Source organism: Apium graveolens, chromosome 5, assembly GCF_009905375.1.
Source record: "Apium graveolens cultivar Ventura chromosome 5, ASM990537v1, whole genome shotgun sequence".
Lineage (NCBI taxonomy): Eukaryota > Viridiplantae > Streptophyta > Magnoliopsida > Apiales > Apiaceae > Apium > Apium graveolens.
The window spans coordinates 2,559,113-2,631,201 of NC_133651.1; the positions used below are offsets into that span (position 1 = coordinate 2,559,113).

Genomic DNA, 72,089 nt, shown 5'->3' on the forward strand with positions numbered 1-72,089 from the left:
GAGAGTACATGGTACTGGACAGACCCACAATGAGATTCTTCATATTTAATAAAGTCATAAGAAAAACTCACAGTGATAATGGTGTAACGATCCTTTGACTTGAAATCATTATATTTCTATACGAGGATTAATATACTTTAACTACATTAAAAGTTACTTTTGATCGGGTGATGATAAAAATGGACATCGGGTATATCATGAGTCGTATGAGAAATATGAATGATAGATAAAGGATTTAACCCTCCTATAATTAGGAGAGATATTATTGGCCTCTTGATTGAGTGAGAATATAAAAGCATGGTCATGCTCAAATAATGATTTGTCTTGATAATCTACTCATGGATCAAGTAAACCCGGATTAAATATTGAAGAAGATGACTAAATACATGCCTCGAGTTTAATCTATAATATGTATGGTTAAAGGGATTATATTACACGAAAAATATTAATCACAAAAGGTTTTATCTAATCACGATTTAATTATTGCTTAATTGGGTAACAATGATGTATTACTAGATACCGCTCATTGTTTATAATTTTATTAGAGAATAAAATTATTGCCAATTAAATAATAGCCTACAGGGTCGCACAAATAGAGCACTTAATGGAATAGTTAATTTAAATTATGGATTTAAATTTATTGATGATTATTCGAATTTTATTTTAATTAAGTAAGACTTAATTGAGATAATATAAATTCGAATTAAAAGGAATGTTTTTCGCCCATAATAATTAAGTATGACTTAGTTATTAATTAAATAATAGAAATTCATTTTTATTATTTAATCCAATACCTATTAGGGTTGAGCTTTGCTGTTATGAGCCTTTTTAATCAGCCATTATAAATACATAATGATAGGTTAAAGAGACTTGGACGTTTTTGGAGAAAATCCTAGCAGCAAAGAGAGGCAGAGGCAATTCGGATCGTCAAGAAGGAGGCTAGTACATCCATTCCATAGTCAAGTTCGTGAGACGTTCTTGGAGGTGCTCGTGTGGATAACATAGAGGTGTTTCTCCGAGAGGTAGACACAAAGCGTGATAGCTAGGATCTCCGTTGAGTTCGTGAAAGTTAAGCTCTTGAAAGGTATGATTCGTTATCTCCATAATCTGCCCACAATTATACATGGATCCTGTTTTTGGGTTTCGAATTTTTTTTTGTTTTATTTACGTTTATCCGCTACGTTTTATACCTCGAAACCCAACATATTGTCTGGTTTGATAGTAAAACATTTGTCACTCGTACTCGTAGTCGAGTCAATATTGAAGCTAAATAGAGAGATGTGTGCTCTATAAACTCAAGGGTAAATCCAACTTAATACAAATAATTAAGATGGTAGTGAATAAATTTGATGATGAATAATCACCGGGCAAATTATGTTTACAACGTGAATATTCATGAGGTCGGTGCACCTTACTCGTATTAAATAAATGGAGTAGATGCAGACTTGAGTTGCGCTCTGAGAGAGACGCAAAACGATTGTGATCAACTCAGAATATCACTGAATTTGAGGATATTAGTTACGAAGGGCTAATCGTTCCTTAAACATGATACCACAGAAGGAAATAATTAAATTTCCTATTAGTTTTGTAATGTTTTCTGACATTCTGTAAAATATTAAAATTGTGGGGGTATCTAAAATAGAAAATTATTGATATATCTATGAATAGTGGAATGTAATGAAACATTCTTGAAAATAATTGAAATGTGGGGGTATCTCGAAACTTGATACCAATACCTCTGTTGGTAGCATGAGATCCAAAATCAATTGAGATATTTTGGATGGATACATAGACAATGGTTGAGTCTAATAATATCCGATATATGAATCTAATTTTTGAGATTCGTAAGAATACTATTACAGAGTTTAGGAATGCTTATGCGATAAGCTAGTAGATCCTAGTAGATCTGTAATTAAAAGTCATCTAAATGAACTTACGAGTTATTGGATGAATGTGAGGATGAACCTGCAGAGAGCAAAAGACTTGGATAATTGCTAGTCCCGAATGTCTTGATAATTTGCTTGAAGGTGAACTCGTAAATTTAATAGAAGCAATGCGCTTCTCGTATAATTCCTTGATAAGTGAATATATCAAGAGAAAATTTGACTATTACTGAGAGTCAATAAATCAAGATTTTCTAGCACGTGTACTAGAAAATGGATTGTGCATGTTCTCTCTATGTCCTTTGTGGGGGAAAGGATGTTAAGAAATAGAGAGAGTAGTTCTGTTTGACAGAATCTTGTTTAAAAAATATATAGATCTTCTTACGAGACAGAAGCATTAGGACCCAAATGAATTTTCAAATTGGAAAAATATATGTGGGTCTGAAGGAAGTATAAGGTCAGACTGATAATAAAATATTACAGTCAAAAGTGATGACCTTATATAATTTATGAAATATTCTCGAGTTTTGAGAATAAGGTTCATTAAGATGATACTAAAATTATCGTATTGTGAAATTTAAAAGTGCATCAATGAGCATTGAGACGGTCTTTCTGAATAGATATTTAGAAAAATGTCTATTTACGTGAACCTGAGGGTTGCTCTAGATAAAGCAAGAGTAGAAAATCTGTATTTTCGGTGATCATGTTGAGTGAAACTACATTGACACGAAATAATGGCATATTAAATTTGATATTGCTATGATAAGCAATGGCTTCAAATAAATGACATGGTTGCCATTTTGAGGACGCTCAAAATTGGTTGCTATGTGAATAAAGATTGCCAGTTTAAGGACGCTTAAACTCGGTAATGATGCAAACTGAAATTGCTGGTTTTTGGGACGCTAGAAGCTGATAATATCAATAACAAGTGAAGTCTTAAGTAATAACTAGTAAAGTTATTTCATAAATGTGAAATATGTCAATATGAGATGTCAAACTGATTCAAAATCAGAGAATTAACAAGTGTGCATGTGTTATTTACACATGATATGCAAGTCATAATTGATTGCATGTGAGTAATCTGATCATTCGAGAAGTAATGACTAGAGGATCATCTCTGAAAATCTTGATGAGATTGAAAAGTTTTGATTTGAAGATTACAATCTTCGTGACTTTAAAATTTTTAGATGATACATGTCACATGTTGGTGATGTGAATTTTGAAGAGATCAACGAAGCTAAAGTTGTCATAGCTAGAATGGATTTATATTTATCCAAGCGTAGATGAACAAGGATCTCTCAAGAAGGATTGCAAGTATGTTGTACTTTTTAAAATTGTACAAAATTAGACATAGGCTACACAGTTGGTAAACAGTGTAGATGCACGAGTACAATGGAAATTGGTCACTTGGAAGTGATTGCAATGAGATTTAAGGTGTATGATATGTGCTCGTGAGCTTGGACTGCAATACGAAAGATATATAATTGTACTATGTGAATATAGTATGTAAATTAGATATTTGACTTTAAGACCTTAAAAGTCATTCGAGAATACATTTCACACTTAGCAGCCGTGTCAAGAAAATCCTAAACTTAGCTCGATTCATGATGGAATACGAGTCTGGTGCATAAAATAAATGCAGTTAAAAGGATGAATAGCCACTTTGTAAGGATATTCCTGAATGACAAGGAAAATGTGTCTTCAATATGCATGTATCGTGTAATCAATATGCAAATTGGGAGATCACATTATTGTGTATGAAATGGTATATCTCGCATCTATGATGAGGACATAATACCATTAAACAACTATTCTCAACAAGAATTATCATGATTGACTATGTAAAGTCAAATGATAATGTTTGGATCCACTAACCAGATGGTTAAACTGAGCGAATCTGTTTAAGCCAAGGGAATCTAGTTAGACCAAGAGATAGTTGTCAAATCATCGAGATGAATGAGCCTTGCCTATTGCTTAACGGCGTCATTGTGGACACCCAACCTTGCTGACTGGGGATCCCAAGAACTTGGTTCAATGGGAAAACTAAATCATGATGACCAAATCACTGTGGGGGTAACACCTGGCCTATTTCTATAATGATGAAACAGTGAGACCCGTAAGGTACGAGGTTAAGCTTTATGCTTTTAATGATCTTTGACGAATACAAAGATTTCAAGTTTGCATACATAATATTCGATCGAGTAAACGCGGGTTACTCTATAAGATAAAGATCACCTATGTAAGAGAGAAGTATGGCCGCTTCAAAGGAGAATTGCGAGGCACAATTCTTTAGAAACTCTTGCAGAACCAGAACGATGTTCCAGGGCCAAAATGGACATAATCATGAGAATTGAATGAGTCAGGAAATATATAGTGATGAGTATGCCATCGTTTACACAAACGGTCGAACAGTTCAAGGACATCGCGTCATACTGTCTACCAGTACAGTCGATATACTTATTCGAGCGAAGGTTCAAGTAGCATTCTCTACCTATCGTATGCTATATCTGACCGCCGGAACTATCACCAAGTCAAGCTCCGTATCTGTCTGTCTATGTGGTGCGTGCTACTGGACCATCAATCTCATTTGTGGGGGATTGCTGGACAAACTTAGTATTTTAGACTAAGTTGTGAATCATTTTGAGACTCTATACGAGTGAGACACATTATGTGTTAGTGGTGTGTATTTATTGGAACGTATTCTCCTCTTCGAGGGGATTCCAACGCATATTTACACGCTCAAAATGAGTAAAAGATGAATGAGAACTGATGTTCCAAAGTTTTATCTTTTAATATGAAAAGTGGTTTTGTACCACATCGAGAGTAGCACAAACCTATTCCTTAGTTTTTCTTATAAATACCATGTACCACATCGAAAAAAAATAAGTCCTTCAAGTCTCTCTTTATAAATAGAGTCTTAGGGTACCAGTTTTATCAAGTCGAGGAAATAAAAGTCATCTCTTTCATTCTCGGTCTCTTTAGTCTTAAATTTTTCCAATATTATGGTGATAGTTCTCGGGCTCAGTTCAAGTTCGCTGAAAATATATTCGATCTATCGATTATACTAGTATCTCGTTTTATCCTGGGAAGCAGGTCGCTAAACACGGATGGTGCGGGGCGAAACTGCTTTAAGGAGACAGTTTTCTGGATCGAGATTAAATCTAATCTCTGTTTGTTTCTCAAACCCTTCTCCTAATTTAATTGTTAATTCTAATATTCTTATTTGATTTAAGAATTAGCAATGTTCTTGTGAAGTAGTTATATATTCAATATATATATATATATAATAATAATAATGTCTTTATCGTACAAGATTGATAACAAGTTATTATTTATAATTTCACAGTTTTCCATATGTTTTCTCTACTTGACTCTTTAATCCGGTTATTAAAGTTGTACATTTAAAATTCCGAAAAGTTGGCTAATATTTTTTGACGAAAAAAGTTGGCTAATATTAATTACAGAGAAGTTTGTAAAATCAAATTACTAATGTTAGCTAACTAGGAATGCTTTGGACTATCTAACTAGTAATTTGTATTGTGTGAAATAATTATATGTTGGATCATACTTGATCAGTTTCACTATGCATTCATTATATTTCTAAACAAATATTTTAGAATTTTAAACTAATCTTTTTTTAATTTTAAAAAATATATAATATTTTATCTATTAGTAAATAAATCTAACCAAATATAATTATCCTGAAACACTTTGAGAGTATCAAGCCAACTCCTACGAATGTCTGGCCATTATATTAAGCCCCCTGCAAATTGCAATTGATTTGTCAATTCAAACTCTAAAATTATGTCCTTTATTCAAATGAAAAATCATAAATTTAAATGGTCCAACCAAAGTTAATGAAAAAAGGTTATACACTTCTTTACAATTTTGTTGATTAGGAAATACAAATTACCAACTCAAAAATCAAATATATTCTATGTACATGTTTGTGGCATTAAAATGGATCTAGTTGGCATATGGCTTATGGAGCATATCTATTATTTTAAATATTTAATTTTATATTAGTACTCGCCTTGTTTTAATTTATTTATTTTTATCGTTTAAAGAGGTATTTTGGTGAATTAAAATTATCATATTTAAATATATTTATTATTTTTTATCTAGTACAATAATAATTATTTTTTAAAAATGTGCTGGGATTCTTTGAAGCCTCCCATGTGTTGCCATTAACTTCTGCTTAATATATTCAAACACCAGCATGCTGCCGAGTTATAATCAAAAGAGAGGGAAGAAATTGAAGATTAAAATAAATAATGAAATTCACATTTTTTTTGTATTTCTAATTAGCTTTGACTTTGGAGTAAGTCCAAGTTAATTAAATTTTTGATACATATTTTTAAAATTTTTATTTTAAAAATGGGATAAAGTGGAAAATAACATGATTTTTACAAATACTAGCTCATAGAGTTGTACTCCCTCGGTCCCAACGGGATTTATATGTGCAGTATTTGCACGATTTCTAAACTTCTATAAAATATAGTTTCATAAAAAAATTTTGAATAAAAATTTAAACGTAAAATTTTTATTCAAAAAAAAATTTAAAAAATATTATAAAAATATAATTTAAACGAGTATTGAAAAACGTGACAAAACAAAAAGTGATTTATAGAATTCAATGATACAGAAAAGTAACTTGTAAGGCGGGGGCATTGGGAACTGGTCTAAACCATATCCAATGGGTCGTCCCGTTTAAATGGGGAATAAGATAGCGATGGGATCAAAATGTTACCCTTTTTTAATACGAGACATATATGGTACTTATATGATCTCCGTTAAAAAATATAACTATATTTATTTATTTCAGTTATATATATAAAGTAATAAAAATACTGCAGGTTGTGTTTTAAATTATCTGTACATTTATTTTAATGTTATGTAATATATTGTAAAAATTGTATTTTTTAATCAATTTTTAAGATAAGTTAATTATTAAACACAACAAAGTGGGACTAATTTTTGCGCCGTAGGACGGGGTAGGGATAAATTATAAACTTACATGAAAAATTAGGTGAGTATTAAACTTTTTTTTTACGGACCGAATATGAAAATGACGGTCCACGCCCCAAACCCACTCTCTTGGGAACGAAATGATTGCAAATATGAACGGTACATCTATGGTGGAAGGGAAAGAGCACACAGTTTTAGATTCCTAACAGAGTTTTACAATTGACATATTTGTTGAGTAGTAGCTTGTTTCTTATGTTAGTATTACGGACTCAAGAAATATCATTAAAGATTACATAAAATTACAAGTCAACTAAATCCTAGTTTGTCACTTTGAGTTAGTATGTCATGTTAACGCATATCATATACAACACGAGATTCCCTTCCTGATAAAAGAAATCTTACAAAATATACTATACAGTTTTTTACGTAAAGATGAATTTGAATAAAATTGGAATATATGATTAAAAAGTTTGAGCTTCAAATTAATAAATGATAAAGTGGATTATATAGAATGTGAAGAGTCTTTGGATGCCCATTTTCGTAAAGAATGCTCATTAGGGGAAGCGCTTGCAAACCCCTAATATTTAACCTTCTGGTTTACTTTCTATATACCTTCTTTTTTGTTTATTAGTTTTAGCTTTTACCTTATTTATTGTTTTTTCTACTTGACTGTTGTTGAATCAAGTTATAAAAGTTGGACATTTACAATTGCGAAAAGTTGGCTAATATTACACACAAGTTTCTAAAATAAAATTACTAATGCTAGATTGCCAGCTAACTATGAATGCCTTGGACTATCTAACTAGTAATTTGCATTGTGTGAAGTAATTATATGTCTGATGATTATGTTTGATCAGTTTTATTATGTATTTATTATATTTCTAAATAAATATTTTAGAACTTTGAACTAATTTCTTTTTCTTTTTTAAAATCATATAATATTCTATTTATTAGTAAATAAATCTAACCAAGTATAACCATTCTGAAACACTTTTAGAGTATCAAGCCAATGTATATCAGATCCATTATGTTAGAGCTATCTTACCAAGCTATCTTACCAAGCCCCCTGCCATTGATTTTTGAATTCAAACTCTAAAATTATGTCTTTTATTCAAATGAAATGTTTCACACAATCAACACACACTATATAAATCTACATATAAGCTCACACAAAATAATCACAAAACCCAAAAATATGGGTGGTTATTTTTTATTTGAATTTATGGGTGTGTAAATTGAATAAAATTTAAGTTAGATTCTGAATGGCAAACATAATCATAAATTTCGATGATCCAACCAAAGTTAATGAAAAAAGTTATTCACTTCTTTACAATTTTGTTGATCGGGAAATACAAATTACCCACTCTAAAATCAAATATATATTCTATATACATGTTTGTGGTATTAAAATGGATCTAGTTGGCATATGGCTTATGGTATGCTCCTAGTTGTAATAAAAAGGGAGGGGAAGTTGAAGATGAAAATAAATAATAAAATTCACATTTTTATTTATGTTCTTAATTAGTTATGATTTTTAAACAAGTCCAAGTTAGTGAAATTTTTAATATATATTTTTAAATTTTTATTTCATAAATGGGATAAAGAGGAAAATAACATGATTATTATAAATACTTGTTCATAGAGTCATAACTCGTAAGGCTAACTGTTGGACAAACTTTGTATTTTAGACTAAGTTGTGAATCATTTTGAGACTCTATATGAGTGAGTCACATTATGTGTTAGTGATGTGTATTTATTGGAACGTATTCTTCTCTTCGAGGGGATTCCAACGCATATTAACACGCTCAAAATGAGTAAAAGGTGAATGAGAACTGATGTTCCAAAGTTTTACCTTTTAATATGAAAAGTGGTTTTGTACCACATCGAGAGTAGCACAAACCTATTCCTTAGTTTTTCTTATAAATACCATGTACCACATCGAAAAGAAAAACAAGTCCTTTCAAGCCTCTCTTAATAAATAGAGTCTTAGGGCACCAGTTTTATTAAGTCAAGAAAATAAGAGTCATCTCTTTCATTCTTGGTCTCTTTAGTCTTAAATTTTTTCAATATTCCGGTGATAGTTCTCGGGCTCAGTTCAAGTTCGCTGAGAGTATATTCGATCTATCGATTATACTAGTATCTCGTTTTATCCTGGGAAGCAGGTCGCTAAACACGGATGGTGCGGGGCGAAACTGCTTTAAGGAGACAGTTTTCTGGACTCGAGATTAAATCCAATCTCTGTTTGTTTTCTCAAACCCTTCTCCTAATTTAATTGTTAATTCTTATATGCTTATGTGATTTAAGAATTAGCAATGTTCTTATGAATTAGTTATATATTCAATATATATATAATAATGTCTTTATCGTACAAGATTGATAACAATCTTAAAGCAGTTTACTTCAATTTTCATACTTTCTTGTGAGTAGACGCAAAAGTCAATTTGATTGTTTAAATTGGATTTATTTATGGGTATATGATTGGCCATTATTTTCCTCATTAATTAAATTAAATTTAGTGCGTTAATTTCTTTGATCACTTGTTGCCATGTGCTTGAAATTAATATAAATTTGATTTTAAGTGGTGCTTTGTTTAAGCATAACAGGTAGAGGCAAAAGTAAGCACAAAGTTGTTGGATAATTGGTTTCTTATAAGGCTATTGATGCTTTAATGGTTATTGATTTATGATCAACTTATATTCAAGTGGACATATTTGGTGACATCTCTCTCGGGTTGATCATTATAAATTGGTAGATTAAACCCAAATTTATAATTCGTCCATGTTTTCGCTATTAATGGATAGCTTATTATGTTTTGTTAACATGGTGATTGATTTTTTAATTCTGAATTGATTTTGGAATTATTAGTACACTGATACAAGAATCGTATATGCTATAGTTTACATGCGTGTTTGCAAGTTCATAACATGATATTGCTATGCAATTAAATGATATGGCTACATAAATGTGACCCTTCATGATGGAACTTGATTATTTGGTGATTAATTTTTAAATCATTGTTGAGTGATGATAAGGCATCAATTATTATTGTTTAATCTTTAATAATGGAGTTATATCACAAACTTGTAATACTGGATAGAATGCAGTAACATGTTTGTTGTTAAATAATGTGACGAGGTGGGCAGCTGAAGTGAACCAGATTTACAATTGCTCAGGATTCTCCACATTAAAAAAATCTAATGGGCCTGGAGTACAGGTTATGGGTCGGCACATAAATTATATTTTTCTGGTTGGATTTTTCCTCCAGTTAAATAGTAATTTCACGTGTTGGTGTCGGTCTGCTGCGGCAGTGACACACGAGCCTATTATAGTGATCCATATGATACTTAATACGGCGAATATTGATCTCAGTAGTTATGCTGAACTTCGGAGAGAATCCGAAAAGTTGTTAACCCTAACGCATCAGTTGATCAAGGATCACTGAATGTGGGGTTATTGAAGATTTATGTTCTTCCTTGGGCCATTTATGGTTGTACCAGTAGGTGAGCCAGAAAAGTAGGTTCGTGTGAACCATGTAAATATTTTAGAGAAATTCGGTAATTGAATTTTTAATGATAAGAACCACGGGAAGTTCTTTAAACATGATATTAAAATCTTATAGGTTTTAATGAATGACGTAAAACCTGCTCAGATGAGAGGTAGTGACACGAAACGTGTTTACTGTCTGGTTTGATAGTAAAATATTTACCACTCGTACTCGTAGTCGAGTCAATATTGAAGCTAAATAGAGAGATGTGTGCTCTATAAACTCAAGGGTAAATCCAACTTAATATAGATAATTAAGATGGTAGTGAATAAATTTGATGATGAATAATCACCGGGCAAATTCTGTTTGCAACGTGAATATTCATGATGTCGTTGCACCTTACTCGCATTAAATAAATGGAGTAGATGCAGGCTTGAGTTGCGCTCTGAGAGAGATGCAAAACGATTGTGATCAGCTCAGACTATCACTGAATTTGAGGATATTAGTTACGAAGGGCTAATCGTTCCTTAAACATGATACCACAGAAGGAAATAATTAAATTTCCTATTAGTTTTGGAATATTTTCTGACATTCTGTAAAATATTAAAATTGTGGGGGTATCTAAAATAGAAAATTATTGAATTTTCTATGAATAGTGGAATGTAATGAAACATTCTTGAAAATAATTGAAATGTGGGGGTATCTCGAAACTTGATACCAATACCTCTGTTGGTAGCATGAGATCCAAAATCAATTGAGATATTTTGGATGGATACATAGACAATGGTTGAGTCTAATAATATCCGATATATGAATCTAATTTTTGAGATTCGTAAGAATACTATTACAGAGTTTAGGAATGCTTATGCGATAACTAGTAGATCCTAGTAGATCTGTAATTAAAAGTCATCTAAATGAACTTACGAGTTATTGGATGAATGTGAGGATGAACCTGCAGAGAGCAAAAGACTTGGATAATTGCTAGTCCCGAATGTCTTGATAATTTGCTTGAAGGTGAACTCGTAAATTTAATAGAAGCAATGCGCTTCTCGTATAATTTCTTGATAAGTGAATATATCAAGAGAAAATTTGACTATTACTGAGAGTCAATAAATCAAGATTTTCTAGCACGTGTACTAGAAAATGGATTGTGCATGTTCTCTCTATGTCCTTTGTGGGGGAAAGGATGTTAAGAAATAGAGAGAGTGGTTCTGTTTGACAGAATCTTGTTTTAAAAATATATAGATCTTCTTACGAGATAAAAGCATTAGGACCCAAATGAATTTTTAAATTGGGAAAATATATCTGGGTCTGAAGGAAGTATAAGGTCAGACTGATACAAAAAATATTACAGTCGAAAGTGATGACCTTATATAATTTATGAAATATTCTCGAGTTTTGAGAATAAGGTTCATTAAGATGATACTAAAATTATCGTATTGTGAAATTTAAAAGTGCATCAATGAACATTGAGATGGTCTTTCTAAATAGATATTTGGAGAAATATCTATTTACGTGAACCCGAGGGTTGCTCTAGATAAATCAAGAGTAGAAAATCTGTATTTTCGGTGATCATGTTGAGTGAAACAACATTGACACGAAATAATGGCATATTAAATTTGATATTGCTATGATAAGCAATGGCTTCAAATAAATGACATGGTTGCCATTTTGAGGACGCTCAAAATTGGTTGCTATGTGAATAAGGATTGCCAGTTTAAGGACGATTAAACTCGGTAATGATGCAAACTGAAATTGCTGGTTTTTGGGACGCTAAAAGCTGGTAATATCAATAACAAGTGAAGCCTTAAGTAATAACTAGTAAAGTTATTTCATAAATGTGAAATATGTCAATATGAGATGTCAAACTGATTCAAAATCAGAGAATTGACAAGTGTGCATGTGTTATTTACACATGATATGCAAGTCATAATTGATTGCATGTGAGTGATCTGATCATTACGAGAAGTAATGACAAGAGGATCATCTCTGAAAATCTTGATGAGATTGAAAAGTTTTAATTTGAAGATTACAATCTTCGTGACTTTAAAAGTTTTAGATGATACATGTCACATGTTGGTGATGTGAATTTTGAAGAGATCAACGAAGCTAAAGTTGTCATAACTGGAATGGATTTATATTTATCCAAGCGTAGATGAACAAGGATCTCTTAAGAAGGATTACAAGTCTGTTGTACTTTTTAAAATTGTACAAAATTAGACATAGGCTACACAGTTGGTAAACTGGGTAGATACACGAGTACAATGGAAATTGGTCACTTGGAAGTGATTGCAATGAGATTTAAGGTGTATGATATGTGCTCGTGAGCTTGGACTGCAATACGAAAGATATCTAATTGTACTATGTGAATATAGTATGTAAATTAGATATTTGACTTTAAGAACTTAAAAGTCATTCGAGAATACATTTCACACTTAGCAGTCGTGTCATGGAAATCCTAAACTTAGCTCGATTCATGATGGAATACGAGTCTGGTGCATAAAATAAATGCAGTTAAAAGGCTGAGTAGCCACTTTGTAAGGATATTCCTAAATGACAAGGAAAACGTGTCTTCAATATGCATATATCGTGTAATCAATATGCAAATTGGGAGATCACATTATTGTGTATGAAATGGTATGTCTCACATCTATGATGAGGACATAATACCATTAAACAACTATTCTCAACGAGAATTATCATGATTGACTATGTAAAGTCAAATGATAATGTTTGGATCCACTAACCAGATGGTTAAACTGAGCGAATCTGTTTAAGACAAGAGAATCTAGTTAGACCGAGAGATAGTTGTCAAATCATCGAGAGGAATGAGCCTTGCCTATTGCTTAACGGCGTCATGGTGGACACCCAACCTTGCTGACTGGAGATCCCAAGAACTTGGTTCAATGGGACAACTAAATCATGATGACCAAATCACTGTGGGGGTAACCCCTGGCCTATTTCTATGATGATGAAACAGTGAGACCCGTAGGGTACGAGGTTAAGCTTTATGCTTTTAATGATCTTTGACGAATACAAGGATTTCAAGTTTGAATACATAATATTCGGTTGGGTAAACGCGGGTTACTCTATAAGATAAAGATCACCTATGTAAGATAGAAGTATGGCCGCTTCAAAGGAGAATTGCGAGGCACAATTCTTTAGAAACTCTTGCAGAACCAGGACGATGTTCCAGGGCCAAAATGGATATAATCATGAGAACTGAATGAGTCAGGAAAGATATAGTGATGAGTATGTCATCGTTTACACAAACGGTCGAACAGTTCAAGGACATCGCGTCATACTGTCTACCAGTAAAGTCGATATACTTATTCGAGCGAAGGTTCAAGGAGCATTCTCTACCTATCGTATGCTATATCTGACCGCCGGAACTATCACCAAGTCAAGCTCCGCGTCTGTCTGTCTATGTGGTGTCTATGTGGTGCGTGCTACTGGACCATCAATCTCATTTGTGGGGGATTGTTGGACAAACTTTGTATTTTAGACTAAGTTGTGAATCATTTTGAGACTCTATATGAGTGAGACACATTATGTGTTAGTGGTGTGTATTTATTGGAACGTATTCTTCTCTTCGAGGGGATTCCAACGCATATTAACACGCTCAAAATGAGTAAAAGGTGAATGAGAACTGATGTTCCAAAGTTTTACCTTTTAATATGAAAAGTGGTTTTGTACCACATCGAGAGTAGCACAAACCTATTCCTTAGTTTTTCTTATAAATACCATGTACCACATCGAAAAGAAAAACAAGTCCTTTCAAGCCTCTCTTAATAAATAGAGTCTTAGGGCACCAGTTTTATTAAGTCAAGAAAATAAGAGTCATCTCTTTCATTCTTGGTCTCTTTAGTCTTAAATTTTTTCAATATTCCGGTGATAGTTCTCGGGCTCAGTTCAAGTTCGCTGAGAGTATATTCGATCTATCGATTATACTAGTATCTCGTTTTATCCTGGGAAGCAGGTCGCTAAACACGGATGGTGCGGGGCGAAACTGCTTTAAGGAGACAGTTTTCTGGACTCGAGATTAAATCCAATCTCTGTTTGTTTTCTCAAACCCTTCTCCTAATTTAATTGTTAATTCTTATATGCTTATGTGATTTAAGAATTAGCAATGTTCTTATGAATTAGTTATATATTCAATATATATATAATAATGTCTTTATCGTACAAGATTGATAACACTAACGGCGCTGGAAGCAATCGGTATACTTCTAAATCCGACCCGAATAAAGCCGTCCCGTTTAAATGGGAAATAAGACAATGATGAGATCAAAATTTTACACCTTTTAAATATGAGGCATGTATAATATTTATATGATATTAGTTGAAAAATACCAGCTATATTTATTTATTTTAGTTATATACATAATGTAATAAAAATACTGCAGGTTGTGTTTTAAGTTATTTGTACATTAATTTTAACGTTATGTAATATATTGTAAAAATTGTATTTTTTTAATCAATTTTTAAGATAAGTTAATTATTAAACTGCACAAAGAGGGACTCATTTTTGCCCAGTAGGGCGGGGATGGGGATAAATTATAAACTTAGCATGAAAAATTAGGCGAGTATTAAGCTTTTTTTTACAGACCGGATATGAAAATGACTGTGACTTAAAAAAAAATAAAACTAAAGGAGCTAATTTGAAAAGAATATATCTATCTGGATTTGCTTCCATAGCAGCAGTAGCTTGTTTCTTATACTCCTGCATAACAAAATGGATCATGTGTTTCCCTCTCACATCATCCAGAAAGGCTTCCTTATGTATTTCAAGAACCACAATACACCGAAAAATATGACAACACCTGTAATGGCAGTACTTATCATGATCCACTTGAATTTTGAAAACTGGAACATATATGTTTCAAAATCCGACACCACACCAAAGAGAGCAACAACAAATGATGCAGTAGCCAGTAAAACCGTGAACTGTATAAGCAGATTCCGTTCGTTATCCTGTAAACCAAAAACAATATCCAAGTCGTCATATGATACTAATTACAATTTGTGCATTGTTTCGTTCAGAGAATTCCTCAAGTTCTGCAGGCTTCAATAGTCAGTATCATTTCATTTGCGAGAGAACTTGGTTTTTATTACACAGGCAAAACACGTACCAGCTGAAAATTAAGCAAGTCTTCTGTGTCATCAATGTACTCCCTTAGCTGAGATGAGGATAACAAAAAATTAGTAAGACGTTAATGAAGACACACGAGGAGTAACGTTTTTGTAGATGCAGTATATACCGATGCCAGCTTGTTAAGAGTGTTATCAATTACAGCAAAATAAGACTCCAACAGCATCTCTAGAGCTACTACATTTTCAGTAGCACTCTCTGAACTCATGCTCTCATGCCTGCTCCTAGCTAAGCTTTGAGATTTCTCGAGCCCATGCCTATAAGGCGGTGAGGATACAGGAGTAACAGGAGCAGAAACGGATAGTGTGACATCATTAAGTCTATATTGTGACATAGATGGATCAACATAGAATGATGTTGTCGACTGCATTCTGATTTTCTTTTTTGTGAGATACATTTTAGACATATAATCATCGTCGTCCATCACCTCCTCTATCTCCTCTCTTACCTATATAGTTAGAGCTTAGAATAGAATTGAAGTATATTTAGCAGTGGCATAAAATTGAAAGAATTAACAAGTGGAAAATATGTGACCTTCTGAACTCTCTTATTCAATGCATCAAGTCCTCTTTTGATCTGACGAAGTCGCTCCAAGTTTAAGGTACTGATCATTGAAGTCAGCTTATCTAGCAGCGGATAAACTGCAATCTCCAGTTCTGCTGCCTGAAAGATATCGAGTAATTACCATGTTTTGACATCAGAAAAAGATTACGTCAGGCTCCCAGAGTGCCAGAAAACAAGCAGTTTAACGCTAAATATACACATACTTGACACATTACACGAACAAATTGGCTGACGAGTTAGTTTCACGCACCTAGGTGTGTAAACGAGTCAAACTGTTCGTGAGCTACTCGAGCTCGGCTCATAAAATATTCGAATTCGGCTCGAAAATAATCGAGCCGAGCTCGAGCTTTTCGAATTTCTAACCGAGCCGAGCGCCGAGCTCGAGCTTCAAATTATTCGGCTCGTAAGGTTCACGAGCCTTATCGAGCCTCTATTATTTTTATTTTTTTTATAATGAATATATTTGTACATAAATATTTAATATTTATATATATTATTTATTTATTATCGAGTCGAACTCGAGCCGAACTCGAATCGAACCGATCATATTTCAAACTTTGTTATTATTTAGTGAATTATTCGAGCTTTCGAGCCGAACTCGAGCTTACCGAATCTTTTACGAGCCGAGTTTCGAACTTGAAATTAAAGTTCGGTCGAGCTCGAACTCGGCTCGAACTATTTTAATCGAGCTCGAGCCGAGCCTGACAGTATTCGGCTCGGCTCGGCTTGGCTCGGCTCGATTACACCCCTACACGCACCTTACTATCCAAAAATGTGCAAGCAGCTTCTAGGGCTACTTCAAGCGCCATAAATTCAAATGGAAAATAATGAGGCGAGTTGTTGTCATATGCATTCTCAATTGTTTGGCTTTCCATCCTTTTCTCTAGCTCAGCTCCTCCGGGCTGCAAGATTTCGCGTACTCCAGCAGTTGTCAACCGTCTCTTTAGCTCCGCCACATACTCCTTTACATGGCTATCTAATGAGTTGAAAAGAAAAACCTCGTCAGCTGTAATAATACATCGAATCTGCTCCAAGTTCACTACTATCGCTTTCTCTCTGCCAAGAATAGTCGAAGGATGAACAAATGATGGATCAAGCAAGCGTAGATCACGTGCAGGGAGATCACATCGACGCATCATGTATAGTTTATCAACCTCAATCTCTTGGGAGTCCCCTGATGCATCAACACGGATCCATGAGCGAAGCCCATGGTCCCGTGCAGAAGGCCGATATGCTGCATCTCTGAAGTTTTTTGACGTAGGTCTGGTAGGGGGCATAAGCTCCTTCAAGTCAGCCATTACAGAGAACGCTAAAGAAATAAAGAAAAACATAAGACTTAATAACCTTTCGGCTCCTAAAGTATGGGCTCTTGCCTGTTATACCTATCAGCCTCAAAAATATGAAGTCATATCTTTTGACCTCTGTTGTATTATGTATCGTTCATTTAAGCCCTTTTCGGCAATAAAACGACATATCACCCAATACTGAGGGTAAAAACGTATGGCCGATATTGATCGATTTGTCGTTTTATTGTTGAAAATGGCTAAAATAAACGATACCTAATACTACATGGATTAAAAGGTATGATTTCATATATTTGGAGCTTATAGGTATAATGACCCATACTTTAGGTTTAGGGGCCAAAAGGTCGTCAAGCCAAAACATAATGCACAAATTGTCTGATAAAAGGAATATATCAGCTAGCTTCCCCAGTTGGGGCACCATTTCAAGTTTCCAATCGACGTAGTTGACAATTGACAGATAATTTTTTATTAAATGTCACTGGAGTTTATAATGTTTATTGATGTTCTATGGAATATAATACAAATCTCACCTTCTGCATTCTAGAGAAATGGAATAATCGAGTTAAAAATACCAGCATTACATCGTACATGTGAAAAACCAATATTCAATTTCAACTAGTTAGTAGTTTGGGGTCAGACAAGGAAACTGTCCTCTATGTTCACAACTTCTTGAAATTTATCCGAGATAACCACATATTTTGTTTGTGATCTTCACGTAGGTGAACACATTAGTCATATGCTTAGCAGAATAGATGATGAGATATTCATAGACGAGCAATCCAACATATTCAAAATATTTCACAAAAATGTTCTCCAAATGATACGTGTAGTACGCTTGAATCTATTTCACTAACGAGCAAACATCCGATAACACAATCACAATCCTTTAAGAACATTTTCGGGAGCTGTTTTTTTAACAAACATGACTTAAAATCTTACAAATGAGTATCTGTTCTCATAAATTTTCAGGTGAGTGAGGATCAAACCTAATTTTTTTTTTGACAAATATGGCTTATAACCTTACAAATGACTAAATATTTCATAAATTTTCGAGATGAACGAGGATCGAACCCCAAAACCTGGGACGACAGAGAATAAACTCTTAATCAATCGAGATATCTACCGTGCTTCGGAAGCTTTTTTTGGTACTCTAACATTTCACTTTATAGATTACCAAATGTATCATATTTTAAAAATAATTTCACACTCTATACGGGATAATTCAGACTGATGCAAGATTTAGAATTATTTTTTTTTTGACAAGATAGAGTTAGTGTTTATTTTTATGTAAATTGTAATATGTATATGTATTATTTTTTCCATTAAAGTATATGTTAATCCAGTGAGTTTATAATATAATTTTAATTTACTTTCTAGTTTTATGCACTACAATTTAATTTATCATTATTAAAAGACAATACGTCAATTTAGCAAAAAAAAAAAAAAAGACAATACGTCAAAAATGACATAAGAAATATCCCCGTAAGTTGAAAAAACGAGGGTCGATTGCGACTAATATCAGATTAGCAGTACAATGATAATGCAATTTGTAAAATTTGATTACATGCAAGGCTTTTATGTATTTACTGTACATGTCTGTTACATATTTTTTGTGATCAAAAAATGAGAAACAGTGCCGAGATTCACGATCAAACATTTAATTAGATATCAACCAAGTAGAGTAGTTCCTCGTACATGGTTTCTTCCCCTAGTATCATCTACAATGGCATTAGTCTTCTACGCTTAAAAAACCATAGGAAACTATAAAATACGATGAACCCTGTAACTCCGGTAATTATTAGGACCCACTTGAATGCCTTTGGATACTTGAACATCTGTATTTCAAAATTCATGCCAAATATCCCTGCTACCACACCAAAGATGGCAACAACAAATGTCGCCGTAGTGAGTAGCAACTCAAACTGTATGAGCTGGTTTCGTACATTATCCTATCAACCAAAAAAAGGCACATTAAGTGATTCAATGATACTAAAATAGGACACAGGCATTACTTCTTTTGGTTGGCATATTCATGTTCATAGTTCTCTTCCTACATACGCATGTCTAGAGCTACCACAAGCCAGCTTATAGAATTGCTTGTTTCCTATAATGAAGTACACTACCTAAATAACAGACATAAGAGCAATCACACAGCTTCCCTACATGAGTTTCCAAAATTAGAATTTCGGATATTTAGCACAAAACAAAGCTCCAACAATGTTTTAGTCATTCTATAAGACACTAAAAATCTCTAGCCATCGCCTATTTTTAAGGAACCCTCAGCCATCCCTTATTTCATATATATTAAATATGATAATCATTTCCCTCCTTTTCTACACTTGATTTCTCTCTCCAAAACATAGTTAAAGTTCAAAGATTATCATCATAATTATAAGGATTATTGCCGGAATTGATATACAAAATGTTGTTCTAAATCACTAGGATTTCTTTGTATATAATATTTTTAAGGAATGTACCACGACTCTGTTGGGACTTGCTCGAAGAGCTACAGTGTTTGGGACCAAATGCTAGCCTACCAAATCCTTCTAGACTCGGTCAATATGAAACAAACTGGGTGGTGTGCCCACAACACAATATACATAGATATCACATAAATATACACTCTCGTATACATAGATATCACATAAATATACAATATGCATGAGTGGATCTGTATGTGAACTCAAACTAGTTTTGAAGACAATACACAGGACAGAATGATAGGACACATACCAGCTGGATGTTAATAAAGTCTTCCGTGTCATCAATATACTCCTTTAGCTGAGATTGAAAAAAAGGAAAACTGGTTAACCAGCGACTTCCATTTACACTTTAAAATTGTAATAGGACGGGAGAATAAGAAAAAACAAATTGTAACTATGTATGACTGCAGTAAATACCGATGTCAGCTTGTTAAGGGTGCTATCAATGACAACAAAATAAGCCTCCAACAACATCTCTAGCTCTTCTATACTCTCTTTCGCAGTCTCTGAACTTTTCATGCTCTCATGCCTACTCCTAGCTAAGCTGAAAGATTTCTCAAGCCGTCGCCCATCAGGGGGTGAAGAAACAGGAGTGACAGGAGCAGAAACAGATAGCGCAACATCATTGGATCTGTATCCTGACATAGATTGATCACCATAGAATGATGCAGACTCCATTCTACATTTCTTTTCAGTGAGATACATCTCAGCCATATCTCCATCATCGTCCATTAGCTGCTCTATCTCATCCCTAACCTATACAAATAAAAGTCAAAATGCAATTTTATATACATTATCTGCATAAATTTAAAATAATTAACAAGGGGCAGGAAAACACGTGACCTTCTGAACTCTCCGTGTCAATGCAACAAGCCTGCTTTTCAACCTACGAACTCGCTCCAAGTTTATGGTACTGATCTTTGCCGTTAGTTCATCTAGAAGTGGATAAGCTTCAATCTCCAATTCTGCTGCCTGACAGATTTTGAAGTTTTGTTATATACTGGTATACGAAAAGATGCAGCCAGGCTGCCAGCAAAAACACACACCATTCTCTTTTTTTTGCTAAACAACACATACCATTTTTATTTCTAGAATAACAATACTTGTCATGACTCATGTACAATGACACAGCTTCATGTATATATGCAGAAAAACAAAGAGTATTAAGTCGGGCATGACATGATTGATGCGATTAGGTCATCGAAATGACAACACGGTGATGTCATTGGCACTTTAGCAAGAATAACCAACAACTTATTACTGTTACAAAGTCAAGGAGAACGTCTTGTAGCTCAATATTAGAGGCGCCATAAGCATCGGTCAATTACTCTCGGTTCTTCTAAGGAATTCAACTTTGATAGTGCTGACGGAGGACATTCTGATAAGCCTACTTCTATTGGCTCTGACTGGTGGGCCAATGAAAAAGTTATCGGGAAGGAGGTTGTTCCACTTCCGAGTAAGAACTGGTCTTTCTTCCCAGTCATGCAGCCAGGTGTCAGTTAACTGGTCTATGCGATACTGGATATCAGTGCAGTTTGTGCTAATATTGCGGCTGAACATGTACAATCCGAAGGAACTATCAATGACTGACAGAAATTGTAATATAGTAGTAGTGCATTCTGCAGCTCTTGGAGGGACGACTGCAGGACTGAGCAATGCAAATAGGTTGCTATTCTCGGGAAGTTGCAGATCGTATAACAATAGCATTAGGTGGAAATTGTAATCTTCGTAAATTATATCAATATAATTGGCGTTGAGGTAATCATTATAACTGGACTTGGGCCAGAAACTGACCATAATTTAAAGTGTCTGTTGGATAGCTCTCCTTAACCAAATCGCTGTCACATTACACATCTATAACAATAAACTGCAGTAATACTGTTCCAAATTGCACTCATATAAAGTGTATTAAATGCTGTCCATGTAACAAGGAGCTCAGTCATTTTAATTATTCAATTGTAAATGAGGAATTATAAAATGAGTTGTTTTACGCACCTGAGTATCCAAAAATGTACAAGCAGCCTCCAGAGCCACTTCAAGTGCCTTAAACTCAAAGGGCAAATAATCAGGCGAGCTGTTATCTTGCATATTCTCAATAAACCGATTGCCTCCTCTTCTTTGGCTCAACTCAGCACCTTCAGGCTGCCAGGCTTCCCCTGCCCCAGGACTTGTCAACCGTCTTTGTAGCTCCACCACGTACTGCAGGACATAGCTGTCTAAAGAATTTAAAAGCAAAACCTCATCAGCTGTAATTATACATCGAATCTGCTCCAAATTCACTACTATTGCCTTCTCTCTCCCAAGAATCGTTGAGGGATAAACAAATAATGGATCAAGCAAGCGTAGATCACGAGCAGGTAGATCACATCGACGCATCATGGTGAACTTATCAACCTCAATCACCTGGGAATCCCCTGATGTATCAACACGGATCCACGAGCGAAGACCCTGGCCCCGCTTCTTCAAACCCAAAACATCAACTGGTTGATAAGGTTGACGGTCTGTCACAGAAGGCCTATATGCGGCATCTCTGAGATTTACAGCAGAAGCAGGTCTAGGGGGCAGAAGCCGCTCCTTGAGGTCAGGCATTATAGATCTCTGAAAAATAAATAAACAGCAATTAGCAAAAACTTAGATAGAATGAAAAACACAAGCTACCTTCTCGTAGTTGTAGTGGAACCTTCCCCACGCTTATATTATCCAAAAACGTCACATTAGTTTGTACTGACTACTACTGGAATTTTATGACAGAGAGAACAGATGGTACCATTACCACTCCAGGAGTATAATCGAGTGAGAATACCAACATCAACATTACATACATATGAAAAAACATAAGAGTATCCACTATCTAAAAGGCCACTAAATTTTTTGCTATATATCTACTGACATATGAGAACCGTGAGACAAGGAGAGTGTCCACTATCTATGCAACAATCAAAAAACAACAAAATATTAGAGCATACATATATATTAGCAACGCTGACATAACAACTGTATAATATAAAATATCAATTCCAATGCTACATAGAAAATATAATTAATATTTCGAGTTTCGAACTAGATATCCCCAAACAGAAATTAACACCTCCATGCTATACAGAATTAAGTGTCTAGAGTCTGAGAGAGAGAGAGGGAGAGAGGGGGAGAGAGAGAGAGGAGAGAGGGAGAGAGAGAGAGAGGGAGAGAGAGAGAGAGGGAGAGAGAGAGAGGGAGAGAGAGAGAGAAAGAGAGAGAGGGAGAGGGAGAGAGGGAGAGAGAGGGAGGGAGTGAGAGAGAGAGAGAGAGACTATCACACAAACACACTATTGATGATTATAGCTGGGAACTAAAACTGAGAAACAGGAATCAAAATCAAAATGAAGTTAATTCAGGAATGATGCATAATTTACAAATAAATAATAGTGAAATATAGCAATTAAAATGAAAGAAGATAGAGATTACCGATGAAATTTAGGGATTTGCAGCACGGCGGTTGAGAAATTCAGATAGGTAGCCTTTCAGCTTGAGGAAACTACAAAAAGTAATCTGAAATGTATAATTTTATTTTCGGTGGTATCTGAAACTCAAAGTATATCAACTCTAATGGGAGTGGGACATACGAGTTACGTGTGCAATCTTACATATACATACTACCATGGGTTGATTTTATAAAGTCTAGTTTTATATACATTTATCATTTACGTGTATTTCGAGATTTATATAAAGTCTAGTTTTATAATATATTTTTATTTTTTTATGAAATTTAAATATAAAAATTTTATTCAGAAAAAATAAATTTTAAAAAATATTGTGGAACTATGTTTTAAATAAACATTAAAAAGCGTGTCAAAAAATGTATAAAATTCAATAGGACAGAGAGAGTATTATTTTCAATTTAATTGTATATTATTACAAAAATAGCAATTAATTATCGGAGAGCAATGAATAATGATAGATTAACAAATTTTAGATGATACTCCCTCCCTCCGTCCTACGGAGGGGATCAGGGCTCGACACTATTTTAAGGCTCATATAAAATATAGTTGCTTATTTTTTCAATTTTTTTTGTTATAAATAAAGATATAAAATTTAAGTTTATTTAAGTTTTTTTAAAAAAATTAAAAATAAATTATGAAAATATACTTTATAAAAGGAAAAAACTGTTAAGAAATAAGTGGGACGGAGGAAGTATATATTTATAAATGTTATGAATTTTAGTTATATATTTTATCAATGATTCTATTGTCAAAGTTAGCATTGAAACAAACTTGTTAGAAGTCGGTACTGCTTATAAATAATTAAATAATATAAATAATGTTTTCATTAAATTTAATGAGCCAATAGGTGCATATCCTTCGTATAGGTGTATAATTTTTGTTGATATTAAAATTAAAATATTCTCAAATTCGTTTTTACATTTAACTTATATTAGTGTTCAATGAAAATAATTGAGTTCTAATCTCAACAAATGGGATGTATCACGCATCGAGGGTGATGTGTACGTATTATCTCCTTAAATTTATTTAAATCAAGTGAACTAAGAGCATCTCTCCGAGACTCGTTAAATGATGCTTTGAATTTAAAATATAAGAAATTTGTTATAAAATATCACTCCAACACTCATAATTACCCCTTGAAAATTTGACATGTTACTCGTGTTCATGAGTTTTAAAGAATCTTATCTCATTATTTATTTTATTTATATTAATTTTGCCCGTAAGGGTTGACTCAGCTGGTTAAAGAGAGGATAACTATCATGTTGATCACAGATTCGAATTCCACATGATGAGAATTTATGATTATGACTCATGAGCTCCCGTAAATGCGGTTTAGCTTGTTTCACGTGATTTGCAGGCTATTGCGTAAGATCGTGGAGTTTACATAATATGCAACCGAAGGGTAACAGCTGCGGGTTATCTACGATTAAAAAAAACAAAAAAATTACAGCTTGTACAATACACGCTCTTTTAGTAATAATTCATTTTTATATTATTGTTATATATAATTTTGATGTATAAGTAATTAAATTTTAAAAATATAATTAATATATAACTATAATTTTATTTTAATTCTTCTGTGTGTATAATTTCTGGTGAAAATTAAATAATATAAATTAACGTGATTGATGAGATTTGAATTGTGTACCTTTGTTTATAATTTCAAAAATAATAATGTTAATTAATAATTTAATTCGTCGTTGTTGGGATTTGAACCTTCTAATTTAAGAAATAATCATGTAAATGTATGATTTAATATGTTGTTGTTGGTATTCGAACCTAAAATATTTAATTTTTATGTTTTTAATATCTACATCTAATGGTTGTGACCACTTCATGAGTCATATTTAATGGCTGTGACGATTTAATGGTTCTGACAAAAGATAATCAAAATGAGGGGATTAAGCAAAATACAAATTATATTTCATTTTGGTTATTATAGTATAGATAGATAGATAAATAAAATATTCATTTTCCTCCGTTTCTCATCTTCTTTTTTTTTGTCTTTGTCTCTCTCTCTCTCCTATGTTTAATATTATACTAACAATAAGGAGTTTATATAATTAGGAGTTTATATAAATAGTGTTGTTGGAGTTAACTTCCTTGTAATATCTTAAATCACTAGTATAATGCTCTAAGTTCAAAACGTCAATTTTTAGTTATTGGCAGTATAACAAAATATTTCTAATTACATATAATACAATTAATATTTTGAAAAGTTACAAATAATTCTACTTTTTCTACATTTGTTTACAATCTTTTAAAATAAAAATACAAAAATACGGTTTGCAAACAAAATCAATCACATCAACATTTGTTTTTGGTTGCAATTGAGTTTGCAAAGACCCTGCAGCCTGCTAACATATTAAAGCCAATATCAGCCCATTTAAAAACACAAACATCAGCCCACCAGGCCTCCCAGTGTTTTGCTTGTTCAACATGTTTTTACACTTTACAGGAGCAAGTATAAGAGTTAAATTTGCAAAACCGCATTCATCTCAGCTAATAATCTTGATGACATGCCTTACAATTTTATACAAAGAATTTTAATCAAGTGTTTTGGAAGATAAATACTAAGGGAAAAAATCAAACTGATCGTTATTTCATCCAAATATATTAAATAGGACATTACTATCCGATTTAACTCAATTTGATTACTAAGTTGAAAATTTGTATCAAGTTAGTTATTAAAAAGTTAAAATTTTGTATCGATTTAGTCATCAATTGATGATTTATTTGATACAAAATTTCAAATTAGTGATCAAATTGAGTCAAACTGGAAATTAATGACATACTTGATATATTTGAATGAATCGAGTGATCAACTTATATTTTTTCCTAAATACCAATACACAGTTTTCATATACTCCCTCCGTCCTTTCAATTGTTTACATTTTTTAGAGAGTGTCCGACACAGATTTTAAGGTGCATATAAAGTATAATTCTATAATTTTTTTTACAATTTTGCTTTTCTGAATAAAAATTAAAATATTCAACTTTTACTTAGAAAAAAAAAATTGTAAAAATAAGTTATATAACTATACTTTTTATGCACCTTAAAATGCATGCCGGACACTTTCTCAAAAATGTAAACAATTAGAAGGGACCGAGAGAGTATAAACATTGGTACCAAATAAAACAAGCAAATAAATAAAATGCAAATCCACAATCTAAACAAAGTACTCTTTCTATTACCATTTACAGTTTACAAAGATGATGATAATAGTAGCCCCTGCCTTGTTGATTTGGCCGGCCATAACTTGCAATAACAAATTTACATGGAACATGACTTTTTATATACAACATTTACCATCAATTAATTTAATTTATCAAATGTAAGGATTAATGTGAGAAGAGTAGTCTCTAATACCAGCACCTTCCCATCCCATCCATTCTTCCCACATATCATAATCTGGATCAAACATCCCTCTCATGGCTTCATCTGCAGATGGAACATTCTCCCAGCTCCGGATCACTTCCTCCTCCTCCTCTCTCAAACTCGCCATCACGGCATCGTAGGCTTCGTTTATCTGATGAAATTGTACTCCGCAGTTGCTTCCTTTGCACACGTCTGGATGATACTGCACCGCCAGTTCATTTTTGAATAATTAGTCTCATTACTTAAATATATTCATGCATATTATATCGTCACATATGAATATATGATCTACCTTAACTAATCCTCTTAATGATTCAAGACTTTTGCTAAAAACCGATGATCTTTGATCTTGAAATATAAACTAAGAAAGAAGAACTAAGTGATAAACTAGAATCAAAGATTTAAAATATAATCAAAACAATACTAAAGTTTGTAGATATACAAGAACAGAGAATCATCACAAAAGGATGTGTAAAAACTCCAAACATAAAATCTAATATGATTGAGCTGATTATTTATTCACCTGCAAGGCTAGTTGTCTAAACGCCTTCTTGACTTCAGCTTCAGAAGCACTCTTACTAATCCTGAGAGTTTTGTAAGGATCAGAGAAAGTGGATACACAATTAATCTTGAATTCTCTACGGTTTTTGTGATTTATTTTATTTCTCGAATCTTTCTTCATGCTCCGAACTAATGAAGAAGAACAGCCACGGGCACAAACAACCCCACCAAAACTTGTCATTTTTTTCGCTAGTTCTAAACAAATACACCTCTAAAGAATGCTTTGAATAGATAGAACACCTGTGTTATATATATGCATGGGGTGGTGTCTAGTGCTAAATAGATATATTTGAAATGCAGAGGTCATCAAGTAATTGTAGGGTGTTTGTTACGGCAATCAAGATTGTGACGTATTTTTGTGATTTAAAAATAGAGGGGTCTAGAAAACAATTATGGAGGGGCACTTGAGGATAAGAGAATAACGATATAGAACCGAATGATCCTAGTAAGAATATTGAGATTTTTTATATTATTTTTATAAATATATTAAAAGTAGATAGAGACTAGAAAGATATAAAAATAAATAAGTTTTTTTTTGAGTTCTTGTCATGGTCATTGAGAAGTAGGAAGGGGCAAAGAAGTAGGGTCATTAAATTGTGGCTAAAATAGAATTACTACGTGTTGTTGTCCCAAGCCCTTATCTTACTTCTCTTCTTTTATTTATTTATTCAATTATTTTAGTGTTTTGGATAAAAAGAGTATCACTCTCCCTCAAGTATGATACAATATTTTTGTGAACTGATTGAGCAATATTTTTAGATTTTACTTACATATTATAAAGTTCAAGAAATTAACAAGTTAGATTTAATAAATGTGCAGGTAAAAGATTTAATAAATGTGCAACTAAAATCTTAGATAATACTATAAATTTAACAAACATTTTTGCTATAAAATAATACTCAAATTGCATATTTTTGAAATAGCATTTGTATTTGGCATGGAATATGGAATCTTTTCCGGTTGTAAATTTTTTTTTTTTTATCGAAGGTAACCCGTAGCCTACCGTTCGGGTGTGCACTGGATAAACCCTACCAGCTCACGCAATAGACCACAAACCACGTAACTGCAAACCATGTAAGGTAAATCGCATTTAAGCGACTGACTCGAACCTATAATCATAAATTCTCCTCCCGTAAGATTCGAACCTGTGACCAAAAGGACAGTTATCCTCTCTTTAATCAACTGAGCCAACCCTTGCGGTAATTTTTTTTTTGCCATAACCCTTACGGTATTTTTTTTATTGTAGGTAATTCGCAGCCGCTAATCAAATGTACTGATAGTAAAACTTTATTAAGACTTCAAATACATAAGGATATATGGCATGTTTGGTAAAATCACAAGGATATATACCGGTTGTTAGTCAATATTTTGAAAATAAGTTTAACATAATATCACAATTGATTTATAATTTATACTTTAAATCTGTACTCTTAATTAATAAGCGAAATCATGTATAATTTGGTGCTAAAAGTATCAAAATACCAAATTTTGGTATTTATATGACATAAGTTGAATTCTATTTTTTATAAACTTTGTTTTAACACAAATCGACTTCCATTTTTGTAAATTTTATTTTCTTCGCAAACTACGAAGGGAATTGACTTATATTCTCGGTAAACTTTATTTATTTTTAAATTATATTAAAAATTTATTAAGTTACGTTAAATTAAGTAAAATAACATATATTTACTTTTATTTTGAAAAAATACTAACTGCAAAGTAAATTATTAACACGAATTGACTTCTATTCTCTTTAAACTTTATTTTCTATTAGTTATTGTCAATCCTAGTGTCAGTTTACTTTTAAATTGGATAATATTATTTTAAAAATAATTAAGTAATAACAAATGGCTTTAGTAACATTTATTAACTTTTAAACTGAAAATTATTGATTTAACGATCGTATTTGTTACTGTCCATCACAACGTTTATTTACTTAAAATTAAAAAACATATTTTAACAATAACAAACTTATGGGTTGTATTTAGATTATATTAAGTAATATTAAATTAAGTTTAATAATATCTATTTACTTTTAATTTGTAAATTAATTTTTATCGATAATTAGGTAATAATAAATAAACTATATTGAAAAGGCTAATTATAAGATAATTATCAAATAATATTAATTAATATTAAATTATCTAAAGAACATATATTTGGTTCGTAAGATAGAGATACATCACAAGAACTATACGATGAAATTTTAGAGTTACACTTAACTTCGATTTTTTTAACTACATATTTTAACAACATTTATCTATTATATTTAGATCTGTATTTTGCACGAATTATTAGTTTCAGTTTTATGCAAATAATAATGTGATACTATCATTTTTAATTTTGGGCCCGTGCTTGGCACGGGTTACCAACTAGTACATAGTAATGCTAGATAATTCAAAATTTATAACAAAATTTTTACAAAATGACCTGACATACCTGACATGACATATGTCAAAATATAATTTGTGATATAGTCCCATTTTAAAAAAAAATTGTAACAATTCTGGGACCTATAACATTTTTCTTAAATATATCACTCCAGGGTGAGAGCCTAGCTAAGGGGAGTTGTAGGCAACCATTTTATTAGTTATATTCTCGACTTCTAGTAGTTATATTCACTTGAAACCAGATGTCTGAAATTCGATGGCTCGATAGATAAAATAATTTTCTAACTGTCAAGGCAAATGGGACAGTCTCTTATGCAAATGGGACAGTCCCTTTACAAATGAGACAGGGTATGGGACAGTCTCAATTACACTGCAGAAAATAAACAACAGAAATAAAATGCAGAATGCTGAAAAACTGAAAAGTAAAAACACTAGAAGTTTTCACTTGGTTCGGCCCCTACACCTAGTCTATGGCCTACATCCAAGTCCCCATGCCAACTAGCATAGAGAATGTATTATATCAACTTTAATAAAAGAACTTACAATCTTTTCCTTGATTACAAATATAGCACCTGAAAGAAACCCTTTCCCAAGCTACCTTGCTACCTAGCCCACTGCTATTCCTTAGCCTTCTAGCTACCTTGCTATACTTTGAAATCAAGCTTGCCACAACCCGGCACAAAGTTGATATGAATACACTATTCAGTTACAAGAATAAACAAATTGATTACAACTCAAACTAGGTTTCTTGTTTTTCTGGATATGAATATCTCGGGTATGAAACAAGAAAATAATTTCAGATGATGAAGGATTCTCGTGAAAGTGTTAGCTGCAAATCTGAAATGAAGAGTTGTATTTATAAGCAAAGTTCTAACAGATTTATTTTCAAACACAAGATAAGGTTGGAAGATAAGTTTGTTTGAAAATATTTTGAATGAATCTTTGAAACTAATCTGTTAGTACGTTTGAAAAAGATAAATCAAGTAAAGAGATAAGGCTTGAGAGATTTTAAACTTGATTTATAAGATAAGGTGGTGAGTTTGTTTGAGATAAGGTTTATCCAGATAAACAAGATATACACAAATCCTAACAACCTAATACTAAACCTGCGGGATAGACTTCCAGGAAGATTGAAACAACTGCATTCTGATAAACATTGCTGAGATCTCGGATGATTCCAATCTGAAGTCTTCATTCTGTTGCTAAGAACTCTTATCATCATAAACACTTGAATTAACATTCTCCCCCTTTTATGATGATGACAAAGAAAGCATAAATGCTCCCCCTATCAAAAACACTAAAGGCCTGTAAAACAAAGTTAGAACCAACAGAATATATTGCAGTTTATGATATATGCAATTATATGAGAATGAGACAACTAAAGAATGAATGAGACACCAGAACAATATGCATGAAACCGTCTCAATCATTAAATACTAAAAACGTAACAACCCATCCCTAAACCAGGATGTCCAGTTGTAACAAATCCACAAATCCAGAATATCAGTCAATCACAAAGTCATCCAAAAATATCAACAAAAACATAAACCAACCATTCAGAATCAAAAACACCCATTCAGAAACATAGTCTTAACCAAAATAAACTCTTAACCAAATAAACCCATAAACCCATCATCGTCTAAAAAATATAATATCAAACATCTTAAATTTCTCCCCCTTCATCATAAAAGGGTCCTTCAATCAGAATCGTCAACGTTAACTGGAGCTTTCCCCTTGCCTGAACCAGAAGCTCTGTTCTGGGATGAAGGAAACACTGGAGCTGAGCCGTACTCTGAAAATAGCTTGTCAAAAGCTTCCTGAGCTGGTGCCTTCCCGTCCCTTTCACGGAGCCAGTCAAAAATCTTAGCCTTGTATTCTTCTCTGGTCATACCAAAAACTGAAGGTGGAGGAATGGCAGGGAGTGGCAGAGGAGCAGTGATTTCTTCTAGAGTACAATCTCCAATCCAGTCTCTTTTCTTGTGCCAATACATCTTGCTCTTGTCTTGCATGGCTGACAACTGCTGAGATAAAAACTTAGTCTCTGACCCAAGCTTAAAAAACAACTTAACAAATTCCTTTTCCCATGCCTTAGCAGAGGAAATCATCCCTTCCTGCAGAGTCCCAAACTCAAAATCTATGGTCTTAGACAACTTGACATCAGAAGTATGCAATACAGAGAGTTTAGCATTGATATCATCCAAAGATGAACAAACATACTTCCTAAACAACTCAAAAGAAGCATTTAGAATACTAACTTCAGAAGTTAGTGATCCAAGAGTTTTGACAGAAGCAAAATGCTGATTAAGATTAGCCAAAGCAACAGAATTTTCATTTAATTTGATCAACAGAGAATTAAGAAGAGTATTGGTAGGCTGATCAAAGGGGTCTGAGGCATAATTAGGAGACTTAGGAATACCACCAACATTCCTAGAAGCATCATCAAACAACAAATCATTTGATTCAGTAACTACGAGACCATTCGCAGTTAACACAGACAAGTCAAAAACAACATTCAAACTTTCTGATTTAGCAGTCTCAAAAGGAACACGAAAATACTGAAAAATCTTTGTTAACAAAGCAGGGTATGGAAGATGCATGGATTCATGTTTAGCACAATGATTCATGTTGGAAATAATCAATGAAGCCAAATTACAAGGGGTTTTCTTAACAAACACTGACAGAAGAATAGAATCCTGAAATGTTACTCTATCACGACCAGATTTACGAGGCAAAACATTCGAATGAAACAGTTTAAACAATAATAAGCACATAGGAGTTAAATCAGTTACCAATGGTTTGACAGACACAGAAACAAAGTTGTCACCGAGAATAGCTTTGAGTTGTTCCTCATATTGCAATCCAGGAATCTCGTCAAACGCCTGATGAGTGGTAAACGGGCAGGGACCTTGATCGGATACGGCTGTGAGCCTGGCCAGCAAATCCGCCTTAAAACAAACTGGACTACCTTTCACCGAAGAGAACACAATATTGTCGGCCAAAATCGAAAAATTTGCATAGAACTCCTTCACCAAATCTGGATAGATTACATCTGACGGCGATAATAACCCAGCACACCCAACAGCTTCAAACAATGATGATACGCCAATCCTGGAGAGAAGATCAGTATCACACAACCTTTCTTTTAGAATGGACTTGTTCCATGCCTTAGTAGTGCTTTCCTTTGCATGGCGTTCGGAAGAATTAGGAGATGCTTCACTAGATGCTTCGGAGACGACTGTGGCCATACGACGACGCTTCGAACCAGACGGAGCAGGGGTCGGGGTTTGGTTAGCGGTGGATCTCGAACGGCGAGCCATGGAAGAAAAGAAGATTTTAGGGTAGAATTTTGAGAGAATGAGAGAGTAGAGTGAGAAAAGAAAATGAAAAGATTAAGAAAGAGAGTTTAAAAAGAAGTAGAAACTGAAGAGTTAGAGATGGAAGAGGAGATGAAGAGGTGCAAAAACAGAAGTGATGTATTGAATGAATGATACATGCACGAGTTTCAAGGAAATGAAAAGTCTAATCAAAAGATTTACAAAATCTAATGCTATATACACGCATAAACACACGGACACATAAAGTAAAAACCACAAATTTATAAACAGGAACCGAATAATTCAAATAATAAATACACAACATATATTTAAGTATTATGACATAATTCATATTTAAACACATAAATTACATAAAATCACGTAATAAATTACAGAGAACACATACCTAATTCTCGACGCATTTTACAAAATCTATCTTCAGCTAAAGGCTTAGTGAAGATATCTGCACGCTGTTTCTCAGTAGAAATATAAATAAGCTCAATATTACCTTTAGAAACATTATCTCGTAGAAAATGGTGACGAACATCAATATGCTTAGTACGAGAATGCATAACAGGATTTTTAGAGATATTAATTGCAGAGGTATTATCACAATATATAGGAATATTTGAGTAAGAAATACCAAAATCCTGCAATGTTTGTTGCATCCACAAAATTTGAGCACAGCAACTTCCAGCTGCAATGTACTCTCCTTCAGCTGTAGAGAGAGCTACTGAAGTTTGCTTTTTACTATGCCATGCAACTAAACAATCTCCTAAAAATTCACAAGCACCACTTGTGCTTTTTCTATCAACCTGTGACCCTGCATAGTCAGCATCTGAAAAACCGATTAAGTCAAAGGAAGAGGAGCTTGGATAAAATAATCCCAAGTCACTCGTACCTTTCAAATATTTAAAAATACGTTTAACGGCATTCAAATGAGATTCTTTAGGTTGAGATTGAAAACGAGCACACAAGCATACACTATACATAATGTCAGGTCGTGAGGCAGTTAAATATAACAATGAACCAATCATACCTCGAAATTTAGTGACATCTACAGGTGTACCTTGTTCATCCTTAGTAAGCTTAACTGAAGTACTCATCGGAGTTGATTTAGGTGTGACATGATCAAGTGCAAATCTTTTGAGTAAATCCTTTATGTACTTGCCTTGGTGAATAAATATTCCTGCATGAGACTGATTAATTTGCAAACCTAGAAAGTACTGCAATTCACCCATCAAACTCATATCGAATTCCTTATGCATGCAATCAGAAAACCACTTACACAAAGATTCGTTAGAAGATCCAAATACTATATCATCAACATAAACTTGTACTAAAAGAAAGTTATCACGTTTATGAAAAATAAAGAGAGTTGGATCGAGTGTACCACGAATGAAACCATTGTTCACAAGAAATTGACTGAGACGTTCATACCAACAGCGAGGAGACTGTCTCAATCCATAGACAGATTTCTTGAGCTTGTAAACATAGTTAGGGTACTTCTCGTGAATGAAACCTGGAGGTTGCTTCACGTAGACTTCTTCCTTGAGATAGCCATTTAGAAATGCGCTTTTGACGTCCATCTGATAGAGCTTGAACTTCTTGTGAGCTGCAAAGGCCATTAAGATTCGAATAGCTTCTAAACGAGCTACTGGAGCATATGTCTCGTCGTAATCGATTCCTTCCTGCTGGTTGTATCCCTGAGCAACCAACCGAGCTTTATTTCGAATGATATTTCCATCTTCATCTTTCTTATTCTTGAAAACCCAACGAGTTCCAATGATCTTGGCATCCTGAGGAGGTGGGACGAGTTCCCAAACATCACACCGCTCGAACTGGTTCAATTCCTCCTGCATTGCAACAGACCAGTGTTCGTCTGCAACTGCTTCTTGAGCATTCTTTGGTTCGAACTCAGCAACAAAAGCACAGAATGCACATAGATTATGAAGTCTGCTTCGAGTAGAAATCCCTTGATCTAAATCAGTGAGAAGATTATCTGGTGGATGATTCTTCACAGTCCTAGAAGACTTAGGAAGTTGAATATTACTCATTTCTTCCTCATTAGAATTGTCTGCCTGGAAATGAATAGGAGTTGTCTCATTCAAAAGAGACTGCCTCATTTCCGCTTGTGAAGATTTATCCAGAGGAGTAACATAATTCAAATTTGAAACACTATCGGGAGTCTTTGGATAGCCAGAAGATTCATCTGAAGCTTGAGTAGATTCTGAAGAATTATCAGAAGACTGAGATGGACCTGGAGAGACTTGACTGTTTGATTTGTCAGAATGAGACTGACTCTTTTCAGAATGAGACTGTCTCATTTGGGAATGAGACGATAGATCCGCAGTGTCTTCATCAATTTGAGATATATTCCTTGAAGATTCATTGAATGAAATATTGATGGATTCTTCTACTTTGTTCTTGACAGAATTATAAACACGATAAGCTTTGCTTGTTGTAGAATATCCCAAGAAGATTCCTTCCGTAGATTTCGCATCGAACTTGCCTCGATTATTTTGAGTATCTAAAATAAAACACTTGGAACCAAATACTCGAAAATAACTAATGTTAGGAGTCCTTTTCTTAAGCAATTCATACGGAGTTTTAAGCAAAATAGGACGAATAAGCACTCTATTTAAAACATAACAGGAAGTGTGTACCGCTTCAGCCCAAAATTTTCTTGGAAGCTTACTCTCATGCAGTAGAGTTCTGGCAGTTTCCTGTAGAGTCCTGTTCTTGCGTTCTACTACTCCGTTCTGCTGAGGAGTTCGAGGAGCTGAGAATTCATGAGTGATTCCTCTTGATTTACAGAAGGTTATGAAATCCTTCTCGAATTCACCTCCATGATCACTACGAATAGTCTTGAGCTTAAATGAATACTTAGTCTCAAGGTTAGTAATAAGATCCTTAAACTCAATAAAAGCTTCATCCTTAGTTCGTAAAAATAATACCCAAGTGAAACGAGAATAATCATCAACTATAACAAAAGCATAATTCTTACCTCCTAAGCTTACATACCTTTCTGGACCAAAAAGATCTAGATGAAGGAGCTGCAAAGGAACAGAAGTTGATACTTTATTCTTAGCAGTAAAGGAAGTTTTCACCTGTTTTCCAAGTTGGCAAGCTGAACAAGGTTCTATTTTCTTGTACTTCAGCTTTGGTAGACCTCGAACCAGATCATGAGAAGATATCTTCCGAAGAAGATCCATGTGAACATGGCCAAGACGTCGATGCCAAAGATACTGTTGATCTTGAACAGTAGCAAGACAAATTTCTTCTTGCTGTTCATCAAAATCTAATACAAAAATATTTCCTTTTCTTTTGGCAACTAAAGCAAACTCGTTAGTATGAGTACCAATATAGCATACATCTTTATCGAACTTAACCTTATGACCAGCATCAGTAAGTTGACTTACACTAATAAGATTATATTTCAAACCATCAACTAAACGAACATTAGAAATGGCAAACCTGTCATTTCCAATGGTGCCTTTTCCAATAATTCTGACGGTGTTTGAATCTCCAAGAGTAACTAAGCCACCTTCCTTGGCAACTAGAGATAGAAACTTGGATTTATCACCTGTCATGTGACGTGAACAACCACTGTCGATGATCCATTTATTTCGCGGAACATGGACCTTCAAACAAACCTGCAAGAATTGCTTTATCCCTTAGGTACCCACTTAAACTTGGGTCCTGGTTGGTTAGTATCACAAATCTTATATAAATGTCTATCTGATTTCTTAATCCACATCTGAACAATATTAACAGAAGTATTAGCAGATTTATATCTAGTAGAAGATTTATAAGATGAGTTAGAAGAGTGGCCCTTGATACCACATAATCTAGATTCAGATGTAGGATGGCCAGCTTTGCCACAATCTCGACATTTCTCATAAGGCATCTTATATTTCATAGGAGCTCGCTTATAACCGCCTTGAAATGCACGTTTCTTGATTGACTCACATCCTAAACCTCCTTTATCAAGAGAAGATTTTTGTTCACCAAGAAGAGCATTCAAAGTTCCTTCTCCATGAAAACATTTAGCTAAATCTTTTTCAAGCTGTTCGACTTTCTGCTTTAATTCAGGAACAAGGGGATCAGGAGCACTGTCTTCTTTAACGGTTTCTGAATCAACAGATATTGACTCTTTCTTCAAGGCTTCAAGGCATACATCCTTCATCTCAATCTCATTTTTGAGATATTGATTTTCTTCAGTAAGTTTTGAAACCCTTTCAAGCAATGATTTGTTCTCAGCAACTAGGGCTTCTTCCTTCATGGGATCATCCATTTCACTAAGAACTTCACTTAAAGCTTGCTTTAAATAAGCATTCTTTTCTTTTAACTTTCTAACCTGGACCTGCAAATTCAACATAGATGAAGATATATTTGAATTATACTTAATATTCTGTACCTCATCATTGTCACTGGAGTTGTCCTCTAGTCCAGCAAAGCAAAGTTGAGCAACTTCATCGTCTGAATCGATCTCCACATCAGATTCATCATCACTCCAAGTAATTAATGCCTTCTTTTTGTTCTTCAGCTTGTAACAGTCCTTTTTGAAGTGCCCTTTCTTTCCACACTCAAAACAAGTATCCTTGCTTTGATTCACTTTAACCTCCTTGCTCGGATTAGATTTGAAGTCCTTCTTCAGAAACTGTGACTTCATAGGTCGTTTGGAGGCATTCCGTTTGGCAAGAAATTTATGAAACTTCTTTGTTAGAAGAGCAATATCTTCATCAGAATCGTCAGGAGACTCATCTGCATCTGCATTAAGTGCAAGAGTTTTCTTACGAGGAGCTTCATCTTCTTCATCATATCTACGTAGCTGATTTTCGAATTCCTCCAATTCACTGAACAGTGTTAGAGTATCCATAGTCGAAAGCAGTGTTGAATCCTGCAGAATGGTAACCTTTGGAGCAAACTTCTTTGGCATTGCTCTGAGGATTTTCCTATTTATCTCAGATTGAGGAATGATCCGTTCCAGAAGTGAGATGGAGTTCATCAATGTCAGAAACCTCCCTTGAGCATCTCGCACGCTTTCATCTCTTTCCAACCTGAAACCTTCATAGTCACTCATTAGCATACTTAATTTTACTTCACGTACCTTAGACGTGCCTTCGTGGCTGACTTTGATCGTATCCCAAATCTGTTTGGCAGTAGTACATGCTGAGACTTTTCTTAATTCTGTAGCTACCATGCCATTGAGAAGTGAATTCATAGCTTTAGCATTGGAATTCATTGCGTTCACTTCTTCGGGAGAGAGATCCTTGAGAGATTTTGGCTTCCCTTCTTTCATAGGAATTGTGAAACCATTTTCTACAGCATCCCATTCAAATGCATCACGCTGGAGAAAGATTTTCATTCGAAACTTCCAGTCATTGTAGTTTTCAGCACCATGAAGCAGTGGTGGATAATTGTTTGAATACCTATCTGGTTGAGCCATGGATCGCTAGCAAAATAAACACTAAAAAGAGAATTAAATGCACCTGCTCTGATACCAAATGAAATTCGATGGCTCGATAGATAAAATAATTTTCTAACTGTCAAGGCAAATGGGACAGTCTCTTATGCAAATGGGACAGTCCCTTTACAAATGAGACAGGGTATGGGACAGTCTCAATTACACTGCAGAAAATAAACAACAGAAATAAAATGCAGAATGCTGAAAAACTGAAAAGTAAAAACACTAGAAGTTTTCACTTGGTTCGGCCCCTACACCTAGTCTATGGCCTACATCCAAGTCCCCATGCCAACTAGCATAGAGAATGTATTATATCAACTTTAATAAAAGAACTTACAATCTTTTTCTTGATTACAAATATAACACCTGAAAGAAACCCTTTCCCAAGCTACCTTGCTACCTAGCCCACTGCTATTCCTTAGCCTTCTAGCTACCTTACTATACTTTGAAATCAAGCTTGCCACAACCCGGCACAAAGTTGATATGAATACACTATTCAGTTACAAGAATAAACAAATTGATTACAACTCAAACTAGGTTTCTTGTTTTTCTGGATATGAATATCTCGGGTATGAAACAAGAAAATAATTTCAGATGATGAAGGATTCTCGTGAAAGTGTTAGCTGCAAATCTGAAATGAAGAGTTGTATTTATAAGCAAAGTTCTAACAGATTTATTTTCAAACACAAGATAAGGTTGGAAGATAAGTTTGTTTGAAAATATTTTGAATGAATCTTTGAAACTAATCTGTTAGTACGTTTGAAAAAGATAAATCAAGTAAAGAGATAAGGCTTGAGAGATTTTAAACTTGATTTATAAGATAAGGTGGTGAGTTTGTTTGAGATAAGGTTTATCCAGATAAACAAGATATACACAAATCCTAACAACCTAATACTAAACCTGCGGGATAGACTTCCAGGAAGATTGAAACAACTGCATTCTGATAAACATTGCTGAGATCTCGGATGATTCCAATCTGAAGTCTTCATTCTGTTGCTAAGAACTCTTATCATCATAAACACTTGAATTAACAATGTCAACTTGCAGAAAGTATAGAAATTACACTGTACACAATATTTTCCCCTAAATACAAAAAAAAAAGAAGGAAAAGGAGAGATGCAAGATCTTTCTTTTGTGATTGTAAATGGATATGTACAAGCCTGAGATTAGTCACCAGCTCTAGTTGCACTACAAGAATGGCCATAATATCTAAAGACTGATGGAGACATTTCTCAATATGAAACAATTAACACACCAACATTTAACATACACATATTTTAGATTCACAATCAAACTTCAACTCAAGACATTTTGATAATAATTAGAACTCTTAAACAGCACTAATATCATTGTCATGTTGTCACATCCTGCTCCTATAGCTTTTGGAGCAATGCACTTGTCAAATACACTCTCTATTACCACTGAAAGCTTGCTTTCCTGCATCATTTATATCAGCTATCTATTTTAGTTCCTTTGCAATTTAAAGAGTTTGTGTATTTCGTGAGAGTAGTACATGCCAGTCTTCACAGTTTACAGTCACAAATTGTCATTCAACTCATTCATTAGACTGAACTTACGGATACGAGGGATAGGACTTACAGATTTCAACTGCTCGTGAACAAAGTCCACGAGTTCTTGGCTCGACATGCAATCCCTATTATAAGATGAACCATATCAGTATTATCACAATGCAAATTCGCGAAAATATTTAGTAGGGTTGGTCAAGACAAGGATTATATGCTCGTTAAGGTTTTAGAGCGTCTGGTTACTAAGTTGATAACTTCCGGTTGAATAGAAGACCTACCATATTCCATCACAAGCAAGAACAAGAAATTCATCATCTCCATCAAGCTCAACCTAGTTCAAGTATAGTAAAAGAAGATACATTGAGTCAAATCAACTCAAAAATGCAATTTTTAGGATGATAACTAAACTAATACCACATACAGTTCTTAAATCTGGATTAGCAGTGACAATTTGCTCCTCAGCAGGCCGCGAATGATCGCTTTTCAGTTCTGAATCCCCTGAAGTATTAAGATTCATGAAATTAATGGAAAGTCCTTACAAATTTTACTTGCTATATGCATAAGGCTAACTCAAATATCTACCAATTGCTCTTGCCAAGTTTAGTGTCCTGTTAACCCGACCACCATAGATATAGCCACCTGCTGCATATATTCGATCTTTTTCACTCTTCAATTCAGGCTTGTGGTCTTTGGACATGTTGAATGCCTGCATACAAGTATCTTTGTTAATGTTGTAAGGAGCAAGAAATGATTATAACAGGCTAGGATAAAATATACTAACCTGACCCTTTCGAGATATTACACAGCGAGAATCACCAGCATTTGCAACCACCAGTTGGTTTCCACGAACCACTGCAACACAAGCCGTGCTTCCATATTTTGGTCCTTCGAAATCAGAGTGAGGTCCCTTGAAAAATTAATGGATTTAATGAGCCTAATGTAATAGAATCATATTAAAATACATGATATGCATGCCAGGGTGAATACCTTCTCAGGAGTCCAGTCATCGATCTGCTCTTTATTCTCAGCCTGATGCTTCTCAGAATGATGCTTCTCAAAATGATTCTTATGCCATATAAATCCTTCAATTCTGCCATAAATTTGGTCTGTTGTATCTCCCATTGTCGCGAGCTCTCGCCAACCTCTTTCTCCACGCATCATCTCATCCATTCTGTGATGCAGGATGTGGATATCAAAAGATTGAAGTATATGTCAAGGAACCAGTTACATTAAAACCTCAAGGTGTTAGAGAATGTAGTCCTTTCCAGGATCTTATATTCTAACATTCCCCCTCACTCGAAAGCCCATTAATGGGTCGAAGAGTGGATCACATACGCTCATTTTTGGAGCATTAATTTGTCTGAGCTCTGATATCATGTCAAGGAACCAGTTACTCTAAAATCTTAAGATGTTAGAGAATGACTCAGCAATATAGCCTGACATGGATTAATATGACAGCTAACAAAACTCTTAAATATTTTGCCAGATACATGCTAAGTTTATTATGTTCATTTGAAGCTCTTTTTACACAAGTCCCAGGCAAATGCTACAATCACAATCTTGTGAGGATTCAATTACCAATGATAAATTCACAGCACTACATATAAAAGTGTCCAATGCTCAATTGTGTATGCTCTCAGGAAATGCCTATGCAGTGGCATTTGTGAACAAAAACGAAATAAGAGAAGATGGAAATATAATTATAAAAAATAATCATGAACTAGCCTGAGAAATGCATGTCGCAGAGAATCACATAGATCTCCATTGATATAAGCTTCTTGCTTGAGCACCTGCTGGTGTAGATACTTGGCGCAAAACTTGGCAACTTGTTTACCTGAAAATAAACGATGTTAAAACATAACGGCAAAGGCACCATTGAGAACTGTTAAATATATGATCCTATCGGGGCCTTCCTTTATAAGGTGTTGGAGAAAGGCCCCAATAGGATCATATATTTAACAAACCTCTCTCTCACAAGGACAGGTTTTTATGGTACTGGACATTATATGTGAATTATGCAGTGGCATTTCGACTACTAAAGGTCTAAGCTCAGATGTCTTACCTCCATGGCCATCATAAACACCAAAGAAAGCTGTTGAATCGTCCAAATCGAGAAGAGCTGCATGCTGTATAGTGTTGCGAAAAAACAGCCTCAGACACTAATTAGGCCTTACAACAAACAGTTTTTTTAACCTACAGGCTACAGAAAACATAGAATGATCCAGAACACATCGAATAACGAGTAATCACCAATATCTTACCGCGTCTTCCATAGTTGATCGCCATCCCTGCATGGATGATGCACCAAACTTAAGCCTGTCATCCTCACCATCCTCTGATGCTTTGGCAGTTTTCGGTGTGCTCAGATATACCCCCATTATTATCCGGTAACCTGGCACTATACATGATGATGGAACGTTAGAATGTATATGAAGACCGATAGCAGAACAAGAAATTTTCAGTCACAGACCCAATACAAAGTTTTTGAATTCCCTCGAGAACAATATCCGGTAACCTGGCACTATACTGGTCGGTTTTGTTCTGTTTTCTTGTAGTAGTGGAAACAATGCGAAACAAAACATAGCAAAACAACATAGAGTTGATGATACCTTTCAGGATTGAAATCAACCACATTATGCATGAGTTTTTTACACAAACCATCTGATCAACTAATCAAAAACTTCTCATAATTCTCTATGCACGCAAGAATATTTAAGATCAATAGGGAAATGTTATTTTCATAGCTGTTTTTTTATTTATTTCGAGAGCTATATTTGTCTCATTTCCCCCTCCATTCACAATTTGTTACATATTCTGATATAATATGCTACAAATAACCAGGACCGACCCTTAAATTGGCAGGGTCTTATTTGAAATAGAGTTTATGGGACCCCAACATACATGTACTACATAAACATCATGCAATTATATATATATTTGCTTAAAAAAGTTGAAAATTTTAGCGCCCTTAATTATAGTGACCCTATGTGCAAGACTTGCTCGCCTATAGTCAGGACCACTCGGCAAATAACTTCGAAAACAGAAAAGAGCGCTGAAAATAATAATTACATTAATATTATCCATGCATAAGTCTTGTAAATTTTTTATTTTTTCATAGAAAAAAGGCACATTATAGCAGCAAAGCATTGAAATAACATGAAATAGAATCCCAACACATAAAAAATAACATAGGTTTTTACATGCGGAAAGTTAAGTAGATAAAAAATTGCACATACATTTAAGCCAGGAGACGGTGAGATAAGTATAAAGTGAAATGAAGATCAAATCTTTGAATCATAGAGAACAGATGGAGATGAAAATGAAAACAAGGGCATGAATGTAAAATTCAGTTCAATCATTTCTTGTCTTCTGTCTGCGTCAAGAACATGAAAGGATGAATGTACAGAGAGAGTTGCGTTTGATATAAAATTAGTGGTAGTTTATTTATGGCCCAAATCCTTTGTTCCATAATTAATCCAATCTCTTGTCCTAACACCTGGCAAAAATATTTTAAATAAATGTAAATAGGTCTGAACAAGTTAAGTTATACTTTAAAATTTAAAGTACTTAAGGGGCGTTTGAAAACTTACATTTCATTTCAAACGAAAGATTTTAAATGACAGGATTTGTGTTATCATTTCAAATTCTCATGTTTATACTAATATTTGAATGACCTGGATTTTAAATGAAATCTAAATTCAAATTCTCAAATAGCTTATTTGATCAAATTCAGAATTTCAAATAAAATTCAGTTTTTCAAACCGGCCATAAAGAAAATCAAGGATAAAAAACCGAGAATACAAATGTGTCTATATATATACTCCCTCCATCCCATTTTAGTTGTCAGGTTAAGTCAAATTGACTAATTTTTGACCAAAAATTAATTATTACTTTTATATTATTTTTAAAAAACTACAAATTATATATTAAAGTAGATTACCGGTAATGTAATTATTTTATTTTGTTTAATTATTAAATATTAATAAATTTCGGTCAAATTTTAATCAATTTAACTGGATCAAAGTCAAGTGTAACAAATAAAATAATATGAGATGGAGGGAGTATCATTTTCATTTATTCCAAAAACAGGATGTTACAACTTATGGGCTCGAATTAGGCTTCCTTTACTAGTTTTCAGCTGAAAGTGAGCTTAATTGTTAGTATCATCAATCACGCAAAGAATTTAGTCTAATTCTACATACACTGAACAATTATAAAAAATTGTTATAAGATAACGTGATGCGGTGACGTGATAGTATAAAATAATTTAATTGCTGTTATTAATATGAAGAAGGATTTATTTACATTTATTCAATAAAAATTTGACACGTAACATTTTGTAATTATTTTGTACCTTAATATTTCTAGGAACTTATAAAACGAAATGTTACAAGAAGAAAAGGTAATAGAATGTAGAAAAGAAGAGTATAGAACTATGGGCTGAAACGGGTTTCGAGTTGAGGGTAATCGAGTCGAGCGTAATTGAGCCGAACGAGCTGGCTCGTTTAACTTAATCGAGCCAAATAAACCTTTATTTAAACTCGACTCAATTATTTTATAAGTCGGGACTCTATCTGATCATTGTTATATATGATAGTACATATAGCTCCTGGGAGGGCTACTCCTAGGCCTTCAACTCCACACAGCTCATGGGAGGACTACTCCTAAGCTCCTAACTCCATATAGTTCCTGGGAGACCACTCCTAGGCCTTCAACCCCGTACAGCTCTTGAGAGGACTACTCCTAAGCCCCTAACTCCACGCGACTCCTAGGAGGGGTAGTCCCGCGCAGCACCACTCCCAACTAGCTCAGTCCCGCAAGCAGAACCCTGATAAACCCCAACACGTGAGACGTTGGCCCAAGCACGTGACGGGGACAACTATCACACATCAATCATGGGAATAATCAGGGCACGTGTCAGAGGATCCTCAGAACATTCCTCGACCAGTCCCGCGCTGACACGTGTAAAGCATCCACTCCCGACAGGCGTCCTCCGCTCCCAGAGCCAATGGCTACGATTCGAAGGTACCAACCCCAAAACCCTATCCTTGGGCTATAAATAGCCAAAGAAGGTAAGGCTTTGGGGTTAATCATTCTTTCACACTCATATACACACACAGCCACCCTGCATTCATATTCATCTTCATCTTCCCAAAAAGCTAGTTCTTACTCTCACGCCGGAGGCGCCGCGGGACTCCAACCCCCCTTCCGGTGTTGTTTTGTAGGAACCCGACCACAGCTACACCTCTACAGCGGAGAAGGATCCAGGACGGCGTCGAAGGAGCAGCCCCGCCACCAGGAGTTATCATTTGGCGCTAGAAGGAGGGGTCGACATCCTTGGGTCTCGGTGCCCCTGGATTCACCTTTATCAACAAACTCTTCAAAGAGTCCATTTATTCAAACTTGTAAGAACTCAAGCAACCAACCTTTTCCGTAAGCATGAATGTTGTGTATATCGGCCACGTTTGTATGTGCTCGTTACTTTAAGACACGTTTGTGTGAGCTATCGTTAGTTTTAATCGTTATTGTTCTAGTTTGAATATAGCATTTGCATTGTACTTCATCGTTGAACAGTCCCATAAAATCGTTTGAGCTGCTCTCAGGAAGCTATTTGTTAGTATTTGTTGTTATTCTGGGTAGTTTCTGCAAATCTCATAAAGCAACCTTAGACCGATATTCTCTGTGCCATATTGTTGTTATTTGTTGTTGGTATTATTGAGAAATGGCAAGACCAGGAAAGAATACCTCTGGAAGGCCATCTGCTAGCGCTCAGGTCCAGGAGCCGGACCACTCTCAGGCTCTTGACCCAGGAGCCGAGAGAGAAATATTTTAGGAGCAACCACTACACACTCCCGTAATGGAGAGAATTGTAAACACAAGGGATGCCAGGACCTTCATAGAGTTCAATCAGTACAAGTACACCAATGTCCCGGTAGCCGAAGACCACATGGCTAACCTCACAAGTGATGAACTAGCAGAAGCAATCAGACTATACAGACAGGAGCAGACCCGCCTCCAAGAAGAGGCAGAACTAGAGGAGGAGCCGGAGGAGTCCGGGGACTCCCAGCAATCAAAGAGGTCTGTGTTCGACCGCATTGGAGCCAAGAGGAAGAAAAGCAAAAAAGATCAAGGCAAGAAAGAAACAGAAGCTGCTAAACAGAGAAAGTTGGAAGAAGTCCGGGAGCAAATCAGGAAAGAAGAGGAAGCAAAACTCGAGCTAAAGATCCAGAAGAGAATGCAATTAGAAGAAGAGAAGTTGTTGGCCAAGTCTAGGAGCAAGAGAACCCGGAGAGACCCTACTATGGAGCTGATTTCTGATGATGAAGAAGAAGAGAAGCAGAAGGACCTAAAAGACATGATCTATGAATTGCAGAGAAAGATGGACAGAGACTCAGGAGTGGAGATTGGAGAAACACTCACTCCTTTCAGCCACTCCCTAGAAGCTATCCCCCGGCAGCGGGACTTGAAGCATTACAACTTTGACTCCTTTGATGGTCTGGGAGACCCGGAGGAGCACTTGAACTACTTTGAGCAGATAGCGCAGATATACTACTACAATGACTTGACGAAATCAAGGTTCTTCACTTCAACCCTTAAGGGAGGTGCCCAGAGATGGTTCAGCAGAATCCCCTCCCGCAACATCCACTCCTGGAAGGAATTTCGAGCTTCTTTCCTTAGGAGATTTCGGGCGAACAAAACGCACGAAATGCACATGTGTCACCTGGAGACGATCCGGCAGCACGACAATGAGTCCCTCTCTACATACATGCGCCGGTTCCAGGAAGCAATCAATAAAGTTTCAAATCTGGATGAGAGGGAAGCTTTAAGCATCTTTAAAAGAAACCTGGACCCAAAGCACAACGAAAGGTATATTGTGGAGCTGATCAATAAGGAGCCGCAAAGTCTGGCAACAGCTTATTCCATGGCTGCCAGATTCATTAAGGAAACAGATGTGCTCCAGGCAATGAGAATGACCCGGAATGGAGGGTCTAGGAGTAAAAACACTGATGACCGACCGAAAGGGGGTTACCATCAGGACAAGAAATTCAAGCAAAGCAACCAAAGCCAAGAAAGACAAGCAAACCCGGTTTTCCAAAGACTTGGTCCTAAGCAGGAGTCGAACAGCGACCCAGGACCCGTGAAGCAATCTCGGGAGCCGAAGCAGGAGCCGGACTGGACTCCTCTCAACATGACCCGGGAGGAAATCTTGAAAGAAGTCAAAGACAAGCCTTTCTATTATCCTCCGAAGCCAATGCAAACTCCTCCGGAGAGCAGGCCCTACAATAGGCAGTGTGATTATCACGAGACCCATGGCCACAAGACCGAGAATTGCTTATCACTCAAGTACTTCATTGAGGACCAAGTGAAAAAGGGGAATATGAACAAGTACTTAGTTCGGGACAACAGCAGAGGGGAAACGCAGAAGAAAGGAAAGAATGTAGTCAATGTGGTCCTAGGCGGATCCTACTCCCCACCCCGGAACCCGGGCTTCGGCGAAGAAGTACTTTCAATCCAGTCACTCCCAGACCTGGTGATATCCTTCAGCAGCAAGGACTATGAAGGAGTCAACCCTCATCACAATGCAGCTTTGGTTGTCACTCTAGACATTTTCGATAATGAAGTAAGAAGAATGCTCATAGACAATGGCTCTTCAGTAAATATCCTCTTCAAGCACACAGTGGATAGAATGCAGTTAGGGAACGTCCGCTCAAATGAATGTCGAGAAGACCCACTCTATGGCTTCGGCCACAACTTAGTCCCAATCCAAGGAACCTTGTATCTGCCAGTCATCTTTGGATCTGCTCCTAACCAAGTGACTCATGTCATCAAATTTTATGTGATCAATGTTCCTTCTTCATACAACGGAATCATTGGCAGATCAGCTCTAACCATGATGCAAGCAATAACTTCAATTTCCCATCTCAAGATTAAGTTCCCAACCCCGACGGGAGTCGGGGAAATTAAAGGAGATTACGGAGTTGCTGAAACATGCTACAACCAGGGGTTAGTTATGGCAGAAACCCACCAAGATAACAAGAGGAAGGCTACGGTCCTTCGCAAGCAACAAAGCATGAAGAAGCACCGACCCCGAATAAGGGAAGAAGCGAACAAAACAAGTCCAGAGGAACTGGCAAGCAACCAAGTCATGGTACTGGACAAGACAAGTCGAGTCCTAGAACAACCTTGTCCTACCATGCAAGCAACCAAAGAACCTGAACAAGCAAACATCTATCTGAAGAAGAATTCTGAGGCCCGAATTCATCAAATGGTTTCAAACAAAGAACAAGCAAAGATCGAGGCCGCAGTCGACACAGAAGAAGTCGAAGTAGATGAAAGCAATTCAAGCAAAAAAGTGAGGATTGGGTCAGGACTCGAGGAGTCCTTCAAGGAGAGACTAGTATCCCTGCTCCGGGAGTATAAAGATGTTTTTGCCTGGAGTCCAAGGGACATGCCAGGACTACATGAGTCCATAGCAATGCACAGCTTGGATGTCAACCCCAACAGGAAACCAGTAAAACAGAAGAGAAGAAACTTTGCTCCGGAGAGGCAAAGAGCCATTGACGAAGAAGTAGAAAAACTACTCAAGGCAGGAATCATCAAAGAAATCAAGTATCTGGAGTGGCTAGCTAATGTGGTCATGGTTAAGAAGTCCAACGGCAAATGGAGAATGTGTGTGGACTACACTGACCTAAATGATGCATGCCCGAAGGACCCGTATCCTCTTCCAAACATTGATCAACTGATAGATGCCACCTCAGGACATGTAATGCTAAGTTTCATGGATGCCTTCTCCGGATACAACCAGATAAAGATGAACCCGAAGGACATCCCTAAGAAAGCATTCATAACTCACAGAACAGTCTACGCTTATGTGATGCTACCCTTCGGCCTTACCAACGCAGGATCCACTTACCAAAGAACCATGAACAAGATATTCAAGTCCCAGATTGGGAGAAATTTAGAGTGCTATGTCGATGACATGATTTCCAAATCAACAACTATACCAGGGCACGTGGAAGATCTAAAGGAATGCTTTGAAAATCTAAGAAAGAACCAACTCAAGCTAAACCCGGAGAAATGCACCTTCGGAGTAGGAGCAGGCAAGTTCCTAGGATTCATGATCAGCAACAGAAGCATAGAAGCCAACCCGGAGAAAATAAAAGCAATCCAGGAGATGAAAGCTCCCAGGACCCAAAAAGATGTGCAGAAGCTAGCAGGATCACTAGCAGCACTCAAGAGATTTGTCTCAAAACTAGCAGAGAGGTGCCTACCCTTCTTTGATTTACTCAAAGGAGCAACCAACAAGAAAGAGGTAAACTGGAATTCGGAGTGCCAGAAAGCATTCAAGGAAATCAAAAACTACCTCTCTCAGCCACCAGTCCTAACTAAAGCTAAGCCAGGAGAACCTCTCTACTTATACTTGTCAGCGGGAGCACAAGCCGTAGGAGCTGCCCTAATCAGGGAAGAGAATGGAATACAGCAACCAGTCTACTATGTAAGCCAGGTCTTAAAAGATGCAGAAACAAGATACCCAAGATTGGAGAAGTTTGCCTTCGCTTTGGTTACAACCTCAAGGAAACTCAGGCACTACTTCCAAGGGAGGGAAATCAGGGTAGTGACAAATCAACCACTAAGGAAAATAATCCACAAGCCAGATATTACGGGAAGACTTGTTAATTGGGCTGTGGAATTGAGCCAGTTCAACCTAAGCTTCATTCCCAGGACTGCAATCAAAGCTCAAGCTCTTGCAGATTTCATAATCGAATGTAACTTCCCGAAAGAAGACCAACAACCAATGAACACGGATCAGGAGCCAAAAAAGGAAATTAGTCCGGGAGCCTGGACCTTAAAGGTAGATGGTTCTTCAACAACCGAGAGGTCAGGAGCCGGACTCATACTCAGGAGTCCAGAAGGATTCAAGATTCAGACAGCTATATCCTTCAACTTCCCAGCAACAAACAATCAAGCAGAATATGAGGCGTTGATCGCAGGACTAAAGCTCTCCCGGACTCTAAGGGTCCAGGACTTAAAAATCTACAGCGACTCCCAGATAGTAGTCAAGCAAACAAATGGAGAATACATAGCAAAAGACCCTACTCTGGCGAAGTACCAGGCACTGGTTCAGAGCTACTTAGCCTAAATCCCAAGCCACCAAGTCATTCAGATATGCCGAGAAGAAAATGAAGAAGCGAATATCCTATCCAAATTAGTCCGGAATTCATCAGATCTGGACTGCTCAGTCTACTTCGAAGAACTACATAAACCATTCATTAAATCCGGAGAGGTCTTGGAAATAGAAAGCACTCAAAATTAGATGACTCCCTTCATAAACTACTTGGACAAAGGGGAGCTCCCAGAAGATAAAGGAAAAGCTCAAAGATTGAAAGCAAAAGCAACCAAGTTCTTCCTCGAAGAAGGAGTACTCTACCGCAGGACCTTCTCATCTCCTATCCTGAAGTGCATTGGCCCAGAAGAAGCAAAGTACTGCTTGGCAGAAGTGCATGAAGGAATATGTGGAGACCACATATCTGCAAAAGCCCTAGCTCATAAGATCATAAGACAAGGCTACTACTGGCCAACAATTCATCAGGATGTAATACAATACGTCAAGAAGTGCAAGGAGTGCCAGCTCTTCAGCAATGTGTCCCAGATAAGCCCAGTCCTACCATCCTCAATCCTATCACCTATCCCCTTCGCTGTTTGGGGTATTGATATCATGGGACCCTTCCCTCGAGCAAAAGGAGACCTCAGGTACCTACTAGTCTCTATTGACTACATGACAAAATGGGTTGAAGCAAAAGCAATGAGGACAATCAATCAAAAAGGCTGCACAAAGTTTATGGACAACATTTTGATGAGGTTCGGGATACCACGAGTCCTAGTATCAGACAATGGACCTCAATTCATTGGATCAGAGTTCGAGTCCTACCTCCAGGAGCGCGGGATCAAGCACAAAAAATCATCAGTGGCATATCCCCAAGGAAATGACCAAGTAGAAGTAACGAATAGAATCCTGCTCCGAGGTATCGAGAAAAGACTCAAAGAAAGCAAAAGTAAGTGGTCAGAAGAACTACCAAGCGTACTTTGGTCCTACAGGACAAGCCCAAGGACAAGCACAGGAGAAACTCCATTCAAACTAGCCTATGGAACAGAAGCAATGCTGCCTATTGAAGTGGGCTCTCCTTCACACAGAGCAATAAACTTTGAAGAATAAGCAAACGAAGAAGGACTCAAAACAAACATGGAACTAATCGATGAGGTCCGGGACCAAGCTGTACAAAGGATGGAAAAATAAAAGGAGAAAATAAGAGAGCACTTCAGTAAGAAGTCAAGAGTCAAAAACTTCCAAGTTGGAGACTTAGTCCTTCGAGACACTGAAGCATCAGATCCCACAAACACCGGAAAGTTAATGCCCAAATGGGAAGGACCATACAAGATCAAAGAAGTTCTCAGGCCAGGAACCTACAAGCTCTTGAACATGGATGACTCGGAAGTCCCAAACACTTGGCATTGACTAAGGCTAAGGAAATTCTACAAGTAGTAAAGCAAACAAAGCAACCAAAAAACTTGTAGCCAATATGGCAAGCAACCAAAATGTTTCTCCTTCTACATTGTATGAATGATCAATGAAAAGCTTTCTCTTTAAACTTGCATATTTTTCAAAAGCAACCACTAGTCCGGACGAGCCATTAGTCAGGACTAGAGCAACCAAATTTTACTTAGAATTAATTTTCTAACTAAAAGCAACCACTAGTCCGGACAAGCCATTAGTCAGGACTAGAGCAACCAACTCTTACTTAGAATTAATTTTCTAACTAAAAACAACCACTAGTCCGGACATGCTATTAGTCAGGACTAGAGCAACCAACTTTTACTTAGAATTAATTTTCTAACTAAAAGCAACCACTAGTCCGGACAAGCCATTAGTCAGGACTAGAGCATCCAACTTTTACTTAGAATTATTTTTCTATCTTAAAGCAACCACTAGTCCGGACATGCTATTAGTCAGGACAAGAGCAACCAACTTTTACTTGGAATTAATTTTATATCTTAAAGTAACTATTAGTCCGGACATGCTATTAGTAAGGACTAGAGCAATCAACTTTTACTTAGAACCAATTTTCTAACTAAAAGCAGCCACTAGTCCGGACAAGATGATTAGTCAGGACTAACCAGCAAAATTATACTTGGAAAAATATTCTAAGGCAAAAACAAACTACGAAAACAGACTAAAATAACAGCAAGGAAAACATTCATTACAAATTCACCGGCCTCAAACGAGCCCGGAACAAAGTACAAAAAATATTACAAGAACCAAATATTATCAAGTCTTAAATCAGTAGCAATTTTACAAATCAAATATAGATCAGGACTCCGGAGCATTAGGAGGCAGGAAACTGGGGCAAGGGCCGTCGAACGGCTCCGGTTCACCTAGTCCAAGCTCAATATCTTCCTTGGCTTTGATAAACTCAGAGACGAAACTATCCCAATCAGCCTCCGGATTCGTCTTGATATGCCTTTCAGCAATCAACCAGCAGCGAGCTATCTCCGGAGCATCAGCATTGGCAAGGGCTCTATCGTACTCCTCGGACCTTTTAAACTCAACAACAACTTTAGACTTCGGACGCACAGCGGACATCTGCTTCCAGAGCTCAGCTAACTCTGACTTTAATTCGGAAGCCTCCTTTTCAGCATTTTCCGCCCGGATTGTTACCTCATTCAGGTGCTTATTCAGTTCGGAGAGGGAATTGTCTTTAACAATTATCTGGTCCCGGAGCTGACTAATCTCCGAGTCCTTATCAGCAATAGTACTCCGGGAGTTTTTAAGTTCATTGTAGGCCAGAGAAGCTGATCCGGCCATATACCCGCCAAGCTGCAAAAAATGGAAAAACTCAGAAAAATATTCTAAGGCAAATCAAGGCAAGAAACAAGAACAGAAAGAAAATACCTGACCCCAGAGCCGAGAACACTCCTTCATTGTGGCATCGAATCCGGACCCATTCATCTTACTCCACTGAGATTGAGTTGGAATCCCAGCCATGAAGCGAGCCACCTTCTCCTCCAGCTCCGGACCACCTTCATCCGGACAATCTTCATCAACTGCTTTACATTTGCTAGCCCCGGACCCAGAGCCAGCTTCATAATTTTCAGCCCTGGGAGGTTTCGACCCAAGAGTCCGGAGCCTCTTCCTCCTCCGCCCCGAATCAGCACCCGAAATCTCCCCAATAGGACCTAGATCCTCAAGATTATCAAACTCATTCCCCATATCAAGCTCAACATTGTGCTCTGGAGTAGATTGGTTCAAAGGAACTTCAGGCTCCGGATTAGGGACCACATTATTCTGGGAGCCTTCCTCCACAGAAGCATTCGATCCGGACCCACCACCAGCAGTCTTCTTTGGCAACTTAAAAGCTATACCAAGACCTTTCAATGCATCACTGTACGCTGAAGACGACATGTCCGGATTGTAGTGAGACAAACCTGCAAATGATCAAAGCAAAAACACAAGTCAAAACTAGTACAGAATCAAGGCAAATAAAGACATATAAGAAACACACAAAAGGTCAGGACAAAAAGAGAAAGTACTTACACCCTATTCTATGCATAATCCTATACATCATAAAAGTATCCCGGGTCATTTGAAAACCAAAGCATTCACAAAATGCAAAAATCATCCGGAGCGCATCTCCCCGGAGAACATCCCTTCGGAACCTAGTCCGGACTCCTTCAGCAGCTATATACGGAAGATAAAACAAATCCAAGCCCCTCAGCATGATAAGCTCTCCATTCCAATGCTTCAAAGAAGACTGCTGAATCACTGGCCTATAAGAACCCCCATAACCGCACTCAGCAGCCCGGAACCGAAGCTCATAAAGAGGAGTCTGACCGGACCGGACCAAATGAAATAAGTGATGCCATAGTTTAAAAGTGGGCTGAACTTTAAACTTATTGCAGGTAGCAATAAACCAAGTCATCCATTTTATACCGTTGGGCGTAATCTGCATCGGAGAAACCTTATATATATACTTGCACAAGTGCTTCAGAAACAAGTGCCATTGCGGGTTCCATCCGGACCGGAGATGCTCCAGCCATACCGGAACAAACCCATCAGCCGGCCTATGATAAATCCTTTCCTCCGGAGTCGGCCACCTCCACTCAATCCATCAATCCAGTTGAAATGCAGCCCGGACGGAAGAATCCTGCGCCTCATGGTCCAAGACAGCGTATTCCTCCTTCAACTCATAGGGCTCCTTAGCGACTATGCTACCAGCAAACTTCCTATCCAACTCTTCCTGATTGTAAGGCCCCGGAGCCGCATTCTGCTGCCTAGCATATCCGGACCTAATGCTCCTATAATAAAAGCTATCCTCAATTTCCTCACTCTTAGTCACGAAATACCCGAGGTTCTCCACCCAGAGCCCCTCCGGACTATATGGTACCTTCCTCGACGAGATCTTAGCAACCGAAAGCTTCGTTATGGCCTCGGAGTCCGAAGTAGAAGCTTTCCTACCCATTTCAATTCGCTCAGAATTACCAGAATACTCAGAATCCGAACTAGACGGCCCCGGATAGCAAGTTATGTAGGCCTTGGCGAGAGCTTTAGTCCGGACCATAAACCTAAAATAAGTGACAAAAGTTAGTCTAAAACTCCTACAGTTTATTTATCTTTGAAGCTACATGGTCCGGACTACCCTATTATTCATTTTCCTCACAAGTTAAAAGATAGAGTCCGGAGACCCAACAAAGAGCACACCCCTAAACAGGCGCTCCGGACTGCAAAAAACCCCGAACCAAACAACCAAAACTACCCCATTACTCCGAACTCAAACAACACACAAACACATAAAAGCAAACCAATTGCAAATTCCAAAACCTAGCCTACTAGTCCGGACTAAGTATCCAAGTCCGGACCCTAACAGAAAACCCTAATTCCAGAAACAATATCAATACAGAATCAAACACCAAAATATAGACAAAAACACACATATACATACAAGAACATCCAACAATAACCGAAAAAGAAAGCATACAAACTATAGCATAAACACAAAACAAAATCAAGCAATAAACTGAAGGAAAGAAAGCAAGAAAAAGGAGCTTACAAATGAAGATATTACGGAGAGGTTGGAGAAGACCAGGCAGCGGCGACACAACACCAAGTAAATCCCGACAGAAAAACTTCGAAGGAATTGAGAAGTGAAGGAAGAGAGCAAAGAAGAATTTAGAGAAGGTAAAAAACAAAATAAAAGATGCAGGGTCTCCTTTTATAGACGTGGTGAAACCAAAACACTCTCGCCACGTGGCATAATCCAGTTCGTCCATCAAAACTGTAATTAAGATAAGTAATGATGAGACACGCCTCTCAAAAATCTTACAGCTGTAATAATTCAAATAATTGGGGGGAAAACCCCCAAAACCGTTTCAACTTCCAAGTCCGAACTCACCGCACTCCGGACTGGGGGGACAGAAAAGCTCAAAACCTGCTAAATACAACCACCTTAGTCCTGATTCGTTGAACTCACCGCACTCCGGACTGGGGGGACAGAAAAGCTCAACTCCGGCTAAATACAACCACCTTAGTCCTGATTCGCTGAACTCACCGCACTCCGGACTGGGGGGACAGAAAAGCTCAACTCCGGCTAAACACAACCACCTTAGTCCTGATTCGCTGAACTCACCGCACTCCGGACTGGGGGGCCAGAAAAGCTCAACTCCGGCTAAATACAACCACCTTAGTCCTGATTCGCTGAACTCACCGCACTCCAGACTGGGGGGACAGAAAAGCTCAACTCTGGCTAAATACAACCATCTTAGTCCTGATTCGCTGAACTCACCGCACTCCGGACTGGGGGGACAGAAAAGCTCAACTCCGGCTAAACACAACCACCTTAGTCCTGATTCGCTGAACTCACCGCACTCCGAACTGGGGGGCCAGAAAAGCTCAACTCCGGCTAAATACAACCACCTTAGTCCTGATTCGCTGAACTCACCGCACTCCGGACTGGGGGGACAGAAAAGCTCAACTCCGGCTAAATACAACCACCTTAGTCCTGATTCGCTGAACTCACCGCACTCCGGACTGGGGGGACAGAAAAGCTCAACTCCGGCTAAACACAACCACCTTAGTCCTGATTTGCTGAACTCACCGCACTCCGGACTGGGGGCCAGAAAAGCTCAACTCCCACTAACAACCACCCTAGTCCGGACTCGCCGAACTCAGCCAAATCCGGACTGGGAGGCAAGAAAAACTCAACTACCGCTAAGGACAACCACCTTAGTCCTAATCCGCTGAACTAAATGAAATCCGGACTGGGGGCAAAAAAAAAAAAACCTCAAGTTCTTTCAACAAAACAATCAAAAGCTCATATTCCACAAACATACCCAAATTCACTCCCCCATCCAGAAAATCTGCATAAGGGAATGGGGGGCACATGATAGTACATATAGCTCCTGGGAGGGCTACTCCTAGGCCTTCAACTCTACACAGCTCCTGGGAGGACTACTCCTAAGCTCCTAACTCCATATAGTTCCTGGGAGACCACTCCTAGGCCTTCAACCCCGTACAGCTCCTGAGAGGACTACTCCTAAGCCCCTAACTCCACGCGACTCCTAGGAGGGGTAGTCCCGCGCAGCACCACTCTCAACTAGCTCAGTCCCGCAAGCAGAACCCTGATAAACCCCAACACGTGAGACGCTGGCCCAAGCACGTGACGGGGACAACTATCACACATCAATCATGGGAATAATCAGGGCACGTGTCAGAGGATCCTCAGAACATTCCTCGACCAGTCCCGCGCTGACACGTGTAAAGCATCCACTCCCGCCAGGCGTCCTCCGCTCCCAGAGCCAATGGCTACGATTCGAAGGTACCAACCCCAAAACCCTATCATTGGGCTATAAATAGCCAAAGAAGGTAAGGCTTTGGGGTTAATCATTCTTTCACACTCATATACACACACAGCCACCCTGCATTCATATTCATCTTCATCTTCCCAAAAAGCTAGTTCTTACTCTCACGCCGGAGGCGCCGCGGGACTCCAACCCCCCTTCCGGTGTTGTTTTGTAGGAACCCAACCACAGCTACACCTCTACAGCGGCGAAGGATCCAGGACGGCGTCGAAGGAGCAGCCCCGCCACCAGGAGTTATCAATATAAATACAACAAAGACTGAAAGTTAAACTCAAATTTGATCAGTGATTTTGTAAAATGGTTGAAGACAATACCTTACTTGAAACTATGTAAAAACTATGAAACTATGAGTATTGAAAAACATGTCAAAAAGTAATGTATAGAATTTAATGGGACAGAGGGAGTATCGGACAACTCCATCCATCTAATATATTTATTTTAATATATTTATTTAAAAGAAGAAAAAAGTTGCCGCTTCCAACCAAAAGCCCTACTTCACCAACCACAAGTGGGGGTAACGCGGGGTCCATTTGTCCCATGATATTCTATTCCCAAAACTCCACAAGGGGTCCCATGATTTTTCCTTAAAAGATAAGTTTGTGAGAGTTGGTGTATCTGTAATTTGCCCTCTTCATTTTTTAATTGGTAATATTTTACTATAGATAAAAACACTGTCTCACCAACTTCGCATGTAACTTATTTATCATTGTTAATGCATTTCTGTACTACCAAACAACTTTCTAATTTATTCTATTTCGTATGGATGCACGGCTATTTTTATTAACATATATTATAACTATAATTTAATATAAATGGGTGGAATTCAAAACACTATACATTTTATATAATATTTGCTCAGTTTCGGTGAATTGTTTATATTGGGAAACGGAAAATCTGCACGTATTTTAAGGTTGCCGTAAAACATGATTTACTAAATAATTTTAAATATTTTTTTAAATAAAAATATAATGTTTAAAATTCTATACAGAAAATGAAATTTTAAAAGTAAATTATAAAATTATATTTTACAGTAACCTTAAAATGCGATGAAAAAAGAATTCAGTGAGACCGAGGGGTATTTTTTAAGATTACATCTTACTGTTCTCATCAATTTGATATAAAATATTTAAAGGCTCTAAAATAATTAGAGAATCAATAATCAAATTTCAGTATTTCATGTTTAATATAATAATATATATATTCTTAAAATTTTAATTATTCGATTTATAAAATTATTTCAATATCTAACTATTAAAGTGTCCTAACAATTAATAAATGAACTAAATAGGCGTTGGTAAGCTACACCAAACTTGATCTGTAATTGAAGATGACCCGCACCGATTAGTGGAGTCCCGTACTTAAGGATTAAAAATTTAAAGCCCATACTTCTTATAGGATTTGGTCAATTTTTAAAAATTCAATAAATTTGTAAATAATATTTGATTGATTTGATTATTAATAAATCAATAATAAATAATTTAATTTTATTAAATTTATCAATACTTTAAAAAGAGATAATAGATGCACATCCTTTTCTGACATTAAGATCATATTAGTCTCTATCACCCACTTAACACCAACCTCTTTTTATGTTTAATAATAATTTTTTGATTTTGTAAAATCGTGTCCACGTATAAATATAGGGTATCGTGTATCAGTTTTCATTCAAAATTGATATCTCAGTCGTTTTGAAATGTTTAATCGAGGATACATATAGTATAGCAAACTAAACTATTTGTATAAATAAAGTTGTATCATATATCAGCTCCCATTAAAAATTGATATCTCAATCGTTTAATTCTGATTTTCGAAATCTTTAATCAAGGATATATATAGTATAGCGAACTAAACTATTTGTTGTCCATTGATGAAGACGTGAAAGAAGAAGAAGAGCATCCCACGACTCGAATGATAAATGAATAAATAACAAATTTTACCATAGGTTTGAAAATTATTTGCATAATGCCACTAACTATGTATCTATATTGTCCCGGTCCTCGGTTGACAAATTATTTATTTGTAATATCCCGTAATTTTTTTTAGAATTCGATTAATAAAAGAATAATAGAATAAAAAAGATTAAAATTGGATAAGGATTTTGATTTAAAATTGAATTAGAGTTTTGGGCCTAAAATTTGGATCAGATTCTAATATGGATAACTTGTAGGTTAAGCTATAGGGTTTTGTCTCGTTATAAATACACCCTATTCGTCTTCCCCGCCTTAATTAATAAAATTCGTATGGCTCTTCTCAGCAAAAATCAGTAGTCTTGTAAAATTTGTAGAAAATTCATCGTAAGTCAGAATTCAGTGATTCTGGACTTTTCGGAAAGGTCTTTTCGTTATCTTCAGCTTTCGTGTTTCGTGTTTTCCAAGAAAATATCATTTAGAGGATCAAAAAGAGTAAATTCAGATCTGGTCAGGCTTTGAGGTAAGTACTTTTTGACTTACTTATATTTTCGGAAAAGTTTTGATACTCTGATTTTCGAATTTCGTATAAGATATAAGAATTCTGTTTCGAACTGTATAAGAAATAAGATACGAGAATCTTTTGAAACCCAGTCTCTACGTTTTCGAACCTGTTCGTAATTTACGCTATAGTTCCGGAACTAGCCTTAGATACCCTTATTAGGCGCACAAGTGTGCAACTTTAGATACCTATTAAGGGCGCGTAATTATTGAACTTTAGATGCCGACCACTGGCAAAGTGTGGTATATGAGAATAAGAATAAGAATTAGATGCCGGCTACTGGCAAAGTGTGGCCGTAGATCAAGACTGTGGTATTTATAAGAATTATCGTTTCGTTCTGTTTTACGCAGTTCTAATCTGTTATAAAAATATGCTCTGTTCTGTTTTAAATTCTGAATTTTAAAATATAAAACTTTGGGTTGGATTTATTTTAGAATTTGTTTTTACAAAATTATTATCGTTTTGAGAAAATTTGTTTTATTAAAAACACCCATTGTTTTCCGGTTAAATAGTTAGTCAATTTGTACTTGCTGGGCTGTATAGCTCATTACTTACAATTTCAGGTTTTGTCCGAGATTCGAGTGGAATAGCATTGGAGTTCGAGGACTAGGAATTGGGGCATATTAACTGTTGGGCTTCCGCTTTTAGCTGCGCTTTTGTAATAGACACCTTTGTAATAGATTTTCGTATTAGTAAATTGTATTTTATTTTAGTTTGATATTTAGAATTAATGGTCCGGATGTGCGGGCTGTTACAGTTGGTATCAGAGCAGGCTGTCTTTCGGAGTGTATTAGGTATGGGACTAGTACATTCCCTAGGATTCGATCTTGTGGACCATAGTTTGACCTTTGGTAGATCAGGGGGTAGATGTGTCTCGAACTTTAGGATTGTTGTGAATTTGGGGACCAAATTCTTTTTAAGGAGGGTAGTATGTAATATTCCGTAATTTTTTAGAATTCGATTAATAATAGAATAATAGAAAAAAGTATTAAAATTTGATTAAGATTAGGATTTAAAATTGAATTAGAATAACATGCCTAAAATTTGGATCAGATTCTAATATGGATAACTTGTAGGTTAAGAAATAGGGTTTTGTATCGTTATAAATACACCATATTCGTATTCCTTGTTTTTATCATTAAAATTCGTAGGACTTTCTCAGCAAAAATCAGCTGTTTTGTAAAATTCGTAGAAAATTCATCGTAAGTCAGAATTTAGTGATCCTGGACTTTTCAGAAAGGTATTTTCGTTATCTACAACTTTCGTGCTTTGTGTTTTCCAAGAAAATATCGTTTAGTGGGTCAAAAAGGCTATATTCAGATCTGGTCAGATTTTAAGGTAAGTTTTCGATCGATCTTACTAGTGTTTTCAAAATTGTATGTTATGCGTTTATATTTGATTATCAAAATATGGGCTAAGTGATGATATTTTTGAATGTATTATGTGTTACAAGTATACGTATTATTGTATATATGTGGTGTGTAGACGATAATTTTAGATCTCTGATTTGTGCCATGGTTTGTGAAAATATCGAATAAGAATTTAGGACCGCAGTCACCGGATTGTAGTGACAGTTTTATGAAAATTTAGGACCGTTATCACCGGGTTGTAGTGGTCGTGGCATGGGTTATGGATTTTGAATTATTGTTGTTTATGTGCTATGTGTATCGAATAAGAATAAGAATATGTATCAAAAGTGTTTGTTTCTTATATCGTATCATATTGATTATCGTATTTTTTTAATATGTGTATGTGTTACTTGGCCTACTAGTTGGATCGATTATTTTCTTGCTGGGCTGTATAGCTCATTCTTACAATTTCAGGTTTCGTCCGAGATTCGAGTTGTATAGCATTGGAGTTCGAGGACCTTAGTTTTGGAGTAGATTGACTTTTGGGCTTCCGCTTTTAGCTGCGCTTTTGTAATAGACACCTTTGTAATAGATTTTCGTATTAGTAAATTGTATTTTATTTTAGTTTGATATTTAGATTTCATAGTCCGGATGTGCGCGTCGTTACAGTTGGTATCAGAGCAGGATGTTCTTCGGAGTGTATTAGGTATGGGACTAGTACATTCCCTAGGATTCGATCTTGTGAACCATAGTTTGACCTTTGGTAGATCAGGGGGTAGATGTGTCTCGAACTTTAGGATTGTTGTGAATTTGGGGACCAAATTCTTTTTAAGGAGGGAAGTATGTAATATCCCGTAATTTTTTTTAGAATTCGATTAATAAAAGAATAATAGAATAAAAAAGATTAAAATTGGATAAGGATTTTGATTTAAAATTGAATTAGAGTTTTGGGCCTAAAATTTGGATCAGATTCTAATATGGATAACTTGTAGGTTAAGCTATAGGGTTTTGTCTCGTTATAAATACACCCTATTCGTCTTCCCCGCCTTAATTAATAAAATTCGTATGGCTCTTCTCAACAAAAATCAGTAGTCTTGTAAAATTTGTAGAAAATTCATCGTAAGTCAGAATTCAGTGATTCTGGACTTTTCGGAAAGGTCTTTTCGTTATCTTCAGCTTTCGTGTTTCGTGTTTTCCAAGAAAATATCATTTAGAGGATCAAAAAGAGTAAATTCAGATCTGGTCAGGCTTTGAGGTAAGTACTTTTTGACTTACTTATATTTTCGGAAAAGTTTTGATACTCTGATTTTCGAATTTCGTATAAGATATAAGAATTCTGTTTCGAACTGTATAAGAAATAAGATACGAGAATCTTTTGAAACCCAGTCTCTACGTTTTCGAACCTGTTCGTAATTTACGCTATAGTTCCGGAACTAGCCTTAGATACCCTTATTAGGCGCACAAGTGTGCAACTTTAGATACCTATTAAGGGCGCGTAATTATTGAACTTTAGATGCCGACCACTGGCAAAGTGTGGTATATGAGAATAAGAATAAGAATTAGATGCCGGCTACTGGCAAAGTGTGGCCGTAGATCAAGACTGTGGTATTTATAAGAATTATCGTTTCGTTCTGTTTTACGCAGTTCTAATCTGTTATAAAAATATGCTCTGTTCTGTTTTAAATTCTGAATTTTAAAATATAAAACTTTGGGTTGGATTTATTTTAGAATTTGTTTTTACAAAATTATTATCGTTTTGAGAAAATTTGTTTTATTAAAAACACCCATTGTTTTCCGGTTAAATAGTTAGTCAATTTGTACTTGCTGGGCTGTATAGCTCATTACTTACAATTTCAGGTTTTGTCCGAGATTCGAGTGGAATAGCATTGGAGTTCGAGGACTAGGAATTGGGGCATATTAACTGTTGGACTTCCGTTAGCTGCGTTTTTGTAGTAGTCATCTTTGTAATAGAATTTTGGATTAGTAAATTGTATTTTATATTAGTTTTGATTTAGAATTAATGGTCCGGATGTGCGGGCTGTTACAGTTGGTATCAGAGCAGGCTGTCTTTCGGAGTGTATTAGGTATGGGACTAGTACATTCCCTAGGATTCGATCTTGTGGACCATAGTTTGACCTTTGGTAGATCAGGGGGTAGATGTGTCTCGAACTTTAGGATTGTTGTGAATTTGGGGACCAAATTCTTTTTAAGGAGGGTAGTATGTAATATTCCGTAATTTTTTAGAATTCGATTAATAATAGAATAATAGAAAAAAGTATTAAAATTTGATTAAGATTAGGATTTAAAATTGAATTAGAATAACATGCCTAAAATTTGGATCAGATTCTAATATGGATAACTTGTAGGTTAAGAAATAGGGTTTTGTATCGTTATAAATACACCATATTCGTATTCCTTGTTTTTATCATTAAAATTCGTAGGACTTTCTCAGCAAAAATCAGCTGTTTTGTAAAATTCGTAGAAAATTCATCGTAAGTCAGAATTCAGTGATTCTGGACTTTTCGGAAAGGTCTTTTCGTTATCTTCAGCTTTCGTGTTTCGTGTTTTCCAAGAAAATATCATTTAGAGGATCAAAAAGAGTAAATTCAGATCTGGTCAGGCTTTGAGGTAAGTACTTTTTGACTTACTTATATTTTCGGAAAAGTTTTGATACTCTGATTTTCGAATTTCGTATAAGATATAAGAATTCTGTTTCGAACTGTATAAGAAATAAGATACGAGAATCTTTTGAAACCCAGTCTCTACGTTTTCGAACCTGTTCGTAATTTACGCTATAGTTCCGGAACTAGCCTTAGATACCCTTATTAGGCGCACAAGTGTGCAACTTTAGATACCTATTAAGGGCGCGTAATTATTGAACTTTAGATGCCGACCACTGGCAAAGTGTGGTATATGAGAATAAGAATAAGAATTAGATGCCGGCTACTGGCAAAGTGTGGCCGTAGATCAAGACTGTGGTATTTATAAGAATTATCGTTTCGTTCTGTTTTACGCAGTTCTAATCTGTTATAAAAATATGCTCTGTTCTGTTTTAAATTCTGAATTTTAAAATATAAAACTTTGGGTTGGATTTATTTTAGAATTTGTTTTTACAAAATTATTATCGTTTTGAGAAAATTTGTTTTATTAAAAACACCCATTGTTTTCCGGTTAAATAGTTAGTCAATTTGTACTTGCTGGGCTGTATAGCTCATTACTTACAATTTCAGGTTTTGTCCGAGATTCGAGTGGAATAGCATTGGAGTTCGAGGACTAGGAATTGGGGCATATTAACTGTTGGACTTCCGTTAGCTGCGTTTTTGTAGTAGTCATCTTTGTAATAGAATTTTGGATTAGTAAATTGTATTTTATATTAGTTTTGATTTAGAATTAATGGTCCGGATGTGCGGGCTGTTACATTATTGGTTGACACAATTGGAGGATTTACATTACAATCTATAAACCATGTCATACTTCTGACTTTGCCACTCAATCTCCTCAATATTATATCAGAAAATGTGGGTCTTAGCTTTTACAGTTAACTGTTCAGACTTCAGAGCATGCACTTAAGTATACAGTTAACTCTAGTAAAAAACAACTTGTTCAATTTTATATAGTTTTTTAAGGACGTTACTCTCATCTGTATTCACTCAAAAAATAGTAATTTTTTTAGAGTAATATAAAAAATAGAGAAAAATGGGCCTGAGGATCGCCTCAGGAACTCCCCTGGGGTTATACAGTGCATTCATATATTTTTAATGGCAATTTTGTAAATAACAATATTTTATTCTGATTTTACAATTTTACCCTCGTGCATTTATATGAGAAAATATTATAACTTCATGCTACTACTCCTGAGGTCATCCTCACGTACATATCTACACTGCTAATATCCATTACTTTCTTATACACTCAATTTATATATTAAATAATAATCGGTCATATCATTTTACCTACTTTTTTTAAAAAAAAAATTATTATTTAATTACGTTTTACATTCTTTTTTAGTTGTCAAGTTTGACTTTGATATAATTAAATTGACAAAAGTTTGATCGATATTTGTAAATATTTATAATTTAAAAAATAAAAAAATTACATCATTCAAAAGTACATTTGATCTACTTTAATATTTAATTTTCATTTTTTTAAATAATATAAGAGTAATGTATAACGTTTAATCGAAAATTGAATAATTTAATTTCATAAGTAAATGTGACAACTAAGAACAAACGAAGAAAATATATTTTTTCTTAACTTTCATGCCACACCTAATATGTAACTATGTATCCTAATTAACGGGACAGAGAAAGTAACATATCTATCTTCTAATTTTGTCATCATAACTATTTTTTTCATATCATAAGGAACATATCTATCTTCTAACTTCGTCATCATGACTATTTTTTTCAATTTATAATTAATCACAGACGTACATACCCTCAAGACTCTTAATTACCCCCGCGTTATAACGAGTCAAATCATTATTTGATCTAGAAGAATTAGTATTTATTTATTTAAAGTTGCATCATCATCTTGTACATGCGCGCGGTAGGTAAGTTCTTGAAAACTATAAATAAAACCACAAAGTCTATGCGTTTGAGTAGCGATTTCAACAAATCTCTTGTTTGTTTTCGCTTTCTCCTCCTAACAAAATTACTCCCATTTCCCTACCTACTTTCATCCCTACTCCTACCCACTATTTTCATTATCAGGTCAGTTTCTTCCATGCAACGTATTTCGAGTCTACGATATGATATGCTATAACATACGTTTACGTTTGTTCTGTCTGTTTATATATCTTAGTTTGAGTTTGCAGGGCTATATTACACATAGACGAGATCAGTTAAGTGTAGACCAACATGAAGATCATTGTACGAGATTCGACGATGGTGGGGCCAGCGCAGGAGACGCCACGTCGGAGTTTATGGAACGCCAACGTGGACCTGGTGGTGCCGAATTTTCACACGCCCAGTGTGTATTTTTACAGGCCTACGGGATCGACTAATTTTTTCGATGCGAAAGTATTGAAGGACGCGCTGAGCTACGCCTTGGTGCCGTTCTATCCGATGGCTGGGAGGTTAAAGAAGGACGAGGACGGGCGCGTGGAGATTGACTGTCAAGGACAAGGTGTGCTTTTCGTCGAGGCGGAATCCGACGGAGTTATCGATGAGTTCGGAGACTTCGCGCCCACGTTGGAGCTTCGGAAACTTATTCCGGCTGTTGATTATTCTCTTGGAATAGACTCCTACTCTCTTTTGGTATTGCAGGTAAATTCTCTTTCAAGAACACAGATGTTAATTCATTAATAAAAAGTCACACGTCATCTAGACCAACCAAATCGAGTCGAACAAACCGTAAATTGTAATCGGCTGTTCTGGTGAAAAAACACTTAACCGATATTTTGAAATGATATATATACAAATACAAGTACCCACTTCATGCATTTTCGTTGAATTATTTTGCAGTTTGCATAATTTTATACGGCATAATTAACATTTGGCTTGATCGTTATTCCTCCAGTTTTAACTTATCCAGTTCAAATTGATTAAATTTTGACCTTAAAAGTTAAAAAAAGACAATTGTCAGGGTTAGGGTTAAGCATAGAGTAATATTATTACATTTTTTGGTGAATTTAACATGACAGATATATGTCATTTTTCTCGATAACAAGAGGTCGAATGATAAATAAGTTGTTATTTATTTCTATATCCAGTAATAGTAAGACAAAGTCAAATAATTGGTGTTATATCTTAAATTCTAAGCCACAAGTCCCATTATTGAACAGGTTTTTAGGTAGTTAGTTGTGTGTTTTTGTTCTTGTCTGTTGAGAATTACACACTTTGATTTATTTCATTATATAAGGCATCTTTGTGTTTAGACTTCATATTCTTTGACAATTTGATATTAGTACAGTTTGCAAATATCTGGCCTGTTTTTCTGAAAAGTCCTTTGGTCAAATTCTTAATCTTTTGGCAGTCAAACATACAATAAGTACAGCCAGTAAAAGGTTCCTTTCTGTGAATAGATTTAATTTATAAATCATTCAAAAAATAATAATTGTTAAGTAACCCGTCGCTCTAAAACATAAGTTGTCGTAGAAAGTTCCAACATGATTTTATATCATGTTAAGTAATCGGTCACTCTAAAACATTAAAGTGTCGGAGGAATAAGTTGTCATAGGAAGTACCTAACTCTAAAACATTAAAGTGTCGGAGGAATAAGTTGTCATAGGAAGTTCCTAACAAGATCTTATACATGTTAAGTAATCGGTCACTCTAAAATATTAAAGTGTCGGAAAAATAAGTTAGGAAGTTCCTAACAGGATCTTATATCATGTTAAGTAATCGGTCATTCTAAAACATTACAGTGTCGGAGGAAGGCCCAACAAGATCTTTAATCACTTAATAATTATAAATATGATTTATAATTGGACTAATTCTTTGATCATGTTTCCATTAGATCATATTTAAATATCTCTGTAAGATGGGTGAGGGGTTTGGTTGGTTTCAAGTGGGTTTGGTTCAACCACTATGAATTGTAAGAAAACTGTTGTGTAGTCAATATTAGGAGACATGATCTCACCAGTAATTTCCCATTTTCTGGTGAATTGAGCAGGTGACTTACTTTAAATGTGGTGGAGTTTCACTTGGAGTTGGTATGCAACATCATGCTGCAGATGGTGCTTCTGGTCTCCATTTCATTAACACATGGTCCGATATGGCTCGGGGACTTGACCTGACCATCCCGCCTTTCATTGATCGCACCCTCCTCAGAGCTCGTGACCCTCCTAAGCCGGCTTTCCAACACGTTGAATACCAACCCCCTCCGTCCATGAAAACGAATCCTGATGTTGTTCCTGAAACAGCTGTTTCGATTTTTAAGTTAACTCGAGACCAGCTCAATATCCTTAAGGCCAAGTCTAAGGAAGAAGGCAATACCATTGCGTATAGCTCCTATGAAATGTTGGCTGGACACGTGTGGCGATCAGTGTGTAAAGCCCGCGGACTTCCAGAAGATCAGGAGAGCAAGTTGTTTATTGCAACTGATGGGAGAGCCAGGCTCCGTCCTGCACTTCCTCCAGGCTACTTTGGGAATGTTATATTCACTGCTACGCCTATAGCAGTAGCAGGAGATCTCGTATCAAAGCCTACTTGGTATAGTGCTAGTAAGATCCACGATGCATTAGTGAGAATGGACAACGAGTACTTGAGATCTGCCCTTGATTACTTGGAATTACAGCCTGATCTTAAGGCTCTTGTCCGAGGAGCACACAGTTTTAGGTGTCCGAATCTTGGGATCACCAGTTGGGCAAGGCTGCCTATCCACGACGCTGACTTTGGTTGGGGAAGACCGATATTTATGGGACCTGGCGGAATTGCATATGAAGGACTGAGCTTCGTGTTGCCTAGCCCTTCTAATGATGGCAGCTTATCTGTTGCGATTTCTCTGCAAGCAGAACACATGAAACTCTTTAGCAAGTTCTTATATGACATTTGAAGATAAGCACCGCCAAAATTTGTGTTGTGCTTCTTTTCTTTTCTTTATGTTGATATATGTGTCTGTTTCCGGATCAAGATTATAGTAGCAAGAAGCTTTTGTCCATGTATGCAATATGGATACAGTTTAATTTCTAATAACACTGTGTTATTCTGATAAGTTCCAGCTTTGGTACATTTATTCGAATTACTAATTTTTGTTTCTGTGGGGGTACGTGTCCCCGTTGGCCCCTACATGAATCTGCCCTTATTCAAAGCCCTTATCAGAGCTTAATCACATAACACGATGAACACAGATGCATCAAAATCCATACTCATCTTTACTAGGACTCCGCCCTTGTTCAAAGCCCTTATCAGAGCTTAATCACATAACATGATGAACGCAGATGCATCAAAATTCACTACTCATCTTTACTAGGACACCCGGAGAGAAGGGTACCAGCAGTTTAAACTGGTAGTTATAAATGATTATAAAATCCAAAATGAGTTCTCGAGATGTCGGTTTTTCCAGATACAGAAGCTATTAACATATAAAACCAAATTTGACCTACATGTTTTTCTCTAAAGATCTACTGAATCAATTTCCTACAGCTGGATTCTGGCAATATCAGTGTTACAGAGAGCAAACAGCTTGCACTTGAAACCTGTGTCATCTTAACCCTTTCCTTCAACCTTATTCCTTAACAAGTTCGAGATTTCACAGTTGATCAAATAATTTAAAACGGAATTCTGAAAAAGATTTGTGGATCATTAACATTATGTAAACCAAATTAAACCAACAATACACCAAATTAAACATATATGATATGGGCATGATTCAGGTGAAAACATTTTTGATGTGAGAATAGTCGGAACAATTGTTATGCACTCTTCTAAAAGTGCAGAACAACTATTCAGTATATTCTTCATATTTTTAATGTTTTAATGTTGCATTATTGTTCTGCTGCAGAACAATAGTGTTCTCGCAGGCTAATATTTGTTCTTACTAGAGCGCGACTCTATATGTTATATGATGTTATATCAAATATCCCACTCTCTGAATGAGTGTCTAGGGAAATTAAACTGTACAAAGAGTACTTTTTGCGATTCATTTTTTTACAACTCCCATAATTTTTATGATACGTTTGCTATTAATCTGACATATAAGTCCCTAGCAGTGTACTTGCCACAAAATTCAGTCTGTCTTAATTGCTAATCAGTCATTACCTGCAGTGGAAGATGATATACCAACTGATGAGGTAAACGTTGCAGTGGTGTCCCCAGTTAAGTATCTCTTGAGGCGATCCAAGTCATCAGCAGCAGCAAGCATTGTTGGTCTTTCCGAGGGAGAATACTGCGTACAGAGAATACCCAGCTCAACCAATTTCCTTATCACAATTACCCACATACTTTTTGCATCAGGTGGCTGATCACACAGAGCTCTCACCAGTGAAGAGTATATTAAATTCTCCAACTTATGAGGATAGTAACTCTTGACCCATTTTCTCAGGCTTAATCCTCCAACAAACATTACATCTGTTGGTCTCTTTCTTGTCACCATTTCCAGGACTAGGATTCCAAAGCTGTATACATCTCCTTGCGTGGACGTATTTGATCCAAACCCATACTCTGTATCAGAAAATAACATTGACGATAGATAAAAGATTGGGATTACTACTTATACACTAGTAAATAAAGTAAATCTTGCTCGATATAGCCAGTACTCATTTTTAAAACAATAAAGTTAATTATTATGAAAATCACACTCAATTTCGTACTTATGACTTGTATGAGGTTCACAATGGATAAATGGGAACTCAAATTCATGATTCTGGTGTTTAGTTATGTCATGTGCATTTACTGTTATAAGTTTAGAACCCACAGACACAACCAATTCTATTCCTGAGCGTTTATTTGATAATTTTTTCTCTTATTCAGCACTGGAGAGTGGAGATGCGCAGGCAAGAGATATTTATTTACCTGGTGCAATGTAGCCTATAGTTCCTGATAATATGTTTGTTGTTGAGCTTCCCGTATTTTCTGTAACCACCGCATTTTCCCCTCCAACTGCCGTCACCAATCTTGCAATGCCAAAATCAGAGATCAGAGCTGTCAAGTCATCATCAAGGAGAATATTGCTTGGTTTCAAGTCACAATGTATGACTGTTACTGGGGAATGGTGATGCAGGTAAGCCATCCCTTCAGCAATATCACTGCAAATGTTAACGATTTGAATGAGTTTCTCTGAAGAATCAGAATGTAGGTTCATGCCTAGTTGTGGGTAGAGATGACTGTCCAAACTTCCATTTTAAGGAAGAACAAGGGCCTTGAGATCAGGTAAGCTACAAGCTGTTTTAATTCTAATAAGGTTTCTGTGTCGAATTCTTTTGAGAACTTGGCATTCCCGGGCAAAGCTTTTAGTAGAGTTTCCGGTTTGAAATTGTAGCACTTTGATCGCTATGGTATCCCTTCTGAAAGTACTCCCTAATATACACGCCCATAGTTTCCTGATCCAATTATTCTCTGCTCATCAAATCCTCCGGTAGCCTCTGAGAGTTGTTTGTACGATATTCTTGGAAAATTAGGGACCCTCTCTGGTTCTGAAATTCTATCTGTCTCAGACAGGGCTGAAAAAGTGCCTCTGATGTATCCAATTACACAACATATTGTTGAAAAGAAAGCTGATATAGATATGATAACACAGAATATACTTAAGAACACGGGTGAATGAAAATAATGTCTTTTCTGATGGCATATTGGAATTCCTGCTACTGACCCACAGAGGTGTCGATTGCCCAGAAAAGATAAATTCATGGCAGATTGAAATATGCCACCAGATGGATTTGTTCCAGAAAAGGCATTGCCAGAAAGATTCAGAAAGATGAAACTATGGATATTACTTAAACTCGTTGGAATGGTTCCAGATAAGCTATTTATTGAAATGTCAAAAACTTCAAGGTTCTTGAGAACACCCAAGGACTCTGGAAGCTGCCCAACAAGGGGATTGTTTGACAAATTTAACGTCCTCAACGCAATGCAATTCGATATATATGAACAAATATTCTTCCACTGAGGTTATTTGAGGAAAGATCAATTTCTTGTACATTTTGAAGCTTGATTATGTGAAAAATTCAGATACATCTGGATCTCACGCATACCTATGACATCAGGAGGTATGCTTCCTGTTAACATGTTATAGGACAAGTCAATCTTGTCAAGATCTGTGCATCGCCCTAATGTTTGCGGCCTAATGTTTGCGGTATCTCTCCTGAAAGAAGATTGTTGTTAAAGGAACATGTATCTTATCTGGATTAAGTTCCCTAAACCTTCCGGAATTGTGCCAAAGAATTTATTCCTTGACAAATCAAGTAGACCAAGCTTAGGATACAGTACCAGTGCTGCCGGAATCTCACCAGTCAAGTGATTGTTTGATAAGATTAATTGTTCTAAGCTCTGTAACTGGCTTATTTCTGCTGAGAGGGTTCCATTCAGCAGATTATTTGACATATTTAGGGTTGCGAGGGAAGAAAGATTTCCCAACACCAAAGGTATTGATCCAGCTATCTGGTATTCACCAAGCAACATGTACTTTAACTTGACACTAAGTTGTCCTATGGAACTAGGCAAGATTCCACCAAGGCCCATATCAGCAAGTTCAAGTTCCTCTAAGGCAGTGCAGTTCGCAAGAGCAGTGAAGAATGGGCAAAGATTAGTGGTGTGATCATGACTGACCATGTTATTATATGATAAGTGAAGATTTTTCAGCTTAGGTAGCTTGGCTATCGTCTGAGCTGGAAAATCACCAGAAAGAAGATTATACTCCAAATCCAAATTATACATGAAAGAAGCATTGGTTAAAAAGAGAGGTAATGCTCCAGTAAATTGATTGTTATACAAGTTGAGATTCCATAAGTTTACGCAGTTACCA

General features: G+C 36.1%; 5 protein-coding genes and 1 pseudogene across 8 annotated transcripts; 1 reads left to right on the forward strand and 5 right to left on the reverse strand.

Moving 5' to 3' along the window:
* Positions 1-14,949: 14,949 nt before the first annotated feature.
* LOC141661490 (magnesium transporter MRS2-1-like) lies at positions 14,950-17,349 on the reverse strand. The gene is made up of 5 exons (XM_074468505.1): positions 16,810-17,349; positions 16,022-16,150; positions 15,597-15,935; positions 15,468-15,515; positions 14,950-15,309 (listed from the first exon to the last, which is right to left on the reverse strand). Exons 1-5 carry the CDS (start codon positions 17,347-17,349, stop codon positions 15,091-15,093), a joined length of 1,275 nt encoding a protein of 424 aa, XP_074324606.1. The 3' UTR covers positions 14,950-15,090.
* Positions 17,350-18,842: 1,493 nt separating this feature from the next.
* Positions 18,843-23,439, reverse strand: LOC141661957 (magnesium transporter MRS2-1-like). 2 transcript variants are annotated; one of them, XM_074468993.1, is made up of 6 exons: positions 23,283-23,439; positions 21,834-22,436; positions 20,682-20,810; positions 20,256-20,594; positions 20,089-20,136; positions 18,843-19,219 (listed from the first exon to the last, which is right to left on the reverse strand). In XM_074468993.1, the coding sequence occupies exons 2-6, from the start codon at positions 22,425-22,427 to the stop codon at positions 19,205-19,207; spliced, it is 1,125 nt and encodes a 374-aa protein (XP_074325094.1). In that variant the 5' UTR covers positions 22,428-22,436; positions 23,283-23,439; the 3' UTR covers positions 18,843-19,204. The 2 variants fall into 2 exon arrangements, with proteins under 2 accessions (XP_074325094.1, XP_074325093.1); XM_074468992.1 differs by having other exon boundaries at positions 18,843-19,304; positions 23,283-23,438.
* Positions 23,440-26,488: 3,049 nt separating this feature from the next.
* Positions 26,489-27,529, reverse strand: LOC141723475 (chaperone protein dnaJ 8, chloroplastic-like). The gene is made up of 2 exons (XM_074525294.1): positions 27,220-27,529; positions 26,489-26,898 (listed from the first exon to the last, which is right to left on the reverse strand). The coding sequence occupies exons 1-2, from the start codon at positions 27,436-27,438 to the stop codon at positions 26,647-26,649; spliced, it is 471 nt and encodes a 156-aa protein (XP_074381395.1). The 5' UTR covers positions 27,439-27,529; the 3' UTR covers positions 26,489-26,646.
* A 12,017-nt stretch (positions 27,530-39,546) lies between these two features.
* On the reverse strand, positions 39,547-43,350 carry LOC141661445 (putative protein phosphatase 2C 21). 3 transcript variants are annotated; one of them, XM_074468456.1, is made up of 11 exons: positions 43,194-43,350; positions 42,219-42,349; positions 42,020-42,083; positions 41,683-41,791; positions 40,945-41,128; positions 40,739-40,864; positions 40,540-40,663; positions 40,379-40,455; positions 40,236-40,288; positions 40,031-40,085; positions 39,547-39,868 (listed from the first exon to the last, which is right to left on the reverse strand). In XM_074468456.1, the coding sequence occupies exons 2-11, from the start codon at positions 42,333-42,335 to the stop codon at positions 39,728-39,730; spliced, it is 1,050 nt and encodes a 349-aa protein (XP_074324557.1). In that variant the 5' UTR covers positions 42,336-42,349; positions 43,194-43,350; the 3' UTR covers positions 39,547-39,727. The 3 variants fall into 3 exon arrangements, with proteins under 3 accessions (XP_074324557.1, XP_074324556.1, XP_074324555.1); XM_074468455.1 differs by having other exon boundaries at positions 42,219-42,355; XM_074468454.1 differs by lacking the exon at positions 43,194-43,350 and adding an exon at positions 42,567-42,606.
* A 21,890-nt stretch (positions 43,351-65,240) lies between these two features.
* Positions 65,241-68,342, forward strand: LOC141661964 (shikimate O-hydroxycinnamoyltransferase). Its single transcript, XM_074468998.1, has 3 exons — positions 65,241-65,398; positions 65,503-65,953; positions 67,302-68,342. The coding sequence occupies exons 2-3, from the start codon at positions 65,546-65,548 to the stop codon at positions 68,181-68,183; spliced, it is 1,290 nt and encodes a 429-aa protein (XP_074325099.1). The 5' UTR covers positions 65,241-65,398; positions 65,503-65,545; the 3' UTR covers positions 68,184-68,342.
* A 590-nt stretch (positions 68,343-68,932) lies between these two features.
* Positions 68,933-72,089, reverse strand: part of LOC141661963 (uncharacterized) — a 4,914-nt pseudogene continuing 1,757 nt past the window's right edge.

Excerpts from the sequence above, each read along its gene's own strand:
- LOC141661490 (XM_074468505.1), bottom strand. The coding sequence starts at position 17,349 with ATGGCTGACTTGAAGGAGCTTATGCCCCCTACCAGACCTACGTCAAAA. Across the intron at positions 15,516-15,596 it reads CTCTTAACAAGCTGGCATCG|CTAAGGGAGTACATTGATGA; the intron begins GTATATACTGCA and ends TCCTCATCTCAG. Across the intron at positions 15,310-15,467 it reads ACTTGCTTAATTTTCAGCTG|GATAACGAACGGAATCTGCT; the intron begins GTACGTGTTTTG and ends TTTGGTTTACAG.
- LOC141661957 (XM_074468992.1), bottom strand. The coding sequence starts at position 22,427 with ATGCCTGACCTCAAGGAGCGGCTTCTGCCCCCTAGACCTGCTTCTGCT. Across the intron at positions 20,811-21,833 it reads GTACATTTTTGGATACTCAG|GCAGCAGAATTGGAGATTGA; the intron begins GTGCGTAAAACA and ends AAAATCTGTCAG. Across the intron at positions 19,305-20,088 it reads ACTTTATTAACATCCAGCTG|GATAATGTACGAAACCAGCT; the intron begins GTATGTGTCCTA and ends TTTGGTTGATAG.
- LOC141723475 (XM_074525294.1), bottom strand. The coding sequence starts at position 27,438 with ATGACAAGTTTTGGTGGGGTTGTTTGTGCCCGTGGCTGTTCTTCTTCA. Across the intron at positions 26,899-27,219 it reads TTAGACAACTAGCCTTGCAG|TATCATCCAGACGTGTGCAA; the intron begins GTGAATAAATAA and ends CTGGCGGTGCAG.
- LOC141661445 (XM_074468454.1), bottom strand. The coding sequence starts at position 42,591 with ATGTGGTTGATTTCAATCCTGAAAG. Across the intron at positions 40,865-40,944 it reads ATGACTGGACTCCTGAGAAG|GGACCTCACTCTGATTTCGA; the intron begins GTATTCACCCTG and ends TAATTTTTCAAG. Across the intron at positions 40,456-40,539 it reads AAACTTGGCAAGAGCAATTG|GGGATTCAGAACTGAAAAGC; the intron begins GTAGATATTTGA and ends TTAATACTTCAG.
- LOC141661964 (XM_074468998.1), top strand. The coding sequence starts at position 65,546 with ATGAAGATCATTGTACGAGATTCGACGATGGTGGGGCCAGCGCAGGAG. Across the intron at positions 65,954-67,301 it reads ACTCTCTTTTGGTATTGCAG|GTGACTTACTTTAAATGTGG; the intron begins GTAAATTCTCTT and ends TGAATTGAGCAG.